The sequence below is a fragment of the Arachis ipaensis genome, chromosome B6 (assembly GCF_059453495.1).
Source record: "Arachis ipaensis isolate K30076 ecotype BB chromosome B6, ASM5945349v1, whole genome shotgun sequence".
Classification (NCBI taxonomy): Eukaryota; Viridiplantae; Streptophyta; class Magnoliopsida; order Fabales; family Fabaceae; genus Arachis; species Arachis ipaensis.
The window spans coordinates 130,125,202-130,197,290 of NC_142441.1; the positions used below are offsets into that span (position 1 = coordinate 130,125,202).

Here is a 72,089-nt window from a genome sequence, read left to right on the forward strand (position 1 = left end):
TTTCAAATCTTTTATATAAGTAAATTACCCATAAAATGATTCCACTGTCTATTGGGATTAGTAATGGGAGTAGTTGCAACGGGTAGGTACTTGATCAAAACAAAGGTGGTCTCGTTCATTGAAATTCTACTTTTTGGTGAATCCTTTGGAAAATAACATAACAATGGCAGAAGAGGTTGTTTTGTTAGACACATGTGCAAGCATATTTGGTATGAGGGTGAGTATTAATACAGCTTTATTCATAAACCACGAGTTTTTTTTTTTTTTTTTGTGTGTATTTTCTTTTTCATAAATCGCCATGGATCACAGCGATTTATAGCTAATATATATTTGCTCAAACGTAATTCAAGAAGGCATATAGTGTTTAAATGTACATTTTTAAACCATTTTTAGTTGTAGCGATTTACATATAATAAATACATGGCCCAAATATAACTAATTATCATTTGTTGCATTTTGATAAATTTAAATATCATTTTATTAAATATATGATTTATCCATTTCTTTTGATAGTAATATTTTTTTTTTAAAATAAAAAAAGTTTGGTAGGAAATAATAAGGTCAAATTAAGCCCATGGATTGTTAAAGGATTTGGATCCTATTGTTTTCAAATAGTAAAAGGCTGCTTTGTGCCGTGTTCTTCTTTTTATTTTAGATTAACCATCAAATGGTATATTATATTTAATCGTTTATTTTGAGGATTTTTATTATATTTAATATTTCATTATTATTGATCAATTTGAATAATTTGATATAACGATAAGGTATCATTCTTTTGATTCTCGTAATCGTTGTACCTTATCAAGTTAAATTGAGTCAAAAGTTATAATGATATATAATAATCAAAAATGCTATTTGTACATCAAAATCAATTATTAAAATCAGCCACTAATATATTTGTGTATAAATATATGTGTGGTTTAATTTATTTTTAACGTGTATTTGTCTTTCAATATATATTTTATATTGGTAGCTGACTTTGGTGATAACTTTGGTAGCTAATTTTGGTGTATACGTAGCATAACTCTATAATAATATAATAGCAGACATGAAGACGTGTTTTATTTGGTCCATGCAATAAGAATGGTAATCTTGCAAATTGGAATAAATGGTTGGTTGAAGGTCATGTAATGAAGACCCTACTTATTATGTAAGCTTATGAAATGTGGTCATGGACATGTATGTAACACATTACACACGTTTGGCGCTTTTGTAACTTCTTGTACATTTCACATCACCATGAACCATTATCCGTGAAAACTGAAAACTATATAAAATATATAAAGGATAAAATGACACACATGCCATTTTAAAAAGCTACATATAATGAGTATAGTTGGGTGAAATAAGTTTGAATATTAGATATTAGTATTAGAAATATTATAAATAGAAGTATTAGAGAGGAAAAAGAGGAGATACTTTAAAATATCTTATAACAATTATCTATCTGAATTACTCATTCTTCTCAACTTTCTTTTTCTTAAGGAACTATATATCTTCTTTTTTACTCCTAATTTTGTTTTACATCCTTACACTACATCAGTTTATAATTTTTTGATAAATTTATATTTTAATACAACAATTGAATTATAATCATCTATCTATCATAAAAATTATTTATTTCAAAATTACTTAAGAAAATTAGATATCAACAAAAATTTATAATCTAACAATTCAAATTCATTTTTTGTTGTTGTTTAAGAAACCAGGTCGAGCCTCCTTTGAAATAGCCATCAGGGGCCCACTCTAGGAAATATTATTGATCAAATATGCGAATTTAGTACAACTAACTATGGTGTTAACAATATTTTTTTTGTTCTAAACTTTCATATTACCATCAATTTTAACATATAAAAGATGGTGAAAGTTGCAGTACTCCTGTGTTTTTTTTTTTAAGTTAGGAGTGAGACTCGAACTCGTAACCTTTAGGTGAGTATAGAAAAATTATGTCATTTGAGTTATAACTCATTGGCACAGTACTCCTGTATAAAATGTGAAGTAAATTACATTTGCATTTTTGCCCTATAATTATCGGTCCATGTGTTATGTTAAATATTATGAAATTGACCTAGGTCAAGTTTTCTTTTCATTTTAATTTCAACCACTTCATGTGGGGAAAAAAAGGATGAAGAAAAGTGCGGATCGGAGGAGGTGGTGTCCATGGCACATTTAATGAAAGGGACTTGGGTTCAAAGAAGATGATTGTGATGGAGCCAACGACCAAGAGCATGGTGTTAGAGAGGATTATGATGGAGCCGGTGGCGATGTCGTCACAATAATTTAGCACCATTTCTATTTTAGATTGAATTTTGATGATTAAGTATAAATATAATTCAAATTCTTTATGTAATATTATCTAACGTTTGTTCAAGTATTTAAATATGTTATGGAATATTTTTTTCTAAGTAATCAAAACAAACTAGAAAAATTAAACATGAAAAGAACTACGCAACACTCGCATAACCTCAGAAATGATCATGAAGTATTTTGTCTATCTCAAAAGCAGTTACGTTAAATTATCATACCTCAAAAATGGTTTCAGTCACGTTCTTACATTTTATGATTACTAAATGGGAAAAAAGGCTAACCTAAAAAAATGTAAACCCATAAAAAATGATGTGTTTTGCCTCATATATATATATATATATATATATATATATATATATATATATATATATATATATATAAGAGTTAGTGACAAAATTAAAGTTTGAAAATCGAACAAATCATCGAATCCATATAATTAGAGGTTTAAAAATTCAAATGAGATTTAACTCGAGTAAAACTAGATATAATAAAATATATAATTATTTTTTTAATTTATTATTTTAAACCAATTAATTACTAAAAAACTTATAATTTGACTAGACCATTATGGACCAATTTTCATAACCATGGGCGAAACAAAAGCAACAGCAGTACACTTTTCACATGAAGAAGAGCTTTGAAGTAAAGAAGGATTGCAGAGTAGTTCGTTGAGGGAGTTAATTAAATTAAAGCCACCGATCGATGCTGATTTTTTGTTGGTGTTTGTAGCTATCGTTTATGGCGGTAATGTTGTTTAATTTATTCAACTTAGCATATATTTGCCTGGATAGTATGGTGGACGCATTGGTAATGTTAGCGAAAGAAAAAAAAATCCAGTAACAATTTATTTTATTTAATATTTATTTATTGTTATAATAATTAATAAATATTAAATAAAATAAATTATGATTAATTTCGGCTTATTATTTTTATTATTAAATATTTTTGTATTATTAATAGATTAGATTATCCACTTTTGTCGTTGATTGCTTATTTAATTTGTGTTGAACTAATATGTGTTTGAAGGACATTAATAAATTTGTTTTATGTTTTTCTATTAATATATAATATATATATTAAAAATTTAAATTATATATTTTTTTTTAAGATACATGCTAGTTAAATTTATTTAGTTTTAGTAACCCTTTTGCTAACTTTAGGAAGCTTGCTTGGTCTAAGCATATATGGTCGGTTAGGCGTAGAAATACTGCTTACAGCGAGGGAGAAATAATTGCATATTTAAAGTATTTAGGTTATTATACTTTATTTATTTATTAGATTGTTGTCTTGTTAATTTTAGATGTATAATTTTGTGATTTTATATATGTAATTTTGAGAATTTAGATGCATATTTTAAGAAGTATACAATATTTATAAGATTAGATGCTTAAGGATTCTGCACCAGAACACTGAAAAAGATAAATAATTTAATGAGAAATTTTGAAAATCAGTAATTTTTTGTATTTTGACTATTATTTAATTAATAAAAATATTAAATTATTTTTAATAAATAAATTTTATTAATTTATATATATAAATTTTAAAAAATATAAATATAAACGATGTTAATTTATATATACAAACTCTAAAAATATATATATAAATTATATATTTTTTATATATAAATTTTTTATAAATATAAATATAAATTATTATTAATTAAATATTAATTTAAAATAATAATATTTACTAGTCATATATATCGTTTACTCTAATTTAATTAATGTTGTGCGAAAACCTTCATTATTGTTAGTTGATTTTTGGGCGAGAATGCATTATTAGTTTATTACTCTAACAGGACAGGAGCTTAGGTTATGCAGAGTAAAGGCGAAATAAGGAAGTGATCACTAGTCGTAAGATACAAACATTTATTATTTAATTTAGGTCGATCTAATAATTAACTTAATAATTTATTTAAATAAATATTAAAAATTTAAATTTGATATTTACAATAATAAATAATTTATTAGTTAATAACAAACTTTTAATATAAATAGAATTTAAAATCATAGTAAATTAATTTTTAATCTATTAGTCTAAAAAATATCATAAAAAAATATAAGCATTTATTTTGCAAAATATTTAATGAAAACAAGAAATTATTAGTGTCTATTAAGATGTATTTCATATATTTTTTTAGATAAGTAATCAAATATTAAAAGTAAAATATTATTTTAGTCTCTAATATTTAGGCTAAATTTTAATTTGATCCATAACGTTTTAAACATTCTATTTTAATCTCTAATAATTTTAAATAAATTCAATATTGTCCTACATTTAAATTTAATATGAATAATTAATGAAGTGAATGATGTGAATGTTAACAACTTTTTTAGTTAAGTTATATCTTTTTATTTTTGCGTATTAGAGAAACATAAGCAAAAACTTTATAACATTTTTTTATTCTCCTTTTCGTATAAAATCTCAAATCCTAACAATCAATCATATTAACGCTCCAAAATCTATGAAAGATCATTTATGTTGGTGATCGTTAGAGGAGTGATTTCACTTACTACTGAAATCGAATGTTATTATTCCTTTAATATGTTAAGTGTTCGTGTCAAATTTAATAGTAGGACAATATTGAACCTATTTGAAATTTTTTAGGGTAAAGTACTAAATTGGTCCTCTACGTTTGGGTCTAATCCTGTTTTGATCCCTAAGGTTTAAAATGTCCTATTTGAATCCAAAAAATTTTCATTTAGTTTCAATGTAGTCCTGCCATAAAGTCAATGTTAAATAATTAACGTCACTATTCCACCAAACCTTAATATCCTTCCCTGAATAAGAGGTACAAACTCAAGAGGCACAGAATCAGCAGTGGATGCATCACCGCGAGCCACTGACCTTGGTTCAAGCACATGGACAACATCATTGAAAACTCGCTTTTTGCAAAAAAAAAAAAAAAAAAATCGCCGATGTCGACGAGGATAAGGCCATTGTCACCTCTATCGCAGGGAACTCCCCTTCACTGATCAAAGAGTTTGGTTATATAAGTTTTCCATATCTGAAAACTGGATTTCATTAATTATTTAACATTGACTTTAGAGTAGGATTACGTTGAAGCTAAATAATTTTTTTTTAGATTTTAAATAGGACACTTTAAACTTTAGAGACCAAAACAGAATTAGACCTAAAAGTAGAGAATCAATTAATACTTTATCTAATTTTTTAAAACTAAAATAGAACATTTAAAATATTAAGAACCAAATTAAGATTTAGTCCAAATATTGAAAACCAAAATAATAATTTATCTAATATTAAAATATCAAAGTTTTCATAATATAATAATTAATTTTTTGTAAATTAAAAAAATCAATTATAAAATTGTTTTTTATTTAGATCTTAATTATAAATGAGAATATAATTTAATTATAGTTTTAATAAAATACAAAGTTATTTTGTATTTCTGTACAAAGAAGTGATCCGTAGTTGAAATATGATATTCTATATTACTAGTACTTGATGATGGTTATCAGTAGCTAAGAGAAAGGGGTTGAATCTTGGCCTTCTTTTCTACTGAGTTTAACTTTCGCTTTTAATCAAGAGAACTTAGGAGATATTTTGTTTTTGTCTCCAGTCGAGTTAGGAGATACTTTTCTTTTTGTCTCCTGAATTGCAGACACAGTAAAAGAGCAGAGAAGAGAGAGTGACACCCAAAAGTATCCTGGTTCAACTACTCAGTGCAATGTAGCCTACATCCAGTCTCCATCACAATTATGATGAAATTTCACTATCTTTTTCACAAGATATATACACCAATCTTTTCCGAGGATCTACCCAATCCTATTTGGGACACATCCAGATTCTAACCCAATTTGAATTTGACTAGACCTCAATCTAGCTTTCAACAGCCAAGTGCTAACCCAACTTGCAAGGAAATCCCCACAGGATCATAAAACAAAACAGAAAGATGTACAAAGAAAAATTGAGACATCTTAAAACTTTTTCTCCAAGTTTAACTCATTGTCTTTTACCTCTTATTAGTTTTTTTCTTACAAACCTCACTATATTTGCCTTTTTCAATAAGAACTCAACAAGGTTAGGATGTTATGAGAACCGAACTCTGTGCTTTAGTTCTTACTCTCTTGCCTTCAACCCTTGACCATTCACCCTTATTATAGAAGAGTGAAGCTTCCAAGGTTGAAGCTAGTTCAAAGTCCATCCTGTTTTCTTCTCCTTCCTCAAAGCTTGCAGTGGCTTCATCAGTGATGAGAGAGAACTCCAAATCTGTTGCATGCAACTTACCTAATCTCTCTTATCTTTTTTCTTCAAAATTTTTCAATCTTGTCCATAGAGCTTTGCTCCAAGTTTTGATTTGGATCGTGGATCTTCTACTATCCATATTTGACTTTAATTTTTTCATAGTTGCTTGATTTGTGCTTGTGACTTACTTTGTGGATTTCTTCTTGGTTCCTTGGTGTAGCACAAATGAGGGAAGATGCTTTTTGATGAGCTCTGACCGAAGTGTGACTAGCTTCTTAGTTGTAGCACTTTCTTCTTGCATGGATTTGGAAACAAACTTTTTGTTCTTCAACACATCATAGCCTCTGCACTTTTCATTTCTTTCTTTCTTTTTCTTTGAATGATGTGATCGAGAGAGAGAGGAGAGAGAAGAAAGATTTTAGCTTTCGGTGGAAGCTAAGTGAGATTAAAGTGAATTGAACTTGGGGTTCAAGTTTCTTAGAGTGTGGGAGTTGGTGACTTGGGTTGAAGTGTAATGGATTCTGAATGTAGTCACCAAGTGGGCTTATGTTGGGCCAATACATTCTTGTTTCATTTTCTTAGTCCATGTGAGCGTGTTTATTTGTTTCATGTGTTCTGTATTAATTATTTTTCTGCACATCAAACTAAACTTATTAAACAAACAATTTGTGAATGCATAATAATGTTTGTTCATCACTTGGATTAGTTTTCCAAACTCAACAATTTCCCCTTTGATAACAAACATTATTAAAAATGAATTGTAGAAGATTAGGAGAAGAAACTTTCTTTTGATGACTGATTCAATGTAAGACTCCCCCTATCCTTTATTCACTGAGCTCCCCCTTAATGTATGCATTTTAACAACCTGGATTGAACAATTTTATCCAAAGAAGTAGTGCCAACTTTCAAGATATTTTCAAATAATTATATCTCTAAAAGACCTGTTAGATTTAAAAATGAGCTCCTTTGATTAATAAATAACAAAATTTTTCAAGAATTGTAGATCCTTAATCAGAGTCGAATTTTAACAATTTAGAGCTCATAAAACCAATCATAATGGGGAACTTGTACAACCCAAGTTCAAACTCAGAGCTAAAACTTAAGAAAAAATTTATCCCTGCAGAGACATACTAAAACAGAACAGAATAGAGCAGAATGTTTCTCAAAAATGAATCAAAACCGAAACAACGCAAAAATAGGGCAAGGTATTCTGTTTCAATTCATTTTCATCCTTTCTTCCCCTTTTGTTATCAAAGAAAACCTATAAGCACAAACAGCAATAAACATAGCCAAAGTAGTAAATCATGCATATCAAATAGAGCAAAACATAGTTAAAGTTATTACAGTAATCCAATTAAAACCGAGTTTAAGTGAAACTAGAAATGTATCAAAATCTGGAAATCAAAGACAGCAAAGTGTAAGTCGTGCAATGGCAGTAGAGAGCAAGACTAGGTATCAGAATCTTCTTCTTCAGTGTCCAAGACATCTTCATCTTTGTTCGACATAACCTGGTTCTCATCAAGTGAATCAAGATGTTTCAAAAGCACCTCGATTCTATCATGAGATTTCATCAAGGTTTTTTCATTTTGTAGTGCAATTTTTCGCTGTTCCTTACTTGATCTGACCATCTGTTTGGTCATAAAGACAAATTCTTGAAGAACGTCTTTAACAATCCCAATGATCAAATATTTATGTGAATAAGAGGTACTAGCAACTGAGGGAAAGGGAAGACTTTCATCCTTACTTTCAGTCATTACCAAAGCCTTGGTACCCTTGGGACCTTTGTCTTTAGCTTGTTTAGTTACACCACCATCTTTGAGAGTAGATACTTTATTTTCAACTGGCTCATTACTCAAATTAATAGAAAAATATTCAAACATATAGGTCAAAAATATTACATAAGGAAGAGAACTCTTTTTTCACTTTTGACACAGTTTCACATATGACGAATTATGAGGTATGCAAATGAAATAGGGATAGAGTTCAGAATGGCATAAAGCACAAGAGTGTCACAAACTGTTACCCTTTGATATGACCTAGTTTGAGGAATAATTATGTGAGTTACAATGCGATGCAACTGAGCCCTAACAGAATCTAGGGCCATGTGAGTAAGGGTTGTTCCTTCCATAGATGAGAAATTTTCGCAGATTCTGGCCAGCGCTTCTTGGTGAGAGATGCCAACATGGTCCTCCCATTTTCCAGACATATAGACACTCACCCCTGTGTCTTGATAGCCAAGGACTTCACCAATGGTGCTCGGATTCAAAACAAACTGAGTATTTTTTACAAAAGAATGAAGTTTCCCTTCATGAAAGAGTATGTTTGCATAAAACCCCCGCACCAAGTTCGGATACATTGGCTTTCTAATTTTGAAAATGTTATCCCATTTCAGATTATAAAAATTGTTTTTAAAATCAATTCCTTTGTCAGCTAATGGATCAAGATCAACAACAAAGGAAGAATAGAGTGTCCAGTTTGAAATAACTTACTTATGGAACTCATAGTCAGTACAACAAGAGAAACGATGAGGATCATAATGGGAATGGGATGATTTACCATACTTAAATTTAAAATCTAGAGAGTCAAGGTGTGGAGGCTCCCTGATATTGTGAAGTATGAGCCTTTGTGAACCTCTAGAGAGACAGTTGGTTGGAACAGAACGTCCAGAGGGATGAGGAGTAGAATGACGAGGAGGTGATGATGGACGGTCTTCTTCTTCATGCATGGGGCATTTTCCCTTCCCACTTTTCCCACGAGAGGATTCGGCTTCCTTGCGTGTAGAGGAAGCTCTAGGATGAATGGTTTTTTTTGCCATGGATTCGGTTGGTTGAGAGAAATAAGATGAAGATGAATAGGAGTGAATATGAATGTGTGTGTGAGATTTGGGTTGTTTGGAGTGAGGAGGATTTCAAGGAAGGATGAATGCACCAGTGCTTCTTCTTATGGCTATTTTCTTTCTCATATTGAAAGAGGGAAGGAAGATTAAAGGGAAGAGGTAGCGTCGAAGAGGGATAGTGGAGGAAAGAGGTTAACTTGAAAGAGAAACCATCATTAATGCTTAATGGAAAACTTCTCTGATGAACGGATTTTTGACAGTTTAGAATTTCACAATAAATCCTCGTTGCAAGTATAGTATCTAAACCAACAAAGAATCATTTCATACAAAAATTTGGTTGTCACAAATAACAAACCCATAAAATTAATAACCGAAGTTTTCAAACTTCGGGTCGTCTCTCAAGGAATTGTAGGGAAGTATGTTACTATTGGTTATGGAAAAGTATCTTTTGGGGTTTTGAATAAGGAACAAGAAAAGTAAATTGCAAGAATTAAACTAATAACTAGAAAATCTCTTGGAAAAGTATGAGAACTAGAAGTCCTATCCTAGCTATCCTTATCAATTGTGATAAGAATTGTCCATTGCTCCCACTTAGTTAACCTCTAACTATGAAGGAAAGTCAAGTGGATGAATCAATTTGATTCCTCAAGTCCTAGTCAACTCCTAAGGAAAGACTAGATTTAGAGGGATCCAAATCAACTAGCAACTTTCAATTATCAATCAACAAAAGAGTTTGATAACTCAAGAGTCTCCAATTACTCAACCAAAGACAAGAATATAAAAATCTAACTTAAAATCCTCCCAAGCATTTTATCAAACACTTGGAAGGCACAACATAAAAGCATAGAAAATCAATAAGAGATAATAAAATCCAAACAACCAATTGCAAGCATCAATAACACAAATTAAAGAAAGCAATCATAAATATAAAATACCTCAAATTGCATTAAATAGAGAAATCAAATCTAACAAGAGAATTCATGAACCAAATAGCAACATAAAGTAATCAACAAAGGAAATAAATAAACTAGAATGCTAGAACAATTAATAGTAGAAGAGAAACTAAATTAAAGTAGAGTAGAAATCTCAAATTGAGAATAGCTAAACCTAAGAATCCTAAAACCTAGAGAGAGAAAAGAGCCTCTCTTTCTAGAAAATACATCTAAAACCTAAAATTATGAGAATGAAAGTTGTATGAATAATGAATGATTCCCCCACTCTGCAGCCTCTAATCTGTATTTTTGGGCTGAAAACTGGGTCCAAAACCAGCCCAAAATCACCCCCAGTGTTTTCTGCAATTTCTGCACGTGGCGCATGTCACGCGTACGCGTCGATGGTCTTCTGCGCAAGGTCACGTGTACGCGTGATGTACACGTGCGCATCGCCTAACTGTATGGCAACTATGGCAAATTGTATATCATTGTGAAGTCCCGGATATTAGCTTTCCAACTCAACTGAAACTACCTCATTTGGACCTCTGTAGCTCAAGTTATGATCGATTTAGTATGAAGAGGTTAGGCTTGATAGCTTAGCAATTCCTTCAATTTCTTGTATTCCTTCCACTTTTACATGCTTCCTTTCCATCCTCTAAGCCATTCCTGCCCTATAAACCCTGAAATCACTTAACACACATATCAAGGCATCAAATGGTAATAAGAGAGGATTAAAGTTAGCAAATTTAGGGCCAAAGAAGCATGTTTTCAATCATAGCACAAAATTAGGAAGGAAAATGTAAAACATGTGAATTCAATGAATAAGTGTGAGAATAGTGGATAAAATCCACTCTATTTAGCACAAGATAAACCATAAAATAGTGGTTTATCAATCTCCCCACACTTAAACATTAGCATGTCCTCATGCTAAACTCAAGAGAACCAAAAGAGTGAAGAGGAATGGTAGAAAGTATGAAATGCAGCCTATCTATATGAATGCAACTAAATGTAAAATACTTCTACCTATTTGGTTAAAAGTAAACAAATTCTCTAAGACAAACATAAATCAGATTCCACTAATTCAAATCACACGATAAGAGACAAGTAAACTTGTAAGAAGATAGCTCATGAAAGTCGGAAACACAGAATCAAGCATTGAACCCTCACTGGAAGTGTATATGCACTCTAATCGCTCAAGTGTCTAGGATCAATCTACTTTACTCTTCTCTAGTCATGCTTTCTAAAACTTTGTTTTTCATCTAACCAATCAACAAATATTCAGTGTACAAATGCAAACATCATGAGGGCTTTTTAAGGTTGTAATGGGGCTAAGGTAAGGGTGAGGATACATGTATGGCCAAGTGAGTTATACTTTGAATCTTTGACTAACCTAAATTCTCACTTAACACACACACATACTCTATATAATTCTAAAATCATGCCTAGCTACCCAAAATCTCACTTTTGCATATTTCACATACTCATGCATCAATTTTTAATTTCACCACATATGCGTTGATCTTTTTATTGGACTTAACATTGGGGTAATTTTGTCCCCTATTCATTTATTTCTTTTCTTTTCTCTCTTTTTTTTTATTTTTTTATTTTTTATCATAAATAAAAACATAATATATCAATGCATATGGTTTTTTTGATTTCACATGAGCAAGCACCCAAATTTACAATAGTTGTCAGTAAAAACACAACACATTCTCATCAACCCAAGTTCCTACAATTCTCCACACTTAGTTGACACACACTATCTTAAGCTAACCAAAGATTCAAATCGGGTAATTAATTATTTTTCTGCTTAAGGCTAGTGATGTGGTAATATAAAAAATAAATGGAGATTAAAAAGGCTCAAAGTGGCAAACAAAGGTAAATGAATTGGTGGGCTATTTGGGATAAGTGAGCTAATAACAAATGATGGCCTCAATCATATGTATGCATGCAAATACACTAAACAATGGACATATAGAATGGAACAAACTATAGATTGCAATCATAGGAAAGAAAACACACAAGAATAAAAATCTTGGTTAAATAATGTAACTATATACTTAAGCTCAAAATCTCACAGGTTGTGTGTTCTTAGCTCAAAAACCATGTTCCAAATTAAAATCTTCAAATAAGTTTAACAAAAAATTTTAATTTAAATTAGTGAAATACTATAAAAAGGATCTTGAAAAAGAATTTATCACTCCAACCAAGTAGTGGTAGAAGAACATGCACAAAATCAAACAAATATGCAATCAAACATGCAAATGCAACAACTAATTTACCAAGAAAAATTAAACATTGGTGTTGAAATAGGAAATAACTAACCCACGGAAGTCGGTATCATTGTTTTCAAAACCGGGGGGTTGAGCTACAAATACTTCTTTATCAATAAACCCATTCAAAAAGGCACATTTGACATCCATTTAAAATATTTTAAAACCTTAATGGGTAGCATAAGCATGTAACAACCGAATTGCTTCCATCCTTGCCACCAGAGCAAATGACTCATCAAAGTCAATGCCCTCTTCTTGATCGTAACCTTAGGCCACTAATCTAGCCTTGTTACGAACCACACTATCATTCTCATCCAATTTATTTCTAAAAATTCACTTGGTACCGGTTACCTTCTTGCCATTTGGATAAGGTACAAGAGTCCAAGCCTCATTCTTCTCAAATTGGCTTAACTCCTCTTTCATAACCTTCACCGAAGAGGGATCTTCAAGTGCTTGTTTCACATTTTGAGGCTCTAATTGGGATAAGAAAAGCAACATTGTTGATTTCGACTTTCTTCTTGCTTGAGGATCTAGTAGTGACTCCATGGGATGGATATCCAATAATGAACTCGTGTGGATAGTTCTTCAAAAACTTCCACTCTCGAGGCCTTTGAGATGAGGTTTTAGCTTGGCTTTGACTTGGTTCTGCATCATCTACCGTTCTGGATTCTCTAGCTTCAACAGGAGACAATACCGAAATGTCTCCTTCATTTTGAGGCGCTGGTTCAGAACTGGCATTTTTCATAGAAGGAGCAGATTGGACAATTTCTTGATTCATTTATGGACTCCCTTCTACTTTATTTCCTGTATCATCATTTATGACAGCAGTTGGTATGAATTCAGTATCGCAAAAAGGTACATGTATGGATTCCTCAGTAGTTCTATATTCTTTGAGGTAAACTCTATAAGCTTTACTAGTGGTTGAGTATCCAACAAATAAACCTTCATAAAATTTTGGATCAAATTTTTCAAGATTGTCTTTATTATTTAACACAGGATATTTGCAACCAAATATATGAAAGTACATGAGGTTTGGAGGGGTTCCTTTCCATAGCTCATAAGGGGTTTTCTTTAACCCTTTTCTAATGATGGTTCTATTTAAGATATAGCAAGCTATGTTTATAGCTTTAGCCCATAAGAATTTTAGAACTTCATTCTCACAAAGCATTGCCCTAGTCATTTTTTGAAGACTTCTATTTCTTCTTTCAATAATCCCATTTTGTTAAGGTGTTCTAGAACATGAAAAATTGTGAGAAATCCCAAAATCATCACAGAAATTTTTAAAATCTTGATTTTCAAATTCCTTTCCATGATCACTTCTTATATGGGCAATTTTCAAATCCTTTTCATTTTGAATCTTTTTACAAAGAGAAGAAAAGGAATAGAACGCATCATTTTTGTGAGTTAAGAATAGAACCCATCCGAATCTTGAGTAGTCATCAACCACTACCAAGTCATAATATTTTCCTCCTAAACTTTGAGTTCTAGTAGGACCAAAAAGATCAATGTGTAACAATTCTAATGGCCTTTTGGTAGAGATTCCATTCTTGGGCTTAAAAAGAATATTTGTTTATTTGCCCAATTGACAAGCATCACAAGTGATGTCCTTGTCAAACTTTATGCTGGGAATGCCTCTAACCAAAGTTTTCTTTATAAGCTTAGAAATTTGGTACATGGTAGCATGTGCTAGCGTGTCCTAATTTCTTATGCCAAAGCCATTTTTCAGATTTCATAGAAGTAAAACATGTCACATTCTGATCTTTTAATTCCTCTAGAGTGAGTCCATACGCATTATTACATCTTTTTGCCTCAAATAATAGTTCACCGGATTTTTCACAAATAACTAATCAATCCAATTTTCTAAATATGACCAAATATCCAAGATCGCATAACTAGTTAATGCTTAGTAAGTTGTGTTTCAATCTGTCAACAAGAAAAACATCATTTTATGAAGGATGAGAAATTTTTACCCAATTTACCTATGGCCACTATCTTTTCTTTACTGTTGTCACCAAAAGTTACAAAGCCTCCATCATACTCGTCTAGCTTGATGAAGAATGTAGACTTTTTGGTCATATGTCTAGAGCATCCGCTGTCCAAGTACCACATGTTGTCCTTTCTTTTGGATGCTAGGCAAACCTACAAAAATTCTCAAGTGACCTTAGGTATCCAAATATTTTTGTATCCTTTAATGTTAAACCATCTCTTTTGGCCAAGATCATTGTAGTTGCCAACTATTTTGTACACTCTATTTCCAATCAGTTTCTCACTAATGAAACATTGAATAGGAAAATGCCCATCCTGATTGCATAACTGACAAAACCTTTTAGGTTGCTATTTTTTCAGATTAGTTGGGTTTTGAAATTTTATATCATCCGAAGTGAAAGCCATATTTGCAAAAAGATATCTTTCAAAAACAGTTTCATATTTTTTATGAAAATCTAAACCAGCCTTTTCATAGAGAGGTTTTTGACTAGCCAAAAGTTTGTTTAGATTTTCAGAACTTTGAGCAAATTTGGCCAGATCTTCTTTTAAGCTTTTGATCTCTTTGTGTAACTGATCATTTTCTTCAAAACAATTAAAGTATGCAATCATAGAATGTTGTTTCTCACAGCCCTTAAGTTCAACTTTAAGTCGCTTGTTTTCTTCAACAAGATCAACAGCGGTTTCGGCTTCCCGTAATTTATCTTTGAGAAAAGCATTTTCTGCCCTTAGGATGTCATTTTGAGATTCAAGTTTATGATTTTCATTTAAGAAGCATCTTAGTTTCTCAGTGAGATGATCGATCATAAGATGAAGGTCTTCAGTAGAAGGTTCAATGAAAATTACCTCATCAGTTTGGTCGGCCATGAGACAGGTTTAAGACTTAATCTCTGATTCGTCATCCTCGTCTGAATCATTCTCCAGATCTTCCCAAGAGGCCATGAGTCCCTTCTTCTTTTCTTTCTTGGTCTTTTCTTCTTTCTTTAGCTTTATACAGTCAAACTTGTAATGGCCAGCTTCTTTACAGTTGTGGTAGATTGTTTTGCTTATGTCCTTCTTTAGTCTTCTTGAACTGCCTCCCCTGCTTCTTTCTTTAAACTTCATCATTTTTCTGAATTTCTTAGCAAAAAGAATAAACTCATCATCAGATAAATTATCACTGGATTCATCATCTTGAGACTCAGTGAATGATTTGAGAGCAATTTCTTTTTTTTGTGTGTGTCATTTTTCAAGTAAGTAGTTTCAAAAACAAGTAATTTTCCTCTCAATTCATCATAAGTCATTTGACTAATACAACTACTCTCAGCTATGACAATAGCTTTTGTTTCTCAATCTTTTGTGAAACTTCTCAGAACTTTCCTTACTAGCACAGGTTCAGGGTGGTCATTCCCATAGCATCTAAGCTGTTGATAATGACGGTGAATCTTTCAAACTTTTCGTCGATAGATTCTCCTTTCTTCATAGAGAACATTTTCGTACTCTTTGCACAGCATGTCTATTTGGGTCTATTTTACTTGAACAGTGCCTTCGTGTGTGACTTGGAGTTTGTCCCAAATTTTCTTTACTATTTTTCATCTAGATACCTTACGGTATTTCTCAAAACTGATAGCACAGTTGAGCACGTTGATAGCTTTAGCATTGAGCTCTATCTTCTTCTTGTCTTTATCATTCCATTTGAGGTCTGTTCATGATGATCTTCCATACGTTGTAATCCACTGATTGAGCAAAGATCTTCATCCTTTCCTTCCAATAGCTGTAGTTTTTTCTATTGAAATATGGAGGTTGATTGTTGGATTGCCCTTCTATTAGAGTGTATGCCACCATGTTGGAACCATTGCTGTTTGTCATCAGGATCTTTCTTCCAAGCTGCAAAGCTTGATCTCTTTGAGACCAAGCTCTGATACCAATTGATAGTTATTAGTGGCTAAGAGAACGGGGTTGAATCTTGGCCTTCTTTTCTGATGAGTTTAACTTTCGCTTTTAATTAAGAGAACTTAGGAGATATTTTGTTTTTGTCTCCAGTCAAGATAGGAGATACTTTTCTTTTTGTCTCCTGAATTGCAAACACAGTAAAAGAGCAGAGAAGAGAGAGTGACACTCAGAAGTATCTTGGTTCAATTACTCAGTGCAATGTAGCCTACATCCAGTCTCCATCACAATTATGATAGAATTTCACTATCTTTTTCACAAGGTACATACACCAATTTTTCTCTAGGATCTACCCAATCTGAATTTGACTAGACCTCAATCTAACTTTCATCAGCCAAGTGCTAACCCAACTTGCAAGGAAATCCCCACAGGATCATAAAATAAAACAGAAAGATGTACAAGGAAAAAATGAGACATCTTAAGACTTTTTCTCCAAGTTTAACTCATTGCCTTTTACCTCTCATTGGATTTTTCTTACAAACCTCACAATGTTTGCCTTTTTCAATGAGACTAAAACAGACAAACTTGAGAGAAAAAAAATACTAAATGAGAACCATGAAGGAGAAGAACTCATCAAGCTTAGGAAGCTATGAGAACCGAACTCTGCGCTTTAGTTCTTACTCTCTTGCCTTCAACCCTTGACCGTTTACCCTTATTATAGAAGAGTGAAGCTTCTAAGGTTGAAGCTAGTTCAAGGTCCATCCTGTTTTCTCCTTCCTCAAAGCTTGCAGTGGCTTCGTCAGTGATAAGAGAGAAGTCCGAATCTGTTGCATGCAATTTACACATTCTCTCTCATCCTTTTTCTTCAAACTTCTTCAATCTTATCCGTAGAGCTTTGCTTTGGCTCCAAGTTTTGATTTGGACCATGGATCTTTTATTATCCAGATTTGACTTTGATTTCTCCATGGTTTCTTGATTTGTGCTTGTGACTTTGTGGATTTCTTCTTGATTCCTTGGTGTAGCACAAATGAGGGAAGATGCTTTTTGATGAGCTCCGACCGAAGTGTGACTAGCTTCTTGGTTGTAGCATTTTCTTCTTACTTGGATTTGAAAATAAACATTTTGTTCTTCAACACACCATAGCCTCTACACTTTTCATTTTCTTCTTTCTTTTTTTTGAATGACGTGACCGTGAGAGAGAGGAGAGAAAAAAAAGATTTTGGCTTTCGGTAGAAGCTAAGTGCAATTAAAATGAATTGAACTTGGAGTTCAAGTTTCTTAGAGTGTGGGAGTTGGTGACTTGGGTTGAAGTGTAATAGATTCTGAATGTGGTCACCAAGTGAACTTATGTTGGGCCAATACATTCTTGTTTCATTTTCTTAGTCCATGTGGACTTGTTTATTTGTTCCATATGTCCTGTATTAATTATTTTTTTGCACATCAAACCAAACTTATTAAACAAACAATTTATAAATGCATAATAATGTTTGTTCATCATTTAGATTAGTTTTTCAAACTCAACACTTGAGAAATAAAATAAAAAATTTAGACAGTCATTATTTTTTATTAATATTTTGGATAAGTATTATATTTTTATAGTAAAAAAATTAAAATTTAGGATTTAGACATTTTCGTATTTTATTAGATGATAAAAATATTTTTAAAATAATAAATTTTATTAATTACCTAACATTATTTACTATGTATTTCAATATTAGTAATATTTTTTATTGTATATTTCATTGAGAATGTGGTTTCTTATTTAAAGTTTTTTTTCATAGAACATCTAGTTAAAGTGAAGTTGTGATTCTAAACTATAACTTGATTGGAGAGTTTTTCGTAAGAAACTCTTCAATAGTTGTGATCCAAGTCGAACTGAAAAAAGGTGCGTGGACATGTACCCGTAAAACACTTTTTTTTGGTGACTGAAATAAATTAAACAAAGAAAAACAAAACAAACAAAACAAGGAACTGCCTAAATAGAGGGACAGTCCCGTTCAAGACTACTCTTAAACTCCTCCCAAGGTGAAAGAAGCTCCACATGCGAAAGTTGTAACTTCATCGCCATCTTTGCCATAGTATCTGCCACCGTGTTTGCATCTCTCATAATCAAATGAAAGTCAACCCGCCAATTCCAATGCATGATATCTCTTATTTTGAGCACCAGTGGATCAATAAACCCAAAACCATCTTGAGTAACACAATTAAATGCTTCCACACAACCCGTCTCACAAATAACATCTCGTTGACCCACATCCCAAGCTAAGAGATATCCTCTCCAAATAGCAAACAATTCTCCTTGAAGAATACTATTACTCTCAATCATTCCCAAACACCCCCTTTGCGAGCTCCCATTACAATCTCTAATAACACAAGCAAAACCAACACTATCACCCGAACCAAAATAACTAGCATCACAATTAATCTTAAAAGTACCAATAGATGGGGGATTCCAAAAACCATTTAGAGTAGAGGGAAGGGACATACATTGTAATTCAAAAATATTCCTAAGCTCCTTTTCTGAAGTTAATGCCAGACAAATCACTTTTTCCGGAGGCCAAGTTTCATGGGGATTAAAGATGTCATTATTCCTTGCTCGCCATATCCACCAAAGTCCCGAAAAGAACTTGAACGGATGCTCTCTGCTATGATACAAGAACCAGTTCTTCAAATCCAAAAGATGACAAGAAATATCCAACCTATGCCAGACAAGCTGAGCTGTTGGACAATCTCGAATACAATGTAAAACCGATTCCTGGCTAGAAAGACATCTTGGACACCTATCCGATGACGACATCCCTCTTCTAAAGCAAAAACTTGCAGTAGGAAGAGCCTCCTTAAGACACAACCAAGCCAAAAACTTATGCTTTTCCGGAACAAGCTGACACCAAAGCCAAAGCCAATTCTCCCGCTCCTCCCAACCAAACAGCTGCTTACACAACCACAAGTAACCATTGCGTGAGTCATAGACTTTGGCAGCAGACCCACTCCAATACCAACCCACTTTCGGGCCTGCTTGTTCATCTGGATTGTAAGAGAGAATATTATCTTTCAAATTTTGAGATAAAGGAGAATAAAGAGTATCCAAATGCCACCTACCAACCGACCAAATATCCTGTATCCGGAGATTCGAATCAGAAATGTGAACATAATCCATCTCATTAGATAACCGTCCTTCTCTCCTCCAGCTAGAAAACCAAAAATTCTGGTTCAAATCTCCAATACACCAAGCAAACCCATCCTTCAACACTTCCCAAGCCTTGCAAAGACACCTCCAAATGGGAGAGTCCTTGTTCTTAGGATAACTAAAACAGTCATATAGAGATGATCGGTATTTGGCATCCAACAATTGGACCCATAGCTTGTTTGGCTGCTGGAAAAAAGTCCAAACTAGCTTTTCAAGAAGAGCAATATTTACACAATAAGGATCTCTAATCCCCAAACCTCCATATTTTTTTGGAGTAACCAGTACCTTCCAACTAACAAGATTCAATCCTCTTCCATCAACTTGTCCTTTCGAAAGAAAATTCCTCATCATAGACTCCAATTTACTAATGATTTCTTTGGGAAAAATAGAGACCTGCATCTGGTACGTGGGAATAGCAGCAGCAACAGAATTAACCAAGCAGAGCCTACCAGCCCGATTGAGTAAACTTCCTTTCCAGCTTGCTAGCCTACTCCGAATCTTATCCAGGACACCATTGAAAGCTGAACGAGTCACCATAGAATGGCTAAGGGTAACTCCAAGATACTTGCCCAAGTCCTGGACAAATCTGATAGAGGATACCCCAGTAAAAACCTCTTTCCTTGTTGCAGAGACATTCTTGGAGTAAAGCGCTTTAGACTTCTCGACATTAATCTTCATCCCAGATGCTTTACAAAAAGTCTCTAAAACCAACATCACATTTTGCACTTGTCTCTTTGTAGCTTTACAGAAAAGAAGCAAGTCATCCGCAAACATTAAGTGGGATATTCTTAGTTCCCCTCTAGAAATAGCAACCGGCTCCCACAAGCCCAAATCAACCTGATGACTAATAAAGCATGCCAATCGCTCCATACACAACACAAAAAGATAGGGTGACATAGGGTCTCCTTGTCTAAGACCTCGGCTAGGAGTAAAGCCATTCAGACGACTCCCATTCCAAAGAATAGATAAGGAAGAAGCAGTGACACAATTCATAATCAAATTAAGTGTAGGAATAGGAAAACCAAAGCTTTTAAGGGTATGAGCTAAAAACCTCCAGTCAACTCTGTCATAAGCTTTTTCCAGATCAATCTTAAAGGCCAGTGTGCCTTTCTTTGATTTAGTCTTCTTCATAAAGTGGAGGACTTCTTGAGCAATAATGATGTTGTCAGGAGTTCCTCGTCCCGGAGTAAATCCTCCTTGAAGCGGGCCAACAATCTCCGCAAGATGAGGACGAAGCCTATTAACAAGGACCTTCGTGATGATCTTGTAAACTACATTGCAGAGACTAATCGGCCTGAAATCTTTCATAGATACTGGTGATTCAACCTTTGGAATGAGAACCAATAAAGTCTCCAACATTCTCGGATCAAGAGGAACACCAGAGAATGCCTGCTTAACCATCTTCCAAACATCAAGACCAATGATCTCCCAATATTCTTTGAAGAAGAAAGTTTGAAACCCATCAGGACCTGGAGCTTTAAAAGAGTTCATGTGAAAAACAGCTGCTTTGACTTCCTCCATAGTAACTGGTGCCGTAAGGTTATTGCAAGCTTCCTCATTCAGAGAAGGAAGAGGCACATCACCAAGGCAACCCAAATCAACATCATCCAAATGACAGAATAAGCTTTTATAGAAAGACTCTGCTTCTTGACTCAGAACCTCTGGATCAGTTTTCCACACTCCATCCTTGAGAAAAAGGCCATGAATCTTGTTATGCTTCCTTCGCGCAAGAGTTTGAATATGAAAGAATCTTGTATTCCTATCCCCGAACCTTACCCACTGCTCTCTGGACTTTTGGAACCATAGGAGCTCTTCTTGCACTAGAGTATTATTATAATCATCAAGCAACTGTTGCTCTTTCTGACACAAATAAATACTATCCACCACTTCCAAACGCTTTTGTAAATAATTAATCTGCTGCTCTAATTCACATTTCTTAACAAAAATGTTACCAAATACCTTCGAGTTAAACTCTAGTGAATTCTTCTGTACTTCCGAAAGCTTACCATGAATTCCTCTATTACCAGACCACCATGACTGGTTCACAATATCCCTATACCCAGGATGAGTAGCCCAAGCAGCAACAAATCAGAAAGGTCGATTCCCTTTAGGCTGAGGACGACCTTTACAACGCACCAGAATAGGGCAATAATCAGACTGAAGCCTATTTAAAACTTCTGCATAAGCCTCTGGAAAGATAGATAACCAACTACTATTTATACAGACTCGATCAAGCTTTTTTTCCACGTCAACATAATTTTTCACCCTCCTGTACCATGAAAACTGCCTCCCAATAGTCTTCAGATCAAACAAACCACTATCCCCTAATGAAGTAGCAAACATGTCGGCTCTTTGATGAGAAAATTGACAGCCCTTAGATTCATGAGAAAATTTGACTTCATTAAAATCACCAAGAACAATCCAAGGTCCTTGAAAAACCATGGATTGTGCAACAAGATAATCCCAAAGGAGAACCCTTTTATTAAATTGAGGACTGCCATAAATACCACTACACCTCCAAATTAAATTATCAAAGTGAACCTCAACACTAACACCCTGATCAAAAGCATCAATGAACTTACAACAAACACCCTTCATAGAGGATAGAAACCAAATACCTCCCTTATACCCCTCTGCTTCTACTATACCAACAGAGTGATACCCCAACCTTTCCCAAAATAATTTTAAATGCTGAAAAGGAGAGTGAGTTTCAACCACAATAAAAAAAATAGGTCTAAATTTTCTAACAAGTTCCTTACAATGCACCCGGGCTAACTTATTAGAAGCACCCCTAATATTCCAAACAATCATATTTAAACTATCCATAAATAATAGGGACAGGATAAATAAGAACATAAACTCTAAACAGAATCACCAACCTCAATAGGTGGTTTGTCCTGCGGTACTGGCACACTCTGATCCTCAATAATTGCCACCTTTGGACCTCCTGACACTGCACCTGCCATGCTTCCATCTACTAAGGTTTCCTCCGTTGTGCCACCATTTTTATCAACTGGCGAGTTCTGCAAGGAGGAAGGCCGAGGACGCTTCCGTAGAGAGATTCCACGACGTGCAGGAGTTCTGCGCGATGGAGATGGCGCAATTTCATGTTTTTCTCGCTTCCCCATCCTAATGCCAATTGATTTGCCTCCATCACCATGCAAATTGGGCCTTGGAACCCTTCTCGAACTAAACTTGTGCTGCTTTCCATCTTGGTCCTTCAAACTTGATGACTGGCCCATTGTGAATTTTTCCTTACGTAGCACTTGTTGCCAGCCCTCTCCATCATCCATGCATGCCTCATTAACATGACCATCAGGCACGTGAGGAGCCAATGATTCCGTAACTACATCCTTCCCTTTAACAACTCCTAATTTCTCACCCAAATTACGAGGATTCTCACCCAAATCACGAGCTTCTGATTCAGCCTCTTGTTGAATCTCATGATTGTTGTGTGGCACTAATGTCGGGGCTTCATTATTTTTTCATCACCGAAGAAATTTTCGTTTCCTTCCAAGGACTCCTTCTCCATGCACAACAATTTATCATGCCCATACCGTGCACAAGTAGTACAAATCAACTGTAAACTCTCATACTCCACTTCATAAGTCACACCCTCCACTATAATATGTTTGATTACAGGCAACTCAAGATTAATTTGAACACAAGCTCGAGCATATTTTCCTCCTTCTGCAAGCTTAGTAGCCAAATCTACTTTCACCGGAATCCCTATTGCAGAAGCAATTCGCAGCATTGCTTGTTCCTGGTAGCACCAAATTGGAAGTCCCGAGACTCGAATCCATACCAGCGTTGATCCAAAGGATTTTTCGCATGGCCTAAAATCCACATCCCATGGCTTTACTGCAACATAGTGACCGTCTATTAACCACGGGCCACCAAGAATGACTTTCTCACGATCCGCAGCAATATCAAATTTAACCAAAAAATATCCAAACCCCACATCCAACAAATCAAACCCTCCTTTGATGCGCCATACTATCCGAAGCTTATGCATGAGAGCCGTGTAGCCATAATGCTTATCCAGCACCTTGATCACGATGGCTTCCTTATAAGGTTCAACTAGACAGCTCTTTGCCTCCTTGGTAAAACTGACATTTGGTGGACGAGAATCACCTTGCTTACCTGTCACCGTCGCGATACCATCCCCAGATAAAGACCCTACTAATGCAAAGGCCTTAGACTTTTCTGTACCAATAACTTTATCTCTAAAAGAGACTTTGGATGGCTTTTCTAACCCCTCTCGAGAAGAACCCTCCTTAACACCGGATACACACCCACCCACGTTCTCCCCCTTATCTCTTCCGATGGCATGGCCATCTTTCTCACCGTGTTTCACCCTCAACCGCTCACCCTCGCTCTCTCCTTCTCTCATTCTCCTTGAGTACGTTTTGGTCCTAAAAATAAAGAGTATATACCCAAACGTTTTGGTCCTAAAAATAATTATTATATTGAAGTTTTTAAATTTTATAAAAATAAGATATATAAATTCTTTCGTCACATTTTTTAGAATTTATTTGTTCAAGTGAAAACAATAAATATGATTACAGTATAGATTTATAGATATTATTTTTGTAAAATTTAAAGAGCTCAACATAATAAAAAAATTTTGGAAACGAAAACATTTGATATAAATTTTTTTAGAGACCTATTTGAATATATACTTGGTATATAATAAAAGACTATAATATGTGCACACTAAAATTAATTATTAAAATTAATCACTAATATAAAATAAATATTAAAATATAAATATATATTAAAAATAAATTAAACTATATATATATTTATACATAAATATATTAATAATTAATTTTAGTGTATGAATAATATTTTTAATATTTCTATTAATATATAGAACTCGTAAAACTTACCGTATGATTCGTATAATTTTCCCTCAATGAAATACAGAAAGTACAGAAAATCCACCATGTATAGATTAGAATCACAGGTCAAAAATGAAGGGAAAAAGAAAATAGATAGAACCATACACAGATAACAAGGGCACGAAGTAATAAATAATCACTAGAAGCCATCCTTTTTGAACTTTTAGACATGTCCCTCTCTGTGTGACGTAGTTCACAATCCAACGCAAGTGGCAAGTGGGGGAACCTCCACGCAATGAAAAATTTGGTGCGATTTTATAGGAAATATACCAATAATGTTTAGTGTTATTGTTGGGTTAACGTTTTATGCATTAACCATTAAGCATGGAATTGAGTTCTGTTTGGACAATTGGCTCCGGACATATGTATAATTTAATATGTTCTTGCATTGTTGATTGTTACTCCTCCTTCAAGTCATTGTATTGAGAAGCGACTATTCCTAAGACAGGTATTTATTCCTTTTGTCTTCAGTCTCAACTCTCAATAGACTGGACTACATTATTAATTAATAATCTCTATTATGTCTTCAAGATATTATATACCCTTTCTTTCTCCCTTTTTGTTTATCTATATACATTATAACTCTGTATTGGAACAAATACCTTTCATCATGATTTCTACAAATATATTAAAGGCCTTTCTCGCTCTCTTTAATTTCTCTCCGGAGCTATCTCTCTCTCGAGCTATTATGATCTTTTCCTTCTGCTGGACCAAATTAATTTTCTTCATCCCTTCTAAGAAAATTAACAGCTGATAATAAAAAGTTCTTAATTTTTTTCATTCAAAAATCCAAAACCTTACTTAATTTAGTTTTTAAAGTTAATTTTAATATGATTTCAGTTGTCACTGGTTACTTTATATATATAAATCCAACTAAGTTAAGTGTATGTTAAAATAAGTCATCAAAATCAATTATCAATATATATATTGAATTACAAAATATACATTAAAAATAAATTAAATTATACATATATTTATACATAAATATATAATAATTTATATTTGTATATATATAATATTTTTTGTATAAATAAGATATAATTAGATGTGGATAAGACTTTTAGGCTGCGTTTGTTTATGAGAATAGGATAGAACAAGACACTGAGAACAGAACAGGACAAGATACTGATGAACAGAGATACAAAATTTTATGTTTTTGTATTCTGTTTGGTGATAAACTATAACAAATTATAAAAATTCAATTTATTCTCATTTTTTTTTCATTTATAAAATTTGAGATGAAAAATATAATAATAAAAAATATAATTATAAAAAATTAACAAAAATAATGAAAGAAAAAATGAAAAATAAGTTGTGTCTCTTGTTAGTATCTTCGTGTCCTTTTCTGTACATTAATTCAGTATTTCTGGACACATTATCTCTGTTTATGTCTCCTCTATCAAACACAATTTTATGTCTTTATATCCCTATCTCTATAAACAAACACAGCTTTAGAGTTTCACATCGTCAAAGAATAAGATCACAATGCCCTTGAATTAAAATATATGGTTAATTAAGTTGAACTTACAAAAATAATTTTTGGCAATATCCTCTTGGTTAATGAGGTTCCACCCATGAGGCCATGAAACTGTTTTCTGTGGTGTTAGGTCTCCTAATCAAGGGATGTCTTTTCATTTTCAGATCTGATTTTAAGGGATCCGTGTTTGCTTAGCCATCGTCTTTGTCACGAGTTATAGACAAAAACATTTAATGTCAACAAGATAAACATTGCTTAACGAGAAAAAAACTAAAAGAGAGAGAGGAGGGGGAGGGGGAAAGAATAGTCTATATCATTGGATGATATTTGAAGAGTTTAGTTAGTTTAGTTAACATGTGCTATAAACATACATTATTAGTTAAAAAATTTAAATATTTTATTTTAATAAATATATAATAATTATATTAAAAATCAAATTTTGCATAATTTTTTTATAATAAATTTTTTAATAAGCTAGTGACTTTAACATGTGCTAAACCCGTAGTTAAAATTTAATTTAACCATAAGTCCATAAGACCATAACTGATATAAGAAACTGGTCAACTTGGAACCAAAGAGATACTGGTTTATTGGTTTGTATAACAAAATTGACTACGATGTCGTTGATTTTTGGTCCAATGTGCGCTAATTTGTTTACGTTACTAACTAGAGTAAAGAGTAAAGACCCATCTTACAATCTATTTAGTTGAGTAATTCGCTCATTTATTTGCTTAAATAAATATCAAAATCTCAAATCTTGCATTGTATGTGTAATAATTCATTAACTATTTGTTTGCTTAAATGATTTTTTTTTAAATAAAATAAATCTAAAGATCAAATTATATTCCTATTTTTATGTATGTACCTTCTAAATAATTATTCAAATATTTCACAAAAATTTAAATCAAATACAAATATAAAAGTCATTTGCCATTTATTTAAAAATATGATTTTTTTTGTTATGTTTTTAAATCATTTAGAATTTATTTATCTTTTACATCTTTTAAAATTATTTTTGCTAGCAGTATAAACTTTCTTATATCATTTTGACACTTTATTATTATTATTATTATTATTATTATTATTATTATTATTATTATTATTATTATTATTATTATTCAACATAAAATAAAGATAGCCTAAAGAATTATGAGTACATATTATCTCTTTTTAAAGAAAAAGCATAAGCTGGAACGGAGGATATTTAACATCTCATACCCAAGTAATTTAGTTACTTGGAGTTGGTCTTGGTTGTTTATTCACTATAAACCATCTTAGAGAAGGTTTTTGTTGAATAGAGTTTTTTCCTTCTTAATTTCTTTTTTTTCTAATAACTAATTATTTTGATCTTCAAGTGATATAAATTTTGATAATATAGCCATCCAAAGATGGTGATGACAAAAATATCCCCAAAAAATGTTTTGTCCGGAAAATAATCACAAGCGGTTAGTTACTTAACTCAACTTATTCAATCAGCTGTTAACTTTTTATGAAATTATTAATTTACCTTATACAATTCACATTTTCTCCATCTTCACTTGGTTAGGATTAAATAAGTAAATCAAAAAATGTTAGCAGTTGACTAAATTAACGATTGACTAACAATTGGTACAGTTTGTCAAATGCACTATATTGGAGAATAATTTTGTCATTTTAAATGCACTATATTTTTTGAGGGCTAAAATCTTTATAAATGGCTATTTTGGTCATTAGCATACATATATATATATTAGTGTCTTATTCATTTTAACCAAACACAAGATATAAAAAATTCTTTTTTTAAATTCAAACTACTATAACCAAAAGCAAAATAAAACTTCTTATGTGTTTTTCTTTATTGTTATTGTGTTTTTTTTAATGTCTCAAAATATTAAGGATACATCTAAGTCGGATTAAACTGGATTTGTTTTAACCCATATCCAATCTTAAATATCCGCTACCAAGTCTATTGGTGAGGATCTAACTCGATCCAAAATATGATAAAATCTCGACATCATCGAATCAAATTAATGTTGAGTTGTGTTGTAATACCTAGAATTAAGAGTTGTTCAATCTATCTAACAAGAAAAAAAAAACTAACGCCGAGTCTATGCCTGTGAAAGTGAAATTAGGGCCGTTAAAATGGGTCAAATCCATCGGGGCAGTTTGTTTATCCATTTAAATGGGTGGGTTTTGCCTGTAAAATTAAGTCCGTTTAAATTTTGGGCTAAACGAGTTGAGCTCGATTAACCTGGAAAAAATGACAGGTTAAATGGGCTAGTCCGAGAGTTAAACGGGTGGCCCGTTTTTTTTTTTTTTTTACATTTTTTCAAAAAAAAAAAAAGCACTTTTAGCCGATATTTCTCCTGAACCGACCTGAAAATTCGACCCATCAACTAAAAAATATTTATTTTTAAATATATTTAACCTAAATGTGATATTTTTTGTCAAAATATTTTTTCAAAAATAAAATAAAAGGATAAACAAATTGGCCCGTTTAATCTATTGGACTGATCATAAATGGTCTGGACTGAAAAATTATGGCTCGCGAATAAAACGGGCTTAAATAATCCAGTTCATTTAACCCACGGGCTTAACAGGTCGGGCTTAAAAATCACTCAGATTATACCCTTTTTTTTTTACAAAAGATTGGACCCATTGATCTCTGCAATAAAGGCTCAATGGTGCCCAAGGATAGATGGCCCAAGGAAAGACAAGCCTCAAACAATGACCCGTTATCAGTTCCAAAAAATATGAAAAGAAATAAGAGGACAAGTGTTGGCTCGGACCAAGAGGGCAAGGCAACTATGCACCAAAATAATCAATTCCTGAGTAAACTGTCATATTTATCCCCGACCAAAAAATAAAAAATGAAAACGGTCATATCTGTGTAAGAAAATTCATCAGACACATATTACCAAAAAAAGAAAAAAAAAATTCATCATACACATCACACACATATTTAGCAAATTCATTCATAAAAAAAGGAAATTAATTTTATGTACTAACAAACAATTGAGTAACTTTTCTTTTTTTAGTATAAAAGTTTAAAACTAACGCCGACAAATTTATCTATAAGTAAAATTAAAGTTGGATGTTCTTGTTATAAAAAAAATTATCTTTCGTGAATATAAAATTAATTTTATTTCTTCATGAATAAATTTATCAATGTTCTAAGTTTTTATGATTAGAATAATAATTTATTCTATTCATTCATACAGTTAAGACGTTGACAATTCTTATATTCAGTAATTTAGCCAAATATATATTAAAAGGTAATTTTATTTTAATAAATTAAATAAATATAATAATTATCGACATAAATAATTTAAAAAATTATTACTGAAATTTATTTTCTTGTTTTATTGCGTTTATTTGTCTTATTTTGTTTGATATTATTAATATTTTTTATTATTTTCAAAAAATATATTTTTATATTTACAAATACATATATCTCGTTTACACTGTAAACGAGATACATACAATTATTTCGTTTACAATATAAATGAGATAAGATAAAAGAACGGATTTCAGTAATAATTCTTTAAATTATTTATTTCGATCATTATTACATTTATTTAATTTATTAAAATAAAAAATTCTAAATCAAAACCATCTAATAATTCTTAATTATTATCTTTATACGAATTATTTTTATGTGATTTGTCACTTTATTTGATACATTGTTTCATTTCATTCATAACCTAAAAAAAATATTTTTTTTCTTAAATACAATAAAAAAGGTCATTATTTCCAAAAAAAAAAAAAAAACACATTATATATGAATATCCAATTTTTGTTTGTTTTAGGTTGTAATTCGTCTATCACATCGGTGATCTAGTCCAATTGCACACAATTCGCCTTTTTGAGCAGTGATTTGGTCATTCGAGTACGTAGATCGTCTGGCCTTTAAGTTCGGCTATATGACCCATTAATATTGCAATTCACCTAGCAACTTGGTGATCTAGCCCTCCATACTGCAATTCGCCTAACAACTTGACGATCTTGCTTTAGTTTATCTCTCTATGTAAACGGTCCCTCCTTCGCTTCATTTGTCATTTACCAAAATTCTTCTATACTCTCTCCTTCAGAAATAGATGTACCTATATTATTATTGTGGAGGCAAGCGCTTTTAGCATATTTTAAATTTTTTTTTAATAGTATATGATAATATTTATTTGTTCTTATTAAAATATTGAATTTGACATCACAATCTTACTTAATTTTTAATAGTTAATTTAAGAATTTTTTATTAGATGTCTATTAGAATTATCAATTTTCAATTTAAATAAAATTCGTGTTTTTTCTTAGAAATCGACTCGAAAGAGTATTATTTATCTTTTTTTTTTATATTAGCTTTAATTTTTCGTAGCAACTGCATTAATTGAAAGAGCTTTCTCAATTATAAATATCAATAAGAGTTGGTTTCTAATTGTATGAGAAGTACATTTCTAAATAATTGTTTCCTTATATATATATATAGAAAGAGAGATATTTCAATTGTATTGTTAAGAAAAGATTACTCATTTTTTTTTAAAATATGAAGCCTAAATAATAAAATTCTAAACTATATGTTATTATTTAAATTACTATTTTAGTGTTTTAATTTGTAAATTAGATATTTTAAAGACTAATTATATTTTACAATAACAAAATATAATTATAATAATAATTATGATATATGTACATAAAAAATAACTACCTATATAAAATATACATTAAAAATAAATTAAATAATACGTGTATTTATACATAAATATATAATAATTAATAAATAATTTGATAACTAATATTATATACACATAATATTTTTATTATAAAAATTATTATTATATTATATATATTTTATCCCAACTCTCAAAATTTTTTAAATTTGTCAGTACTTTCTCTCCCATCAATTCACTTCTCACTTCTTTCTTCAACTTCTTTCTTCAAGTAAGTTTCTTTTCTTTTCATTTTATTTTGTTATTTATATAATATTTAAGTATTATAGAAATAAATATTTAGATAATATTAGATTAGATAATATTATATAAAAAGTATATTTATATTAGAAAATATTATAATTTGTAAGTCAAATATTTCTATACGATGTTTTGAAATTGAAGTGATTTTTAATAGATTCTTGCAGAACTATTATGTCAATAGTCAGATCTGATTTAATTATCATAAAGATTACTTGAGCTATCTCACTTTCAAGTCAAGCTTTCAATAGTCTTATTCCATTGATATTTGTATACAAGAATGAGAATCATTGTATTTTCTCATCTTCCTTTTTTTTATCTTTGGTAATAAAAAATGTTTATGGTTTATTGACAACTCGTTTTAAAGTGAATGTACTATTTAGGTTAACCATCAATCTTCTAATATTTGTTTTAGCAATTGCGCCTCACTTGACTGGATGTCATCACCACCATCATTATTTAAAGAACTTCCCTTACACAGGTCAATCAAAAAAATAAATAATTAACGGATCCCGCTAGGGAAACAATGGACTATTTGTACAATATGTACAATGGGCTATTGAATTACAAAATGAACATCCCTCATACTATCTAGAATAACCATCCGAGTACTAGCGATAATAAACATCTTCTCAAAAGTTCTAATTTTGGGGTTCACCAAGGATCGAACTCTTGACCTTTCGGATCTAGCGTTCTAATACCGTGCATGATACCACTCATCCCAAAAGCTTCAACTGATAGGAAATGGTAACACAAATGATTATATTTCTAATATCCTCTAAACTTCCATTGTACACATTGTATAAATATTCCATTGGCTCCTCATACTTTTCCATAACTATAACATATAGACTGTTAGATAATAATTATGCCAACCACAAATTAGTGCTACGTCCTCGTCAACACATAACTGATACCTATACCGAATAAAAAATGATAACTGTTCATACCCTGGCCCAGCAATAAGGGTCCAGAATCCAAGCAAAGAAACCCAACCCAAAGGGTTGAGTTTCCCCCAGTACCAGCCTTCATCCCCAGAAGTCGGTACTGAACACGACCTGTTCCTGGGAAGTCGGATACGAGGGTCAGCTGGCAGATAACATTCATTTAAATGAGTAACTGCCCCTAGAAACTCTCTAACCACTTCATAGAGCCATATCTTAACTTCCCTAAGATATGGGAACGGTTATCCACCTAAAAAGGTGGCACTACTCCAGCGGTGGTTATTGGTTCACCACTATAAATACCCTGACACCCCTCAGGTATCACCAAGTTCCAATATATGTTCTAACCTGCTCCCGCTCTTGCTAACTTAAGCATCGGAGTGTCTTTGCAGGTACCATCCCCCATTCTTTCTCACGTACAAGTCGGACGGAGGAACACCGAGTTTCAGGTTCACTCGATAGTCACCTCCCTCACACGCTTGGGCCAACCAACGCCATCCGCCCCACTAATCTCCGGTTACCCACCGTAACATTGGCGCCGTTGCCGGGGAACCGAGAGATCAACCAGTGATGGCGGATAGATCCCCTGAAGAGGGTCATGTGGAGACTGATTCTGAACAAGAGAATCTGAACATTGGAAACAATGAGGCAGACCAGACCCTTCACCAGGAAGCCAATGATCAACACAGGGAAGGCACCTCCGGAATCAAAAACCCGAAGGTGAATTCCTCGGAGGGGCGCGAATCAGAAAAAGAAGGACCATCCCACGCAATTGAGCTTATGGGATTAATCCACAGTCGCCTCGAGCAGCTAGAACAGGAACGGGAACGACAAAAGGAAACCGAAAAGAACCTAAAAGAGGAGATGGAGCGACGAAAAGAGTTAAAAAAAAAAACTCTTAAAGTTAGAATCCTCCCTCAAAGGCCAGAACTCCCACGACGGTAGAGAAGATTCTCCCTTAGGGGAGAAAGATCCTTTCAGCGAGGACATAATGAGGGCAAAAGTTCCGAGAAACTTTAGAAGCCCCGATATGGACCTCTACGACGGAACCACCGATCCAAAGCATCATCTGAGCAACTTTAAAAGTCGGATGTATCTGGCTGACGCTTCTGACGCTACGCGATGCAAAGCTTTTCCGACAACCTTGTCGAAAACAGCGATGAAGTGGTTCGACGGCCTCCCTCCGAGGTCAATTACCAGTTTTGAAGACCTCTCCAGAAAGTTCTTGATGAGGTTCTCCATCCAGAAAGACAAAGTAAAACATGAACCAAGTCTCCTGGGAATAAAACAGGAGGTCGGGGAGTCCTTACGGGCCTATATGGAAAGGTTTAACAAAGCATGTTTGGAGATTCAAGACCTGCCCACCGAAGCAGTCATCATGGGGCTAGTCAATGGTCTTAGAGAAGGTCCCTTCTCACAGTCCATATCAAAAAGACACCCCGCCTCTCTAAGTGATGTACAGGAAAGAGCGGAAAAGTACATCAATATGGAAGAGAATGCTAGGCTAAGAGACCCGAGTTTGCGACCCGGTCACCCTCCCTCAACGAAAGAGAGGGAGAGGGAAGCTAAGAAGAAGGAAGAACTCGGCCTCGATAGGCCAAGAAAATACCACTCTTATACTCCACTGAAAATTCCTGTAGTGGATGTATACAGAGAAATTTGCAATACCGAAAGGCTGCCTCCCCCCAGACCCATTAAAAATAAAAAAGGGGGGAGCCGCGGTGATTACTGTGAGTACCATAAGATATATGGGCACTCCACAAACGACTGTTACGACCTTAAAAATGTGATAGAAAAGCTGGCCAGAGAAGGTCGGCTTGACAGATATCTCATAGAAAGGTCGGACGGTCATGGAAAAAGAAAGCGAGAAGATACGGATAGAAGAGACCCACCACCACAAACTCCGGAGAGACATATCCATATGATCTCAGGAGGGTTTGTGGGAGGGGGACTCACAAAATCCTCTCGTAAAAGACATCTCAAGAGAGTTTACCAGGTCGAAGAGGGGTCCTCCGACCTTCCGACCATTTCATTCACAAAGGAAGATGGGCGAGGAGTAATCCCTGGGCACGATGACCCAGTGGTAATTACCATGATCTTGGCAAATGCCCATCTACACAGAACACTAGTAGACCAAGGAAGCTCAGCAGACATCCTCTTTATGCCCGCTTTCGACAAACTAGGTTTAGATGAGAAAGAATTAAGAGCCTACCCCGACACCTTGTACGGATTAGGTGACACGCCAATAAAGCCACTAGGATTTTTGCCCCTCCACACCACCTTTGGAAAGGGGGAAAAATCAAAGACTCTGAGTATAGACTTCATAGTCATCGACGTGGGATCGGCCTATAATGCTTTAATCGGCAGAGCTACCCTTAATCGACTCGGAGCGGTGGTATCGACACCCCACCTCTGCATGAAGTTCCCGACCTCGTCGGGGATAGCAACGGTGAGGGGAGATCAGAAGCTGGCAAGGAAGTGCTACAATGAAAGCCTAAACCTGAGAGGAAAAGGCAAAGAAGTTCACACAATAGAACTCGGGGGAGCAAGGGTTAAAGAAGAGCTGCGACCACAGCCCGGGGGAAAAACTGAGGAGATTCAGGTCGGCGAAGAGGAAGGAAAATACACTCACATAGGAGCCAACCTAGGGGAAACCTTAAGACAAGGGTTGACTAAGCTCCTAAGAGATAACTCAGATCTCTTCGCCTGGAAGGCCTCCGACATGCCTGGGATAGATCCCGAGCTCATGTCTCACAAGCTCTCGGTCTACTTAGGGTCCCGACCTGTGCAACAAAGAAGACGCAAGCTCGGCCCAGAGCGAGCCCTAGTAGTAGAAGAGCAAGTGCAGGCGCTCCTAGAAGCCGGTTTCATCAGAGAAGTCAAATATCCAACATGGCTAGCCAATGTAGTGCTAGTCAAAAAACAAAATGGTAAATGGAGAATGTGCGTCGACTACACCGACTTAAATAAGGCATGTCCCAAGGACCCTTATCCACTACCAAGTATTGACGCCCTAGTGGACTCTAGCTCGGGGTATCAATACCTGTCATTCATGGACGCCTACTCAGGATATAACCAAATCCCGATGTATGAACCAGACCAGGAAAAAACATCATTCATCACGCCCAGAGCCAACTATTGCTACGTGGTCATGCCATTTGGATTGAAAAATGCAGGGGCCACATATCAGAGGCTGATGAATAAGGTGTTTGCCCCCCACTTAGGGAGCTTAATGGAAGCATATGTCGACGATATGTTGGTAAAAACCAAGGAGGAAGTCGACCTCCTATCCGACCTCTCACAAGTCTTTGACACCATAAGGTTGCACGGGATGAGACTAAATCCTGCAAAGTGCGCCTTTGCAGTGGAGGCAGAAAAATTTCTAGGATTCATGCTAACACAAAGAGGGATCGAAGCCAATCCCGACAAGTGTAGAGCTATCCTAGAGATGAAAAGCCCGACTTGTTTGAGAAAGGTCCAACAGCTGAATGGCCGACTAGCAGCTCTCTCCAGATTTTTGGCAGGATCAGCATTAAGATCCCTTCCACTGTTCTCCCTACTGAAAAAGGGGCATCAGTTTGAGTGGACTCCCGAATGCGAGGAGGCGTTCCAGGAGTTCAAAAAGTTTTTGAGCCAACCTCCTATCTTGACCCGACCTATAGCCGGAAAAGACCTCGTCCTATACCTATCCGTGGCAGACAAGGCTGTCTCAGCAGCCTTGATAAGAGAAGACGAGGTCAGTCAACACCCAATCTATTTCATCAGTAAAGTTCTACAGGGCCCTGAGCTAAGGTATCACAAATTAGAAAAGTTTGCCTACTCCTTAGTAATAGCCTCTCGAAGGCTACGACCTTACTTTCAGGCTCACACAATAAGAGTCCGCACGAACCAACCCATGAAGCAAATCCTCCAAAAGACGGATATTGCAGGAAGAATGGTCCAATGGGCAATAGAACTCTCCGAGTTCGACTTGAAGTACGAAACTCGGACGGCGATTAAAGCCCAGTGCCTCGCCGACTTCATTGCAGAATATGCAGGGGATCAAGAGGACAAACCAACTACCTGGGAACTCTACGTAGATGGATCCTCCAATAAAACAGGAAGCGGCGCAGGCATAATATTGGTAGATGAAAGGGGAACCCAGATAGAGGTTTCCCTCAAGTTTGAATTCCCAGCTTCAAATAATCAGGCAGAATACGAAGCCTTGATCGCAGGATTGAAGCTGGCAGAAGAAGTAGGTACTATGAAGGTGATGGTATACAGCGACTCCCAAGTGGTGACCTCCCAAATAAGTGGGGAATATCAGGCAAAGGACCCAAATATGAAAAGGTACTTGGAAAAAGCTTCGGAGCTCCTGGGGCGCTTTGCAGAAACCGAGGTGAAACACATAACTTGGGATCTAAACAGCAGAGCAGACGCCCTATCCAAGCTAGCAAGTACCAAGCCAGGAGGAAATAACAGAAGCCTGATTCAAGAGACTCTCCAGGAACCTTCAGTGGTAAAAATGGAAGACACACTAGAAGTCTTTGAAGTGGTCGGATTGAACCTCGGATGGATGAACCCCTTAGTCGAATACCTAAAATTCGACATCCTCCCTAAGGAGGAAAAAGAAGCCCAGAAAATCCGAAGGGAAGCACAACACTATACCTTGGTGAAAAATGTTCTCTATAGAAGGGGGATATCAACACCATTGTTAAAGTGTGTACCGACCTCAAGAGCCACCGAGGTGTTGGAGGAGGTACATAGTGGAATCTGCGGGAATCATCTCGGAGCCAGGTCATTGGCCAGGAAAGTGATTCGAGCCGGATTCTACTGGCCAACCTTACAGAAAGATGCCACAGAATTTGTGAAAAAGTGCCAGCCATGTCAGATGCATGCAAATTTCCACGTGGCTCCCCCAGAAGAGCTCATTAGTATCACTTCTCCATGGCCCTTTGCAAAATGGGGAATGGATTTGTTAGGTCCTTTTCCCCAGGCGTCAGGACAAGTTAAATACCTAATAGTGGGAATAGATTATTTCACAAAGTGGATAGAAGCAGAACCACTGGCCACCATCACTGCACAAAGAAGTCGGAGGTTCCTCTACAAAAATATAATCATAAGGTATGGGATACCTTATTCCATTACCACCGATAACAGAACCCAGTTCACCGACTCCACCTTTAGAAGCCTAGTAGCCAGTATGAACATCAAACACCAGTTCACCTCAGTGGAACACCCACAAGCCAATGGGCAAGCCGAAGCAGCCAACAAAGTCATACTGGTAGGGCTGAAGAAAAGGTTACAAGATGCGAAAGGAGCTTGGGCTGAAGAGCTCCAACAAGTACTATGGGCTTACAGAACAACCCCCCAATCCGCCACTGGAGAAACACCCTTCCGACTAGTCTATGGCGTAGAAGCCATGATCCCAATAGAGGTCAATGAGCAAAGCCCAAGAGTGATTTTCCACGACGAGATCAGGAATATACAGGGGCACAAAGAAGAGCTCGACTTGCTCCCTGAAGTCCGAGAAGAAGCTCAGATAAGAGAAGCAGCGTTGAAACAAAGGATGACTACAAGGTACAACAAAAAAGTCATTCGAAGGAGTTTCACCCCTGACAACTTAGTCTTAATCAGAAACGACATTGGAGTCAACAAATCGGGGGAGGGAAAGCTCGCTGCTAATTGGAAAGGACCATACAAGGTCAAGGAGGTCTTAGGAAAGGGCTATTATAAGGTGACCGACTTAGGCGGCACCGAGTTACCAAGGTCATGGCATGCTTGTAATATGAAAAGGTACTACAGTTAAAAGCGAACTCTACTCCCTGATGTACTCTTTTCCCAGCTTCATGATTTTTTCCCAGAATCAAAGGGTTTTTTCTGGAGAAGGGTTTTTAACGAGGCATCATAGTGGGGACTAAGGGAAATAAATTATCAAAAGCCCTTAGTAGCAATAAGGTACCTCCTCAATTAATAAAGATCTCTTTCATCTTAAATATCTCTTTTAAATTCCCTTTTTATTCTCTTTCTACGAAACGCGCCGATTTAAGCTCGACAAAACGTGAAAATCCCATGAACCGACCAAGATGGTCGTCAGGATAAAACGACGAGGTACAAGTCGGCGTAAAGAGGCTATAGAAGTCGATCATGATAAACTCGGAAGCAATCTAACTCATAAGTCGGAAAACGAAGCCGAGTAAAGTTAAAATGAATCGCAAAAGTAGCCTAAGTCACGAAAAACTCAATAAAACAAAATTGAGTACTAAGAATAACAAAAAGAGATAAGGAAAAACTAAGAAAAAATAGTAAGGCTGCCTTGAGAATCAAGGAAATTCAGAAAAGTAGGCAAGCCCCAAAGAAAAGGTTTTTTCTAGAAAAGATCAAAGAGTCAAAAGAACCACGAACAGAAAAAGCATGCGCGCATAAGGTAACTCAAAACCCTTATCCAAAAAGGGCATTTATTTAACGCTAAATTAAACCCTTATTAAGAAAGGGCATCATAAATTGTTTTGTTTACGGCCTTAAAAGGCCAAAAATTGTTCAAACACCAACAAATAAATATAAAGAGTTTAAAAAGAGGGGCCCACAGGCCGGGCCCCAATAGCCAAAATCACTTTTTAAGAGGATCACCACCAGCAGAGTCAGGGGGAACGCCAGGAGCAGGAGTCGAAGAGGAAGTCGGAAGAATGGTAGAGGAACTCGGAGCGTCCTTAGAGCGAGGAGGGGACTCTATGATCCTCTGCCCCCGAGTCTTTAAATCAGACTCAGACTCCACCACGGGGACAGGAGTATCCACGATGGCACCATCAATAACAATCTTATCAGGGTCCAAAGGAGAAAGGTCCAAGTCAGGAGCAATAACTCCGACCTGTTCCTTGAAAATCCTCCAAGCCTCATCAGCACCATCCGCAATAGAGTCCTCCAACTCGGTATAGGCCTTCCGAGCATTCAGCAAGTCATTCTTTACAGACACAAGATCAGCAAATAAACTGTTGTAGCTGGCTTGCGCTGCTTTCCTCAAATCCATCTCCATGTTACATTGGGCTTGCAACTTCTTCCCCTTCTCCCGGAGGCTGTCTCTCTCCTCCTTCAGCTTGGTAACTTCCCCCTCCAACTCCCTCTCATGATCCTGATATATGCGGAGCCTACCTTCCAGCTCCTCGACCCTCGAGGTCGTCCCTAAAGAGCTGATAGGAGTCTTCTCAAATATATCTAAGAGTTTGCCACAAACCCCCGCCGTCTTGAGACTCTCCTCAACCACAGTGGTGAGGTAGTGCCGAACAGAAACATCATCCATACTCATACGAGCATGAGGATAAATGTTCTTTCGGACGAACGCAAGAGCGTCTGCCTCACCAGAAACGCCAGACTCTAAGGTCTTGCGCTTCTTTGGCTCTGGTTCGGGAGTAGGTCGGACGGGAGGGGGTGGCAGAGAGGGAACAGAGGAAGAAATTACAATAGGTTGAGAGGGAGTCCCAACGTTCCGAGGAGGAGGAGGAGAGACAACCGTCCTAACACCACCAGATCTGGCTCGAGACTTTGCCTTGGCTTCCTGAACCCTCTGGTAAGACTCTTGGGCGTTTTTCTTTACCATCTCTGCAAAAACAAATTGGTAGCTAAAAGTCAGACAAGTCGGTAAAAGAAATTGCAAGTCGGAAATAAGTGAGAAACGCAAAAAGCTACCTAGTTGTGACTGGACAAAGGCTGGCGACCCCTGGAGAAATTTTTTAGTATCCAAGTATGGGGCCCTCCCCCACACTTCTCGGAGGAACCTCACAATGGCTGCTTCCACCTCATTTAGGTCATCCAGACCATATTTCTCGCAGGGGGAGGCCTCCAGCCAATATAAAGGAAATCGGGGAGAAGAATGATCATCCAGGAAAAAGGGGTGGTGACCCTCTACAGCTTGCACTTTGAAAAAGTAGTTCTTGAAGTCGTGAAAGGACTCGTCAAAAAGAGTAAAAAGCCTCCGACCTTGTATGGCTCGGAAGGACACCCACTGTTGCTTATTATTTAGCCCACTGAAGGGCTTGGTCATATGGAAGAGGTAAAAGAAAATCCTCAGAGAAGTCGGAAACTCTAGGGCCTGGCTGATAAATTGATAAATTTTCAAAAAATCCCAAGAGTTGGGATGAAGCTGGGTGGGAGCAACCCGGCAGTGACGCAACACAGACACTTCAAACTCTGAAAAAGGGAGAAAAACGCCCAAACGAGTGACCATACTCTCATACATAAAAAAGAAATGAGGGGCCGTCTCGTCGGCCCTCCCGAAGCAAACCCGGTCTTCTGGACCCGGGACTACCAACTCGTACTTCGGCTCATCTTCTTCAGAAGCACAAATTCTATAGTGAGTACGAAGGTGGGTAATAAATTCAGTATCAACTGAGGGCTCCTCCCCTAAGACCGTAACATCAACCCACTGGGAGAGAGCATCTATGGAAGCCATTTTCTTTTTCTTAAAAAGGGTGACAAGAAACCTACAAAAGAAAAGGAAAATCAACACACGGTCTCTAAGGGAAGGGGTGCGGAACTAAAGCCTACAAACCAATCTACCTACAAGACAAAGGCACGCAAATAGAAAGCATGTTACAGAAGGGGAAAAAAGCTAACCTTTAAGTCTGAAATCAAGACTGGAGGAAGTAAAAGCCTTCGAAACGCAAGAATACAGCACGAACGAATGCAAGGGAAATTTGAAAGATCGCAGAAACGAAACAACGAAAGAGAGGGAAAGTATTTATAAGAACGTTAGGGGCATAATGGTAAAATGGGGGCAGTCATTAATGAAGATGCACCGTTACCAAGGCCATTAAATCCCTACACACACCCCTAACGGACACGACGCTTGATTAGACATAACTGTCAGAACCGAAAGGTCAAGAAAAAATCACGTCGGTTCTTAAACCATCACGTCGGTCCTCTCGCAAATCGGCTACGACCCCGAGTTGAATACTCGAACCCAAATCCTAAAAAGAAATTGGGCTCGAGTAGGGGCACTGTTCATACCCTGGCCCAGCAATAAGGGTCCAGAATCCAAGCAAAGAAACCCAACCCAAAGGGTTGAGTTTCCCCCAGTACCAGCCTTCATCCCCAGAAGTCGGTACTGAACACGACCTGTTCCTGGGAAGTCGGATACGAGGGTCAGCTGGCAGATAACATTCATTTAAATGAGTAACTGCCCTTAGAAACTCTCTAACCACTTCATAGAGCCATATCTTAACTTCCCTAAGATATGGGAACGGTTATCCACCTAAAAAGGTGGCACTACTCCAGCGGTGGTTATTGGTTCACCACTATAAATACCCTGACACCCCTCAGGTATCACAAAGTTCCAATATATGTTCTAACCTGCTCCCGCTCTTGCTAACTTAAGCATCGGAGTGTCTTTGCAGGTACCATCCCCCATTCTTTCTCACGTACAAGTCGGACGGAGGAACACCGAGTTTCAGGTTCACTCGATAGTCACCTCCCTCACACGCTTGGGCCAACCAACGCCATCCGGCCCACTAATCTCCGGTTACCCACCGTAACAATAACAAATGATACCATTTTAATTTTAATAAAATAATAACATAATATAATAATAAAAAGTGTCCTTTATAAAAAAGAAAATACAAAAATAATAAAATACATACTATATATGAATATTAAAATAATACCTTTTGTAATAAAAAATATCATTTACATCAGATATCTTAATAAATATTTTTCATTCTCTGAGTTGTTAACCAATAATGTGCGTTGCAAAAACTTTTAATGTCATTATATATCTCACCTCAGTTGAGATGTACACAAAGATTCGTTGAACAAAATTAAATACAAAAAATTTATTTTGATCAAATACTATATTTTTATCATAATGAATTAATAATAATAGTATTTAAGACATTTTAGAGATAAATAAGTAAGAAATAGAAAAATGAATAGAGTTAAACAAAAAAGAATTTTGGTGTAGACTCACTTAAATTTATAGGCTACATTTTTACCGTTAGCTTGGAGGTAGATCATTGCTGGAATGGACGAACTGAGGAGCAACAACGCAGATCGTCTTTCACTTGGATGAACTGCAGGAAGAAAAACCCCATTCAGCTTCGTCTTAGGCAAATTGAGGCAAATCGCCCCTTTCTGACATGAATTGCTTTTTAACACCAAAAAAATATCTTGTTAAATAATTTTATTTTTCGTAAATAAATTTTTTTATTTTATTTCAAAAAAATCCTCCAGAAAAAGCATCTCAAATTAGGAGTTTTGAACAATATGAGAAATTCTACGTGACACATATTTTTGGCTAATTATTGGCTACGCATTTGATCAACTATGTTATTGCCTAATTATTAATTAAAATAAAATTAATTCCCTAACAAAACAAGAAAATGTTACATACTTAAAAATGGAGTAAGAATAATAAAGACGTCTCATAGCTCACAAATTCAACCCAACAAAATACATAAATTCAATTACAATTTTAGTCTTTATTATCTTATCTTTATCTTATCTTTAGTTATTCTTATCTTATCTTTATCTGCTTTTATTTTTCATAGGACGATACTCTATATATATTTAGTTTTATCCTCGTAGTTTACACTACACTTCAATACAGTTCAATCAATCAACAATCAATAAAAGTTCTTTTTTTTTTTTTGCTTTTCCTATTCTTTCACAATTTTATCATGGTATCAGAGCTCTTCTTGAGCTCTGCTGACATCTATGGATAAATTAACCAATTTAGATCTTAAAATCCCTTCAACCTCTCCTCCCACTATGAATAATCAACCTCCTTACTCTGTCCTAGATCAAGAAAAAAGGGCACACCAGCAACTTCATTCGGAGCTTCTTTTGGACCTTTCATCAACCCAACACTTTTTTTTCATGACACTTCCTTTCAATGAAGAAGCTCGTCCTTCAAACCAACTTGCGCTTTTGTCAGGTTCAACTACTCATTATCTTTGTTCTTTCAATACTTTTTCTACTATTAACAATTCTTCAAATCGATATTCATTTTTGAATACTTGGATCATTGATTCTGGTGCCACAGATCATATTGCATCAAATTTGTCTTGGTTTATTTCTTACACACAAATTTCTCCTATTATTTTTTATTTACCAAATAGTTTTCGAACTACTGTTTCTTATAAAGGCATCGTTCAATTTTCACCATCCTTGATCCTTCATGATATTCTTTATTTACCTCATTTCAACTTTAATATTATCTCTGTTTCAAAAATTACTTCAGCACTCATATGTGAACTCACTTTTTCATCTTCTTATTGCACTCTACAGAGCAACAATTTGGGAATGATTGATTTGGTCAGAATGAGAGAGGGATTATATGTCCTTGAACCCAATTTCGGTAAAAATTCATCCACTACACACTCCATAAATTCAATCCAATCTCCACCAATTACACCTTCCAATATATGACATTTTCATTTAGGACACCTTTCTGGACAAAGACTTAATCATTTACATAAATAATTTCCTTTTATCTCTATGCATCATGACGAGGTTTGTGACATTTGTCATCTTTCTAAGCAAAAGAGACTTTCATTTTCTCAAAGTTTTAACAAAACCAATGCAAGTTTTGATTTATTACACTTTGATATTTGGAGTCCATTTCGACAAAATTCTATTCATAATCATAAATATTTTTTTACTATTGTTGATGATTTTAGCCGCTTTACATGGGTTACTTTATTAAAATCAAAAGGAGAAGTGCAAAATCAAATAAAAAATTTTATTACTTTAATTGAAACACAATTCAATTCCAAAGTCAAAACTATTCGTTCCAATAATGGACCAGAATTTATTTTACCTGATTTTTATGCTTCAAAGGGCATTATTCATGAACGTAGTTGTGTTGAAACTCCTCAACAAAATGGAAGGGTAGAACGCAAGCATCAACATATTTTGAATATAGCTCGTGTTCTTATGTTTCAATCTAATTTACCATCATCTTTTTGGTCTTATGCTGTTAGACATGCTGTTTATTTACTTAATAGAGTTCCATCATTCGTAATTAATTTTAAAACACCATTTGAGATTTTATTCAATCATCCACCAAATTATCATGACCTTAAAGTTTTTTGATGCTTATGTTTTATTTCTACCCCAATGGTAAACAGATCAAAATTTGATCCAAGAGCCAAAAAGACTGTATTTATTGGCTTTCAAAATGGTTTTAAAGGATATATTGTTTATGTTTTAGAAGATAAAAGAATTGAGATTTCTAGAAACGTGATTTTTTATGAAATGATCTTGCCCTTAGTCACAAAAAATGTCCAATTCCATACACTCAGCCCAACATTGCCAAACACACCTCAAAAACAAGATTCAGTTAGTCTTCCAGTTGAACCCTCACCTATACCCATTGACCCAACTCCACCTAGTTCTTTATTTTCTCCAACAACCTCTCCTTCTTCCTCACTATCGTTTCCTAACCAAGTTGAACCCATGACCACCGAATCACTTTCAACACTAGATACCAACCCACCATCACCTTCTCATCCCCCGTCACCTTCTTTACCACCTGAGCAACCCCATCCTCGTCATTCCGACCGGCCTCACCGACCTCTAGCATATCTATCTAATTACTTGTGTAATTTATCTCTCATCTCTACAAATCAATCTCCCTCAAAGTGCAAGTATCCTTTATCTTCAATCATATCTTTTTCTTCTCTTTCATCTTCACATAAAAAGTTTCTTTTATCTCTACATTCTGACGTTGAGTCAAAAGTCTTTTAAGGACGCCAATCAACACTCTAATTGGTGTAGTGTTATGAAAGATGAGTTGGATGCTCTTGAGATGAACAAAACTTGGCGTCTTGTTGATTGCCCTGCAGGGGTTAAGCCGATTGGCTGTAAATGGGTCTATCGCATCAAACGCAAGCCTGATGGTTCAGTTGATCGATATAAAGCACGCCTTGTGGCTAAATGATTCACTCAAACTGAAGATGTTGATTTCTTGGAAACTTTTTCCCCTGTTGTCAAGCCTGCCACCATCAGATTAGTTTTGGCATTGGCCTCTATGAAGCATTCCCCCATACATCAGTTGGATGTCAATAATGCTTTCTTATATGGAGATCTTTCTGAGGATGTTTATATGACTCTGCCACCCGGATTTACATCTCCTGAACCGAATCAATGCTGTAAGCTACTCAAGTCACTGTATGATTTACGATAATCTAGTCGTATGTGGTATGACAAACTTTTTCATCTTTTGCTATCTCATGGATACCAGCAGACCTTATCTAATTATAGTCTATTGTCAAATTCATTGGTGATCAAATTTCTATCCTTTTAGTCTATGTTGACGATATTGTTCTCACTGGTAATTCCATTTCTAAACTTACTGTCATTAAGTTTATTTTGCACCAACACTTCCGAATTAAAGACTTGGGCTCATTAAAATATTTTTTGGGTATTGAAGTTGCTCAATCAGAGAAGGGAATTTGCTTATCTCAGAGAAAATATTGTCTTGATCTTTTGGAGGATTCTAGTTTATTAGGTGCTAAACCTGCCTCTGTTCCAATGGATAGTACCACAAGACTATATTAAGACAAAACTCCCCTGCTATCCGACCTTTTGTATATCGTCGTTTGGTTGGCCGTCTTATCTATCTCACCACTACTCGACCGGACATCATGTATGCCACTCAACAATTAAGTCAATTCATGGCATCTCCTACTGAATCTCATTTTCAACCGGCCAAGCATGTGTTACGATATCTGAAAACTAGTCCCGGCAAAGGACTTTTCTTTCCAAGGGAATCAGAAATTCAGCTTCTCGGCTTCAGTGACTCTGATTGGACCGGATGTCCTGACACTCGGCGATCTTTAACAGGTTATTGTTTCTTCTTAGGCAGTTCTTTAGTCTCTTGGAAGACCAAGAAACAAACTACCGTTGCCCGCTCATCTACGGAAGCAGAATATCGTGCACTTGCCAACACAACTTGTGAAATTCAATGGATACTAAATGTGTTACAATTTTTATGCATCTCTCCTATCCGTCCACCAATTTTATATTATGATAATCAGAGTGCTCTTCATATTGCTGCTAACCCGGTTTTTCATGAACGGACCAAATATTTAGATGTTGATTGTCACTTGGTTCGACAAAAAGCTTAAGTTGGAGTGATGAAACTTCTCCCAATTCCCTATTCTGGGCAACTAGCTGACATCTTCACCAAACCTTTGTCTCCTCAACCCTTCCATCTTAATCTAAATAAGCTTAGTGTTCTTGACATCTTTCATCCTCCAGCTTGCGGGGGCGTATTAAACCACTCTTCCATCTTAGCCCATGACAACAATAAAGACGTCTCACGGCCCACAAATTCAACCCAACAGAATACATAAATTCAATTACAATTTTAGTCTTTATTATCTTATCTTGTCTTATCTTTATCTTATCTTTAGTTGTTCTTATCTTATCTTTATTTGCTTTTATCTTTCATAGGACAATACTCTATATATATATATTTAGTTTTACCCTCATAGTTTACACTACACTTCAATACAGTTCAATCAATCAACAATCAATAAAAGTTCTTTTCTTTGCTTTTCCTATTCTTTCACAATTTTATCACATTTATTAATAATAACTAATCAAATATAAGAATAAAACATATTTAATTATTTAATTGTTCTGCGTAGTTTTATTAAATTTATAATTAAATTTTTATATTTTTTTAATTAGACTTTTATATTATTTTTAATTTTATAATTAAGCTATTTTCATATAAAAAATATTAAAATTAACAAAATATTTTTTTAAAAAAATATTTGGTCAAAGATCTAGTTAAATTTTTAATTATAAATATTTTAATTTGTGAAAAAATATTCAGTTAATTCTAAAATTTTTTATATTAAAAAAATCTAATTATAAAATAAAAAATAATATAAAAATTTAATTAAAAATATAAAAATTTAATTAAAAATTTAATAAAATTAAATACGCTAACAGAATAATTACACCGATAAAAAACAAGATAAATATAGGTAAGAGTGGAGGTCACCTAAAAGTCAAAACTCAAAAGATAAGTGAAGTGAAATGTGTCTCATAACGGTCCAAGAGAATATTTTGTATGTGTTCAAAGAAACATTTCTTATATAATAACTTGCTCTATGTATATAGTTGCCACACAATTCAACGACACGGATGAAAAACACAAGAAAATGTCTTTCTCCGAGAACAACAACAAACCAATATAGTACTCTCTCTCTTTCACACACAAACATCACAATAATTAACGGCATAAATTAAAAAACTAGCATCTACATAATGCACTAACACATACAGGACCCTTGACTTAATAATGTAACAACAATAATAATATTATTTAACTTATCAAGATGATCAGAAGAAATAAGAGGAGCCCCCCAATTCAAAACCCTCAGCTCCAGCCACATTCTCCGAAACCGTTGGCATTGCATTGAACATTGGACTTTGAACATAATCCCCAGAAGTCATATTGTGATAATAATCAAAACCATGATCATGATTATCCATATTATTATAACCAATGGAGCTTGTGATATCAGGTGGCAATGGAGGTAGCTCAACTGTGGAAGCACTACTATTGCTATTGCTATTGCTAGTTCCACCCTCTTCAACAAAAACGTGCCCCAAATTCGGACAACCTTGGTCGGGATAGCTAGTACTGTTGTAGTAACCATCGTTGCTACTGTTTTGGTGATCGCCGCCGCTATAGCCGTAGGTATTATCATAGCTCCAGTTGTTGTTGGCGCCAACCAACAACGTAACTGGGTCTAGAGTTGGATTTGAGTCGAGCTGCTGACTAGTTGAGATCGAGTTAGAGGTGAAGATTGAGGACAAGTCATGGACATGGTTGTGGTGGTTATAAGTTTGGGGTTGGAGTTGGTCGGGTGACAAGATTGGGGTGACCGATAGGCCTGGAGGAGTGTCCGGGTAGACGAAGTTGGTTCGGGCACGTGAGCCACGCATGGAGCGAGCTGCCCTGTCATATGCCAGGGCAGCTTCTTCTGCAGTGTCAAACGTGCCTAACCAATGCCTTTCCTTAGTAGAAGGGTCGCGAATCTCAGCCGCATACCTCCCCCATGGTCTCCTCCTCACCCCGAGGTACCTTCCTCCCCATGCTGTCTCGTGTTGCTGCTGCTCTTGCGGCTGCGCCGCCGGCTTAGTTTGCTTCTTTTTTGACCTTGGCGACTGCGACGATGACGACGTAAAAGTATTCATCGGATATAGTTAGTGTATGAAAAGGATTATATTATCTCAACACCGAAAATTCTAGTTCGGTTTTCGGCATGCAGAAAAGAAAGAAGAGAAAAAAAAGGAATGTGTTGTAAGTTGTAACTCGAGGTTGATGAGGGAGATGGTTCCTTACACTTTCGTTTTTGGTTTTGTGTTTGTTTTGTTGTGAGGAGTCAGCATGTGAGTTCATGGGTTTAAATAAGGGATGAAAAGGTTGAACAAATCATCGTTTCCACCCTTAAGCTTTGTCGTTTATTTATTTAAATTAATTATTTCCATATATAACCCTTTTCTCTGCCTTTAACTAATGAGTGTAAACACGTGCCTCTCTTTTTTCTCGAAGCTTTTATCCACACTCTAATGAGAGATTATCATAACACTTCAATTTGAGTCCCATATTAGCTTCTTCTTCAATGATCATAATTATTGAGTAATCTAATATGTATCATAGGAAAAAGGGGATAACAGAATCCCTCACTCACTCTTCTAAAGGGTTCAATTCAGAAAGTGCATTTTTTCTTAATATTTTGTCCACTTATTATTTTCAATACTATCTTACTAGCTAATTGTGTTAATTAAGAGTTCTAGTTTCCCGTTTTATTAATTAATTTCCGTTTCCCCACACATACATATCATTAAAAAGACAATGAGTTCCAAATGATGGGAGGAAAAAAAAATAAGAATGAAGTAATGATTAGTATATATGATTGTTATTATTTAATTTTACGGGAATTGAAAAGAGAAATTAATTATATAATTAGTGGGTGGCATAATTAGAAATCTAAATGAACCATGATAAGCATGTTCTGCTAGATACCCCATTTCATGATTATTCCCCAATCAAATAATTTGAGTAGTATTGTTAGCGTTAAAATAATTATGGGAAATAAGACCCATATAGTCCAAAGTTGTTGCATGTGATCTTTCTATCAAATCATGGGATTATACATGAACAAGGAACTAATCACACAATTAGACTTTTCCCACACACAATCTAAGCTAATAAAGATATATATGATCCACATTTATTTTTATCTCATTAATTTGAAGTTTTGAACATATATATTTTTAAAGTTTAGGAATATATTTAGAAGTTGCACATTCTAATAATGATAATTACAGGTGGTAGGAAGCTCCATGCCTTTTTTGATGATTAGCCTAAGAAGCTAAGATCTTTTAGAATAAACTACTTAGATTTATGATTAGTAATTATGTGGGTGCTATGGCCATTCTATTCGATCTTCATTTGACTGCATGCTTAAGAAGCATGCTCATCAACTCCTCCTGCCTGTTATTATTAAAAATACTTTTATCATGTAATAGTTTAATTTGGAAACAATTATTTTTCTTTTTTTTTTTGTTTTGGTTTTGATATAACGTTTCAAAAATTAGTAAATTTCAAAAAAAAAAAAAATAGTGTATTCAATGCATTAAAAATCTAGGAATTACTACTTGATTTGTGTTTATATTTTATGTTTTTAAAATGTTACATTATCTGTTAGTCGCTATAATTTTATTAAATTTGTAATTGAATTTTCACACTTTAAAAGTTTTTAATTGGTTCTTACACCAATTTTAAATTTATAATCATATTTTTATTATCGATCCCAAAACTTTAACTAATGGAATATGCTCAGACATATTCATTAATAATGTGAGATAGATAAAAATATTCTTGTAATATTTACTGCTAATAAAAAGGATTTAACTAAAAACTAGTATTGGAACTCAATGAAAAATTTTTAAAATATAGGGACCTACTAACTAAAAATTTAAGAAAACTATAAAAACTAATAAAATAATTTTATTTTTTTAAAATTATAATTCGTAAAGAATGAAAACATTGAGAATATGATGATAATGTTCTTTCTTTTTTTTTTAACAAATTTTAGAAAAAGAAAATGAAAATGCAGAAAACCAACTAAGCACTTACCAACTCTAGCTAATCTTAAATAGTTTCAGTTTTTTTTTTTTTAAATATTTTGTTTTACATAAGTACTAGTGTTCATAAAAAATACTCTTAATAGAATTATACCAAAAAAAAAAAAAAATCTATTAGTTGCCTTATCAGATGAAAGAGGGAAAGTAAATGAGGACAAAGAGAGTCAGGGCTCCTTTGGTAAAGGGTTTTTTTTTTTGTTTTTTTTTTAACTAGTTTAAGAAAGTTGGTTTTTAAAAATGATAACACTTATATTTAATAAATTAAATTAAAAATAATTTTATTATGTTTTGATAAAAATAACTTTTAAAATTTAAATAGATCATATTAATAATAAAAATAAATATATAACGATAAATTTGAATATTTATTGATATATGAGATTATATTAGATTTTGTAATTTTAATAAATACGAATAATTAACTTTAGAAAACATATTCTTAAATACTTTTGAAAGTATTCATGACTTTTAAAATTTACAAATATAGTAAAATATTTTTTGTTTATTTAATATAAAATGAAGTCTTGTACTTTCGAAAAATATAAATATTTTTTCAAAAAACTTTTAATAAGTATAAGAAAAAAGAGAAGTTAATAGAGGTAATTTTATACGATCAACTTTAAGTACCTAAAATCAAAATTTATAATCATTTTCTTAGTTATAATGGGATAGTTATTTGAAATCGGAAGTATTATTATTTTCAAAGTGTAGATGATACAAGAAAGAAAGAGCCATCTAATGTATGACAAACTAATTTATATTTCACTTTATTAGAAGATAAGATAGGAAAAAATTATTGTTACGTACGTCAATACCATTATTTTACCATTTAAAATCTAATTTTTACTTTACGTTCTCATATATAACTAATATGACAAAATTCAAGACATTTTAATTAATGGTGCTTTATTTAAAACCACATTCAGTGTCCACAAGAATCAAATCAGATTAATACTAGTTAAAATAATCCTCATCGTGTGAAACAAGTTCTAATTCTTAAAAGAATTTAATTTTAATATACTAATATTATAAAATATTTATATAATCATTCAACCACATATATTTTTGGATAATTATTTAAATTATTAATATAAAAGGTAATTAAGATAAAGACATAAAAATTAATATTTTTATATTTTATTTGATAATCAATTAAATATAAGATAAAACAAAAAATAAAAAATTAATTTATCTTATTTTTTACACAAAATTTACAATAAAAAATAAAATGATAAAGAAAAGTTGATAATGATAACAAAAAGAATAAAAAAATAAATTATATTTTCATTTAATATTTTTATCCATATTTTATTTATTAAATTTAATTTTATATATTTGTGTCTCTAGATTTTACTGTTCTATTCTTATACACAACTGCAACTTTATTGTATATCAAAATTAAATTCTTCTTAGAAATAAAGATTTTATTTGGGCCAGTTATATGGTACAGATTAATGGTTACAGATTGAAGAAGTTATTGACAAGTGACAAGAACCTTGGTTGCAGGGAACATGCTTGGCAGAGCTCTGCAAGCTTGTCTCCCTTATTTGTGAAATTGTTAGCCGGCTAATGAAAACAGGAAAGAAGTAGCCAAGTTTACAGAGCCACAATTGGTTTTACCTTACATGGGCTGGGCCGTTGTTGTTTGGTGTTTGATGTGGTGAGCCGTGTACGGTATGTGTGGACTGTGAGGTGGGGATTTGTGTTGGGTCGGATGGGGTTTTGGGTCGGGTAATTTTTTGGCTGAGCCCAAGATCGTGAAAATGTGAAAGGTGTAAAAGGAATGTAGCAGGGCGGCGTTGTTATAATAATGAATACTCTAAAGGCAGTTCATCAGGCGTAGAAGCAGAAACGTCAACCCCGTTCTCTCGTATGAAACGGTCCGGACTTTATGGTAAGTCCTCCCTCTATCTTTTGGGTTTCAGAAGCGTCAATTTGTGCGTTATTTATATTGTAACGCAGTTTGTATCCCCCTCACCTAGCACCGGGTCTGCGCCAAAGCCGTTCCCGTGCAAGTATTCAGTCGTGTCGCCTGCCTCAGAGTCATTCTCAAACGAGGGGTCCTCGTCCTCTCCCCACTCAAGCTAGCCACACCAGAAAACTCTTCTTCACTTAGCCGATCTGTGTCATCCTCACCACAACTAAACTGAAAGCTGGAATCCATCTTCAAACTCACAGGACTTCAATCACCTGGAAAATATTCCTTCGTAACATGATACAACCACAACTGATGTAAGTGAAGAAATTTATTCAATCGATTAAAAAGTTATCACAACCTAAGCATATGTAAATAGTTAAATCAGCCTAAAAAACCAGATGGTGATCATCCATCCTATTACAAATCAAACGTGAATCGGTGACTAGTCCCGGACGGGGAAGATCCTGTAATACTCTGAAATCAAATATAGAGATATGACCAGCATATTTTTACATAAATTAAACACACATGAAATCATTCTTTAGCTACTACACCATAGGTAACGCACATTGAATTTTCGGTGCACTAAACAAGAAACTCACAACAACAACGAACTTACATATCATCATACCCAATCTTCGAACAGGGTGTTCCAACCATGAATAAGTATCCATGACTGAGCGTTCCCCAAACGCTTCCTCTCTTTCAACCTTATCTACCTGAATGAATGGTTCAGGTGAGGAATTCATCAAAAATCCATAAGGTGAAATGGAAAGGAACAATAACAATAACTGTCTTAGGTGACATTATAATAACAACCAATATAGAACAGAATGTCAGCCATACTCTATCGAATGATTGGCATAGGAAACCATTTTCTCCTGAAAAACAGATAATAGGCGTGTTCAGTCAATAGTTGTTTATGTTTAGGAGCCTACATATTTGTGTTAGATCAACCATTTTCTCTTACTACATCTATTTTGTGCATTTTCGCCTATGAAAAAAAATTTACCCCAACGGCTTTCACAATACCTTTAGGGTTTGTTGACATCTTTCACAATTTTCTCGCTACATGATTGGTTAAATCAAAATTTGGTTAGTTATATAGTATTCATTTAATTAAATGATGCATCTCATGCCTAAAAGAGCTTATTTCTTTCTTCATCATAAACAATGACTAAATTCTCTTCCCAGGTTCATTGGTTATCCGTACGAGAAATGACTCACGTGAAACCAAGTCTCATAACGCATCCTCCAACGGCAAAAAACATTGCACCCCTTTTTCCAACTTTACTATCCTATAAGAAGCAACATTTGAGCAAAAAAAAAAAATTCCCACTATTGCTGAAAGAACTAACGCATTCCTAACATTTTCATCACCAAACAGCACCTTTGAGTTGAGAGAAATGGTTGCAACGGGCAATGTCTAATGGCAATGATTAGTTCTAACCAAAAAAACACCCTTCTCCACACGAGTACCATAACTTTTTTTTTGCACCACATTCATAAACCCATCGCCTCCTAGATTTCTCTTAGAACAGTTTTTTCAGAATAACCAAAAAATAAAATAAGACTACAGAATTGAAATAACAGTCGAATCTACATCATTCATTTTCTCCCCCAATCACATAACAATTTCAAACTTCCGAATGAAAAAAATGAAGGGAACATTGTGAAAGAACACTACTCACTGGAGAACATGGATAAGCCAGATGATGCTGCAGGGTTGAGCCAGTAGACATAGACCCTGTGGTTGAGTGACACAGCCCAGAAAGACAAGTGATAGAAAGTGTAATGCGTGAGAAACTGTGTTTGCGTGTCCCTAATTAGAGTGGTTATGCTGAATACAGTATAATCCAAAACACCTGAAACAATCTACTTCATACCTCCGCGGATGACAAAACACCAACACCACCAACTTCCTCCGACCACGCCTACAGCAGAAGTGTCGACGGCCAGGCGCACTCAGCAACCAACAAGCCACGAACCCACAACGTCGACTGTTGCCTGTTTCCCGGCTGGAAGCTCTACGACGCCAACACCTTTACCGGCCTTATTCCTGTACCTTGACCCTAGGGGTTCCTATTTGGGAAAAACGTCTTAGTCAATGGTACGCCCTCCATGGATGCAACAGAGCATTCGTGTCTTTTTTGTTTTATCCCACTCCCAAAGGAAACAAAAAAGAAACACCCATTATCTTTGAATACCCACTTTTTTTTGTCCGCAAAGCCCAACTCAAAAAGTCCATCAACAGATACTCCAACAAAAAATCATTGGCTAACGGCTCAGCCATAGCCACAGCTACCATAGACCTTGGAGACAAGCCCTACAACAACACATCAACGTGTCAATCGCATATTCATTCAGATATAAAATCTGTAAATCTGTATGGATTTAGATCTGTACTATAGAATGACCCTTTCATTTGATTCACTTTTGTTGTTTATATCACTTAGCTTGTTGGTTGATTATTATAGTTATCATATTGTAACGGTCAATTTAACCCAAATTATAATAACACAAGCAAACGTATACTAAATCAAGGGTGTGTTTGACAAATTTGTCTAAAGAGAAAAAGCACGTTTAAGCTCGTTAAAAGTTTCAATTTTTTGTTTGGCTAATTTTAGTTTGGCAAACGTAGAAGTGATTTTGTAGTCAAAATTACGTTTATCAGAAGTAACCATTTCTAGCTTCTGCATTTTACTAACGGGCTTTTAGCCATTTACACTAAATATTTATTTATTTTTACCAATTTTATCCTTTAGACATGTTATTGTATTATTTATGAAATTCTTATTATTTCTCTTTATATGAGCTCTCTTTTTCTATTATTTATTATTTTATTTTTTTGTTAAATTTTTATTTGACATTATACACTCTTATAATTGTGATTTTTGTATATTATATTTATTATTATCTTTTTATAATATAATTTATTGATCCCATTAGGTAAAATAAATTAAAAAAAAATTAACCATAAATAATAATAATAGTAAAAAACTATAGGTATTAAAAAAGAGTATTAAAAGAACTAAAAATATACTATATAAAATACATCATCAAGAACTTTTAGATTTGTTTCATCACTATCAAGATAAATATTTAATTTTATTATTTTTAGTATTTTTTTTATAATTATAATTCTAGCATATACAATTTTTTATTGTAATTTCTTTATAATATAGATTATTATTCTATTAAAAAAAGATAAATTAACAAAAAAATTAATTATAGGTATTAATAAAATCATAAACGTTGGATTTCAAAATAATATTAAGAATAAGATTACTGAGAGTATTAAAACAAAAATACGATAAATAATACTAAATTAACATTTTTACGTTAATATTTAAAATTTAAAAAAATGTAACATATTTGATTAATTAAATACTCTTATATATATAATTTATATTTTTTATTTTTAATATAAAATATATTTTGCTAATTTTTATATGTTATTTTTATTTTGATAAATAAATATTAATTTTATTATAAAATTAATTAATAAGATTATTCAAATATCTAAATTAAAATGATAGGATAATATAAAAAAAGTATTTAATAAGCTGATGCTTATTTTAATAATTTTTTATCTAAAAGTGATTTTAAGTAGTGTAATCCAAATAATATTTATTTTATTATAGTCCATTTTGATATAAAGATAGCCAAATATAAATCACTTCAATATAAACTTACTTTTTATCAAATCAAGTTTGCAAAATTAATTTTATACAAACTCTCGTTTGCAAACTATAATCCAAACACACATTAATGGTTGTAAGTTAGAAAAATATGACAATTTAGTGGAGCTAATTGATTTCTTATCAAACTAATTTAATAAATATTTATTATAAAACTACTTAATTATATTATTATAATTAGAAAACCAAATATATTAAACGTTTTAAATTAACTAAATTAGACGACTTGTCAGACAAAAGTTTAAATAAAAAAAAAAGAAAAAAAGAATTTACATTATTATTGAACGGAGAAGGTACTGATACTAATTGAGTTACTAATAAAAAATTTACCGCATTAATCTGGTTCCACTATCTGAAAGCCCTTTTGTCCCTTGGATATTATAGGAGCAGGTAAAGGATGTATCACGGTATATGATGACCTATAGCTAGAATATTTATGGAGGTAATAAATCTCTGATCTCAAGGAAATTATACTCATCACGCAATTTATATATAATAGATTTTTGTCCAAATCTAAGTTATATATACAATTAATAACCTTTTAATTATAATAATAAGATTGTTTAAGGAATATCATTAGTCAGCCATGTGCAACCAATTTGAGCAATAAAGTCAATGATAAGCTCCACAGTAATCTTCCCTTCTTTTTATCAACAAAAGTTCACTTTTTCGTATTCGTATTTTCATAAAGTCAATAATAAGGTTTGGAGCTAGCACGTACCATGCATATACCAATTTATTAAATTTTAATTCGATTACGTTAACGAATAGAAAGAAAAATCAAATAATGAGGCAAATTAAAATCAAACCATGATGGGCAGCATGTGAGAAAGATAGACACATAGGTATACCTTTCTTGAGGAAAACAATGGCTATATATAATTATTCTTAATTTGCGACAAGTAATTGCAACACTTGCTAGTGGAACTTTGAGTCTTTGACCAAATGTTTCATACCTAACAATGCTGCTTATATGATGCATTCATAAAAAAAAAAATTATGGAAAATAAAGAAAAAAAAAGTTACAAATAGTTTTTTTCGGATGATATCTAATTTTATTTAAGTACATTATGATGTCTTAAAAGAACCAATGAATCATATATACAGTAAATGTATTTTAAAAATAATTTGTTAATTGCCTCCTTGATCATGTTATATTTTGTTAAGTTTGACCCCACTTTAAAAATAATTTTAGAAAAGTATTAGTCCATGGATATGTATGTAAGTAACTTTTAAAATAAATCTCTAAAGAAAAAAAGATAGAGATATTATTTTTTTTTCTCTTTCTTTTCTTTTTCCGGCTTCTCTTTATTTTTCTCATTCTTGATATTCTTTTCTTTTTTTTTTCCTTCTACGCATTTTTTCTTTTCTAAATCATTTTTAATCTCTATTATTATCATGTTAAAACCATTCTTTTCTTCTTTTTTTTTTTTGAATTCTATTACACATGTAACAAAATTTATATATAACTAAATCACATTTTTATTGAAAAGATAGTTATAAATATGAGTTTTATTGAAAAAAGGTTTATAAAAATGTGATAAAATAAGAATAAATTACTATTTTCATTCACGAAAGTTTTAGATACTAATTTAATAAATCTACTCATGAAACAATAAAATTAAAGTTGTATCTATGAAAGCTCGTACAACAAAACTATCCAAATTCTAAAAAACTATCCAAAAATTTTAAATTATCCTCTCTCTCTCTCTCTCTCTCTCTCTCTCTCTCTCTCTCTCTCTCTCTCTCTCTCTCTCTCTCTCTCTCTCTCTCTCTCTCTCTCTCTCTCTCTCTCTCTCTCTCTCTCTCTCTCTCTCTCTCTCTCTCTCTCAAGATGCTCAAATAAAAATAGCAAACCAAATTAGAAACAGAAACTAACCAACATCTACCACAAATTTGCAACAAACATGCATTGCTACTACGTTAGATTCACGAGTATTTATTCATAGTAAACTAACAAAAATGTCATAGATTAAGAGGAGAAGATGAACCTGAATTAAGAACCCAGTTGGGAGGATCGTACTTGGAGAAAGAGACGAAGCCGTCATGGTTCTTGTCATGGATGTGCATCTCCCTCTGGATCCCTCTGGGAGCGGTAGAGAACCTCTCTGTTAGACTAGAGAACATTCCACTGAGTCAACTCTTGCTTACTAACAAATCCATCGGTGGGTCCATATCGATCTTGGGGAAGAGAAGGAGGAGCATGTTAGTGACATTGAACTTGTCCTCGTTGTTGAGGTAGTCCTCGGTGTTCATAAAATCCTCCCACTCCGGCTGGGACTTGTGGTCAGGGGCAGAGGAGTTGTTGTCTTCGTGAACAAGTTCCACTATAAGAAAAATGTTGAGTACCGTCGAATTTACCGTTGAAAAAACAAATAAAATCCGATGGTAAGTTAATTACCAACGGATTTACCGTCGGAAGAAATCCAACAGTATAAACCTCACCGGTAACGAGTTACCGTCAGATTTTTTCGTCTGACGATAATCACCGTCGGATTCTGCGACGAATTACTTGCCAGAAAAATTATTTAGTTATCGGCAGATTTTTTCGATGGTAATGTTGGCACTTCAATATCTTGTTTTTCGCACTATTACCGTCAGATTATGCCCTTGGTAAATCTGACGGTAATGTCAATTTTTTAAAGAAATATTGTGACGTATTTTTCTTAAATTTTTCCCTTTTTAATTTTAATTTCTTATTTAAATTTATTTTCACAGAATTAGTGGTCAAATTATAAATAATAGAAACTAATTATGTAATATTAAATATAAAATATTTAAATAAATTAAAAGTCAAATAAATACATGAAATAGTAAAATGATGCGAGAGCATCTTGTACCCTTTTTCTTATCATTTTTCAGTTATTTTTAGTTAGATTTTATTTAGTTTTATTTGATTTTCGTGCAAAAACCCTCTTTGGATGATACTTTGAGTTGTTTTGGTGTTTTATATGATTTCAGGCAAAATTCGGAACAATTGGCAGAGTTTGGAGCTAAAACAGAGAAGTTGGCTTACCCCCTTGGGGTGCTAAACACCAGCCTGTCGTTTAGCGCCAGCAGCGTGCACGAAGTTACTCCCTCTAGCGCCAGTAGCGTGCACGAAGTTACTCCCTCTGGGACGCTAAATGCCCAATATGGCATTTAGCGCCAGCAAGCTTGGTTCGAATGTGAAGGGCCCACTCTTGGAGCATCTCTAGTGGATTTAGCATTTAGTATTAGTTATATTTTATTTTTCTTTTGTAATTTTTATTTACAAATAATATCTTTTAGTTTTAGAATTTATTATTTTATTTTATTTCAGTTCAAATTAGGTTAATATAAAAGGAAAAAGATCCAACCTTTTTGGGGGATCAAACTTCTGCACTTTTCAGAACCCTAGTTTTCTCTGTAAGACATGAGCAACTAAACCTCCTTGGTTAAGGTTAGGAGCTTTGTTTATTTCTATGGATTAAGACTATTTCTTTTCTATTTTAATTAATGTATTGATTTAGTTTCAAGGATTGTTTTCGTTCTTAATCTTATGAATCTGGGTGGAACGAGAGTATGACCCTTATTCTACATGAGTTCTTATGATTCTCGAGAGAGTTATCTCCCTTGAACACCAGCTTGAAAACAAATTCTTCCTAAATTGCTAATTATATGAACTAATTGGGATATGTGACATATAATCCTGTTAGCTTTGGGTAATTAGGGTTTGAACTTAACCCTCTAATCGGATTTGAGTGACTACGAGAGTGGCAGTCAACGAAGGTTAGAAGAGACTGAATTACTAAGAGATTAGGGTTTAGTCATTTACAGTTTGCCATGTAATGAATCATACATTATTAAAATAGTTTGTAAGAACTTTTAATCTGGAAAAGTAAACATCTCTGAAGCCTTAACTGTTTTCTCCTACTGTTTTCACACCAAACCTATTATTTGCTTTCTTTACTCTCTTGATTATTGTTTTATGCGCTTTCAACCATCAACAACCTTTTTCTGTCTGCCTAACTATGCCAATTGGATAACCATTGTTGCTTAGTCTGACAATCCTCGTGGGATTGATTCTCACTCACCTGAGGTATTACTTGGATGACCCGGTGCATTTGCTGGTTAAGCTGTGGGAATTTTAAATTCCGCACCAAATTTTTGGCGCCATTGCAAGGGATTGTTTGTGATTGACAACTACTAGTTGTCTAGTTGCTTAGATTAGATATTTTCCTTAGTTTTGTTTATTTTATTTTTTCTTTAATTTTCGATTTTCATTTTATTTATTTTTCCTTAATTTCTGATTTTAAGTTTGGTGTCCCTTTAATATTTTTCCCTTTTATTTTTGAAATTCTTAGTATTTCTCTTTTTAGTTTTAAAAAATTTTAGGTTACTTTCTCATTCTTATTTTCGAAATTTTCTTTTAGTTTAATTGCTTGTTTTGTTTTCCCTTATTTCTTTTTACATAGGATATCTCACTGGAAGCTCTCTATACTCTGACATAGAGACTCTTACTTTTTTTTGTCTCTTGTTTGTTTATAAGCAGGAATAGGGATAAAGAACCCCTTCTTGAGTTTTATTCTGAACCTGAGAGGACCTTGAGGCGGCGTTTGCAATAAGCTAGAGCTTATAAAGCCAGAGAGAATCTCAAGAAATATTTTGAGAAGGAAGTTGAAGATCCCACCATGGACGCTAATGGTGGAAAGCTGAACGCTAATAAGCATGCAAGGAGGACGCTTGGCTCATACACTGCACCTACTACTGACTTCTCTGGGCGCAGTATAGCTGTACCTGCCATTGGTGCCAATAACTTTGAGCTTAAACCTCAACTGGTCACTCTGGTGCAGCAGAATTGTCAGTTTTATGGACTCCACTACAAGAAAATGGAATATTTGTAACAAAAAATTTGTATCAAATTTAAAATTGTTACAAAAAAAATAGTATTTTGTAATAATAATTAGTGATTGTTACAAAAGGATAATGTTTTGTAACAACATTACAAGTTGTTACAAAACATGATAATATTTTGTAACAACCTGTTTTATTTTGTTACAAATTATGTTAGTTTTTGTAACGAGATGGTGTTTTGTTACAAAATATTGTAATATTTTGTAACAAAAAAAAAATAAGTTGCAAAAATTCAAAATATTTTGTAACAAAATATTTTTTTGTTTCAAAAACTCCAATTGTTTTGTAACAAAATAATTTTCTGTTTCAAAAACTCCAGTTATTTTGTAACAAAAAAATAATTTGTCACAAAATTCAATATTGTTTGTAACAAGTTAATTATTTGTCCTAAAATATAAGTATATTTTATAACAATTTTTTTTTCAAAGTGTTAAACACTTTAAGAGTAAAAAAATTGTGTATATATTTTTTTTAAAATAATTTTATTTTATTTCAAAAATTAAAATTTTTTATATAGTGTGTAAGACGTAAAAAATTTAGAAGATCTTATTAAGAGCTAATTTAGATTTATTTATCATTAAGTATTTTAATCTCTGAAATTATTCTATTAAAGATAATTAAACAAATTCTGATTAATTGAGTTTAAAATAATTTAAGATTTTATCTGATTTTATAATTATTAAATTATTTTTTATATTTAAATTATAAAATTTAGCAAATGTAAAATAATAATAACTTTATATGATTTGGTTTAAATATTTTAGATTTTAAAATTTAATACTTTAATTTTTATAAACAAAGAAAATTAATTATATTATCTCTAATACTTTAATTAGAATATTTTATTAAAATTAATTTGTAAATTTATGATTAAATAATATTTTTTTTAAGATAAAGAAAGTTAATTGTATTACCATGTATTTTCAATTAGAGTAATTTATTAAGAATCAATAAGTATTTTTATATCACAAATAATATTTTAAAGTTTAGAGATTAAGTTAGTTTTTCAAATATTAATACTTTATACTCTAATTTTATTAAAAATATTTTACTCAAATTAAATCCAAATTTCTAATTCTATATACAAACTCTAACCCCTTTATCCCACCGTCTTATTGCCATTCACCACCGTCATCCCTTCCCAAAAACCCAATACTCAGCTGCTTTTGAAAACAAACATAAAGAAAGAAAGAAAGAAAGAAAGAAAGAAAGAAAGAAAGAAAGAAAGAAAGAAAGAAACAGAGGGAGCGAAGAGGAGAAAGGGGGAAAAGAAAGGGAGACGTCGTCACTGCTGCCACCGTCGAGGGAGAGAGAGCACGTCGCGAGCCAGAGACGCCGCCAGGGAGAAGAGGAGCCGTTGTGCTCTGCCGATGACCAGCCGCCGTCGAACTTTGAAGAGAGAAAGACAGTGCGCGAAGATGAGAGAGAGGGGAAGCCGATCCTGTCACCGCCGCCGCACCCAGTCGCCGTCAACGTTACGAGAGCTCGTCGCCGTCACTGGCGAGAGTCGTCGCCGTCACTGGCGAGAGTCGTCGCCGCTGCTGTTGCTGAAGCCGCTGCTGTTGCTGAAGCCACTGTCTTCGTTAGTTACTCAGTCTTGTCTCTGTTTTTGGTCCTCCTTGTGTGCCGAAGTCGCTGCTGCCGTGATGGGTGGTCGTGGGGTTACTTGTGCTTAAACAAAGCTATTACTGCTGCTGCTCCCTGTCGTTTGTTCCTTTCAAGTTTTAGTAAGTTGTCCTTGTTCCAAAACCCTTATTGTTACCGTTCTGTTTTCATGGTTGAGAATGCTGAGATGTTAATATGTTAGGGTTAGGTCAATACCACTGCAAATTGTTCACTGGCATTGCCGTTGCTGATCCGATTTAAGGCTATTGCTGCTGCTGCGGGTTAAAACGAAGTTGAAGTCATGCTTAATTTTGTGGTTTTCGACTAACTGAGGTAGGGGATTTGTTTTAAAAATAAATGTTTTAAGTTATGAATGCCAATAAAATTAAATAAGTAACTGTAAATGGTTTATGATTGCTTTGTGTGAATAATTGTTAGTATCGAGTTGAATCATAGCTGTAATTGGTGATTGGTTTAATGATTTAATGTAATGATTATTGATGATGTTGTGTATTTTGAAGTTATACTTGCTGCTAGTACTTGTTGATGTTAATTTTGTGTATGGAATGTTGCTATGGCTGCTGAAAATTGATTTTATGAATCAGAACTTGAGATATGTTGTTATAGATGAGATGCTGAAGAATGGATACCGTGATAATATGGTTACGTTGCACCTATGATATGAAATTGTGATATATTGAATTAAGAGTTCTTGGGCAACTTTGGTTAGTCAAAAGAAAGTTAGAAATATGGTTTTACATGAATCCTAGGCTTGAATATAGGAATTGGTATGTGAGGTTGTTGGAAATACTTTGTGTAGAATTTCTGCAGAAAACTGCATAATTGGTAGCAGAACGAATGACTTTTTGGGAGTAGTCCAGACCTAATTTTTAGATGAAACTATTTTTCTGTAAAACTTCAGTGTGTCTTTAATATTCCATAAAAATTTCAGGGAATTTGGCCAAGTGGTTTGGAAGATATGATTTTTGAAAGTTTGGTGGTTGCTGCAGATTTTTCTAGTTTTCTGGTTTTGCAGCACCAACTTCCAAACGCTATAACTTTTAATTTAAACAGAATTTTGAGTTGATTTTAAAAGGATTTTAAAGATCTATCAGTATATTTTAAGTGAGTGTAAGTTTCATGTTCATATCTATTTTGTAGACTTAGATAAGTCACTTGGAAGGTCGGTTGTTTGCTGAAAACTCTGAACTGGTTTATGAAAACAGGGCTCCACTTCCAATTGATAATTAATTAATCAAATGAAGTGATATGAACCTGAATCCTGATAATGTAAACTTCATTTTTAATTGATCCAATATTGAGTACTGTTGTTGTGTGCTTGTTAATACCACCAATACTTACTGATTTTAATTGTTCATTGCTTAGTCATGGTGATTCTTTTAATTATTGAATGCCAATTATATTTTTTCTTATAAATGATAATGAGTAATGGTTTGGGGTTTGGCTTGAAGCCTGAAACTTAATTGAACTAATTGTATTTGCCCACCTATCTGCAGTGGCTGAAGATGATGCTTTCTTGGTCAAGCAAATTGGCCAGAGTTTCCGGTATTCTAAAATAGAGGTATATTCCTCTTCTTATATTCATGAATAGTCAGTTTTGTTCCTTGTTAACATACATGCATCATCTATGTATGGAAGACTAAACATAGATCAAATCTATTTTCTTATCAAGGCAAGAAGGGAGGAACAAATCCAAGCTGCTCATGTCGAAGCCATGTTTGGTGCTTCAGCACTTCCACCTCCTACCAGTACTGACAGTGAGCCTGAAAGGGAGAATGAGAAAGAAGTTGATAAAAAAGCTGTTGTTACAAACCTCTTAAGTGAAACGGTAAGTGGTTTCACTGCAGACTTATGTGGATAAGCATGATGAGTCATTTAAGTAATCCTTGTATTTGTGTGTGCATTTGTTGTTGAATAATTTCTCACATTAAGTTATTATTGCTGCTCTATACTTGCTATTGGTTACTGCTGATTTTTCCCCCTTATTGCTTGCTTGTTGAATGATTGTTAAATTCAATGAGAAAGGAAATGCTACTGAGTTATTGTTGTTTGTGTTGGAGTAGATGATGGTTGCTGAACTGAGATTAGTTTTATTGATAAATCTGTTGCTGAAATCGTTTAGTTTGGCTTGACTGATTTTCTATTGAATTAATGGATAAACTACTGTGCCCCTGCTGCTTGCAAGTGTAATGGTTATTGACTTAAATGAATAGAATGCTGCCTGAATCCATTACCTTTGTTCATTTTACTGTTTTGGGTGCTGTATGATGGGTCATTGATTGCTGTTCTGCTGAGTGCTGCTCTACTTCTTGGTGGTTGGATTAGTTTTAATTATTTCCTCATATTTTCTTGCTGGAATTGGCTTATTTACTTCCTTCCTATGAATTCATTATGATTTTTTGTGTTTTTAACTCTCAAAGAATTCATATGGAATTTGAATTGATTGATTGAAATTGTGAAATAGGCAAATTTACTGCTGAAATGCTACCGAAATTTATCTTAAGCTGTTTTCAATATTCATCTTTGATTCTATTAATTGATTGAGTTGGTATTTAATTACTTTTGGTTTTCAACTGTTGCTAAGCTCAATTGATTGATTATCCGGTTAAGTACTTCACTGTTTTGGTTGTTGGAAGCTAGAACCTTGGGTTTTGTTATTCACTATTTGGTTGTTGTCCTATTTGGTTGCTCAATTAAACTGCATTGTATTGTTTGAGCAAACAAATTCTATTTGACGAATTTCTGTGTCAAAATAGACCCTTGTTTGCTACATGATTTCTGATTGCCTCAAGATATTTCTTTTGACTATGCACCTAACTTTTTGTTTCGGATTTTCTTATTTATAGGAGTGCTGAAATGGTGACCACATGCTACTTTGAGGGCTCAAGAATACTTTGATTCATAGAGACACTAATCTATGTTAGAACTTTTAACTTTTGGTTGAACTTGTGCAAGACATATAACTTGTAGAACTAATCAATGTACTCACTAATGTTATTTTGTTTTAAAACAATTTTAGCTAAATGAGGCATGTTTGAATTATGTATGTTTTTACATATTATATAAATGTAGATTTGCTTAATAAAATAGTTAATATATTAGTTAATTAAAAAAAAAGTTACAAAATCAAGTTATATTTTGTAACAAAATTTTTTGATAGGAAAAAATAGATTGTCACGAAAAATACCTTGAAGATCAAAATTTGTTACCACTTTTGTAACGGCTTCTGGTTTTTTGTATCAGAAAAAATTGTTACAAAACATCATATTGAATTGTAACAGTTTCATTTTTCGTTACAAAAACTTTTTGTAACGGGACTTACTGCAACGGCCCCTTTTTTTGTTACAAAAAACTTTTGTTTCAAAATTTCGATGTTTTGTAACAATTTTTTTTGTTACAAATACGCCTTTTTCTTGTAGTGCTCCCGCAGGAAGATCCAAACCTATCCATCTCTAACTTTCTGTAGATCTGTGACACTGTAAAGACAAATGGAGTGAATCCCGAGGTCTACAAGCTTATGCTCTTCCCATTTGCTGTAAGGGACAGAGCGAAACAGTGACTTGATTCTCAGTCCAAGGAAAGCCTGGACATGTGGAACAAGGTGGTCATTGGATTTCAGACCAAATTTTTTTACCTCAGATGCTGACTAAGCTTAGGGTGGATGTCCAGACCTTCAGAAAGAAAGATGGAGAGTTCCTCTATGAGGTCTGGGAGAGATACAAGCTGATGATCAGGAGGTGCCCTCCTGACATATTTTTAAAATGGACCAAGCTGTAGATCTTTTATGATGGCCTCTTTGAGATGGCCAAGATGTCACTGGACAACTCTTCAGATGGTTCCTTGCACACGAAGAAGACGCCTGAAGAGGTGAATGAGCTTATTGAGATGGTTGCCAATAACCAGTATCTATACACTTCTGAGAGGAACCTTGTGAACACTGGGACTACTCAGAAGAAAGGAGTCATGGAGGTGGACACACTGGATGCCATTTTAGATCAAAACAAGATCATATCCTAGCAGATTAGTATGATTTCTCAGCACTTGAGTGGGATGCAAGTCTCACCTGTCAATACTCAAGATGCATCCTATGACATGACTGGAAGCTACAACCAAGGGGATGCTTATGGCTATGCTCAATCGACCACTGAGTAAGTAAATTACATGGGCAACTCCTCCAAAAATCCCAATAATGATCCATATTAATTCTTTCAATCAGGGATGGAGGAATCACCCTAACTTTGGGTAGAGGGAGCAGCCATAGAAGCCCCAACAAAATTTTAATAACAACCAAGGTGGCTCCAATCAGAATAAGTTTAACAACCGGCAATTCCAGCCTTCTCAGTAGCAACAAGGACCCTCTCAGAGCCAAAACACTCCTGACTTGGCCACACTAGTTGTTGAGCTTTCCAAGACCACTCACAGCCTTATGCAAGATAAAAGAGCTTCAATTCGGAACTTGAAAGTATAAGTGGGTCAGTTAAGTAAGAGGATATCTGAGAGACCTCCCAACACTCCTTTCGGAGACACAGAGGTAAATTCAAGAGAAGAGTGCAAGGTCCTCATCATGGCCAAAGAGGCCGAGCCTAAGGAGGTGCATGATGCTGAGGAATTGAAGGAAGAAAAGGCTCAAGAAGAGGCTGGAATACATTGTTACACGCCCCATTGGTGGCACAGGAGCCTGAAGTACAATACCCTCAGAAGCTTCAAGAGGAGACCAAGGATGAGTAGTTCACTCAATTCTTAGAAATCTTTAAAAAGTTACACATCAATATTCTTTTTGTTGAGGTATTGGAGAAGATGCCTCCATATATGGCCTTCATGAAAAGCCCACTCTCTAAGAAGAAGGCTTTGAAGGGAGATGAAACTGTAGTCTTGAACAAGGAGTGCAATACACTAATTCAGAGGAATCTACCCAAGAAGATGCCAAACCCTGGAAGCTTCCTGATTCTCTGTACCATTGGGAATATGACTTTTGAGAAAGCACTATGTGATATTGGTTCAAGCATAAATATGATGCTTCTGTCTGTCCGTAATAAAGAAGCTGGGAATCCAAGAAGCACATGCAACAAGAATAACCCTACAAATGGCTGACAAGTCTCTGAGGCAAGCATATGGGTTAGTAGAGAACGAATGGTCAAGGTTGGAGAGCTATTCCTCCCGGTAGATTTTATGATACTTGACATGGGAGAGGATACAAATGACTCCATCATCCTAGGAAGGCCATCCCTAGCCACTAGAAAAGCCCTAATTGATGTAGAGAGAGGTGAATTGGTGTTGAGGTTACATGAGGATTAGATGGTTTTCAAAGTTTTCAAACCTCCACCACTCTTTGACAAAAGAGGTACCTGCATTCAGAGTGCAGTGCTGAAGCCTCCTCCCTTGGTTGGAACCAGTACTATTCTCCCTGACATCAAACCTAAGTTTGGTGTTGGGTGTGCTTTGTCCACCAAGGAAGGAGACACCAAGAAGAAGGTACCAAAAGGCTGGAGGAACAAGAAGGTTTCGACTGAGGACTTCTCACCTGGGATGAGAGTAGTATTCTCTAGAAGTCCAGTCATACCATACACTGTGAATAGGATCCTGTCTCTGGAAGCTTATTCATGAGAGCACAGGAAAGAAGTTCACAATGAGTGGTAAATATTTGAGCCCCTATGACCCTCCTCCTTAGAGGAGCTGACCATCAAGCTAGTAACGGTAAAGAAGCGCTTGTTGGGAGGCAACCCAACAATAAGTATCCTTTAGTATTTCTGTTTTATTTCCATTTTGATTTCTGTTTTAATTTCGTCTGGTTTTCAATTTTTGTTTTCATAGTTCTCCTAAGTTTTCTAATGTTTGAGATTATGCGCAATACTTAGAATAGGGACATGAAGACACAGACAGAAGAATAAAATGTCCTGGAACGAAACAAGCTGGGGTGCTAAACGCCAAGGAGGGTGTTTAGCGCCAGATGAGGAGCAGAGAAGGGCGCTAAACGCCAGGGAAGGTTTTTAGCACCGTAAGGGGGGAAATGGATTGGGTGTTTAACGCTCACTTTGGGCGTTTATTTCATATTTTGGCACACCCTTGGGGCGCTAAACTCCAGCCCTGGCGTTTAGCGCTAAGGGTGGTTGTCTTTGCACATAAAAAAAAAGTAGCTTGATCCCTTGCTGGCGCTAAACGCCAGAATCGGCGTTTAGAACCCAGAGAGTAGGTTTCAAGAATGAATGAGGTGCTTTTGCCATTGGTTAAACCCCAACTCCCACCTACTTCACCATTCAATCCTATCCATTCTCTCTTCCCCCTACCCACTTTTCCATCCACATTCATCCATCCTATCATCTATCACTTCCCTTGATTCTCTCAACTCACCTCCCACTCCACCCAATCCCCTCTCATCTATCCTATCCATCTCTCTTCCCAATAACCCGGAAAGGAGTGGCTCCCGGAAAGGAGGGGTGATGTGAGAATTATTGCCGGTTTAGAATTAATCAAAATAAGAATCACTTCGTTAATAGCATAGTCCAAATCAACAATGAACTCTCATAATCAAAGTTTAAATATAAAAGAGATGTCACAATCAACATGAAATAATCTGGAGTTTTAAATCCCGGGTCGTTCTTGATGCTCGGTTTCTTGTACGGTTTAGAATTTCACAAATGAAATCTCGTTGCAAGTATAGTTCTAAACCAACAAAGAATCCTCACATGCAAAAATATTGGTTGTCACAAGTACAAACCCCAATAAGAATTAACCGAAGTATTTAAACCTCGGGTCGTCTCACAAGGAATTGCAATAAAGTGCTCAATTATTGACTATGAAGAACAATGGGTTTGATTTGTAGTTAACAAGAAAAGTAAATAACAAGAAAGTAAATGATAAGAACCAATAAAGAAAGGCAAACAACTCTTGGCTAAGCATAGGAATTGAGATCATCATCCTTGTCAACAAACCAAATATTGACAATTATGAGGAACCAAGCTCATCAAGGCTACTTCTATGCTTGAAGTATATCAAATGGCTTGATCAACATCAATCCATAGGTTCTAACCTAGCTACTAATTGACTTAGTAATAGGCTAGTATCAATGGTTATCAAATTGACCACCAAGGGTTCTCAAATCACCAATTCAATGAGACCCAATGATTCAAGGTCACTCAATCCCCTTAGCCTAGGCCAAGAGTAAAGAAAACTACCCAAAAACTAGTGAAAGCATTTTAACAAACACCTAGAGTGCAATAAAAGTAAACATCACAACATGCAAGAATTAACAAAACTCATAACTATCATAAGCAAGAGATCAACAATAGCAATGAAGATAAACATAGAAGAGCATGGAAACATAAAATTTCATTAAAGAAAATTAAAATCCAACAATGGTTCATCAACATAAAAGAGGGCAAAATAAGAAATCACAAGTAAAACTATAAGAGTAAAGATGTAGCAAGAAGAAATTGAAAGGAAAAACTAAATTAAAATAAGAATTGAAAGTTAGATCTAAGAGAATTAAACCTAAACTACCATAAATTCTAGAGAGAAGGGATAGCTTCTCTCTCTAGAATTCTAACCTAAACCATGATGCAAAAACTAAACTATGACTACTTGCCCCTTCCCCCTTTCAATCCTTGGGTTCAATAGCATCAGAAATGAGTTGGATTGGGCCCAAAATGAGCTAGAAATCGCTGGCCACGAGTTGCTAAAATGGACCCACGCTGATCTTGCGATGCGTGCGTGTGATGCACGCATACGCATCCCCAAACGCTAGGCAACTATGAAAAATTTTATATCATTTTGAAGCCTCGGATGTTATCTTTCCAACGCAACTGGAACTGCCTCATTTGGATCTCTGTAGCTCAAGTTATGATCGATTGAGTGCAAAGAGGTCAGGATTGACAACTTTGCGATTCCTTCATTTCTTTATGAGTTCTCCATTTTTACATGCTTTTTTCTTCATTCCTTCAATCCAATCTTTGCCTTCTAAACCTGAAATCACTTAACAAACATATCAAGGCATCGAATGGAATTAAAGTGAATTAAATTTAGCTATTTTAAGGAATAAAAAGCATGTTTTCACACTTAAGCACAAATTTAGGGAGAATTACAAAACCATGCTATTTTATTGAATAAATGTGAGAAAAGTTGATAAAATCCCCTAAATTAAGCACAAGATAAACCACAAAATTAGAGTTTATCAAACCTCCTCACACTTAAACCAAGCATGTCCTCATTCTAAGAATAAAGAAGGATAAGAAAAAGGGTATGAACTTTTATTCAATGCAAAGAAACTATATAAACCTATCTACATGCATGCAACTAAATGCAAAATGCTTCTACCTACTTGGTTAAAAGTAAATCAATCTCCAAGAACATATATAAGCAAGTAGGGCTAAGATCATATGACGATTCATGAATCCTACCAATTCAAATATCAAAATGAAGTTCAAATAGACTTGCAAGAAGAAAGCTCATGAAAGCCGGGAACAAGGAATTAAACATCGAACCCTCACCGGACGTGTATCCGCTCTAGTCGCTCTAGTGTATAGGGTCGATCACTCAATTTTCTTCTAATCATGCTTTCCATGATTTGTTTTTCTTCTAACAATAAAAAATTATTCAATGCATGCATACATTTATCATGAGGTCTTATTCATAGGTTGTAATGGAGCTAGGGTCAAGGTAGGGATGCATATGGTTAAGTGAGCTTGAAATTTGAATCTTTGATTAACCTAAGCTCTCACCAAACACATATAACAACCTATACAATTCTAATACAATACCTAGCTACCCATGATTTCCACTTTTCACATACTCATGCATTCTTTTTAATTCACATTCCATATGCATTGTTATTATTACTTTACTTTGGGGCATTTTGTCCCTTTTTTATTGCCTCTTTTTTTTTTATATATATTTTTCTTTCTTTTATTTTTCTATTTCTTTTTCTACATTTTTCTTTTCATTGTTTTTTCACAAAAGTATATACAAACGTATCAATGCATATGGTTTTTACATATTTAATGCATAAGCATGTACCCAATCCCATGATTTTCAATAAAAATATAAATTACACTTTTATCTCAATCAATGTCCCAAGTTTTCCATACCCAAATGATACACAACCTCACTAGCCTAAGCTAATTAAAGATCCAAATTAAGGGACATTTGTTATTTTTCACTTAGAGGTAGTGATGTGCTAATATTAAGAACAAAAGGGATTAAATAGGCTCAAAATTGACTAACAATGGTTGATGAAAGGTAGGCTATTTGGGTAAGTGAGCTAAATGAAATGATGGCCTCAATCATATAAATGCATGTATACATGAAATAATGGACATAAAGAATCAAACAAATCAAAGATTACAATCATAGAAAGAGAATGATGCACACAAGAATGAAAATAAGTGGTTATAAGATGTAACCACACCATAAGGCTCAAAACTCACATGCTTGTGTTCTTAGCTCAAAAACCATGTTCCAAAATAAATTCTTCAAGCAAGTTCAACAGAAATTTTTTTTTTCAAATTGGTAGGATGCCCTAAAACAATTTTTCTTGGAAGAGAAATCATCACCCTAACCAAGTAGTCCTAACATAAAAATAAGTGGTAAAATATGTACAAATTCTAACTAACATGCAATCTATCACGTAATGCTAACAAAGGAAATCAAGAATGGGTGTTGAAAAAGGAAATTGTTACCCATGGAGATCGGTCAGACGACCTCCCCACACTTGAAGATTGCACTGTCCTCGGTGCATACAAAGAAGAGCAAGGTGGACGGGTTGCTACAACTGATGAGCTTCCTCAAAAGATTGTGCGGGGAGACTTATTTGTTGCCCCATTTAGAAGCCTTTCCAATCCTTTCCTTCTTGGTGGCCAACCTAAAAGAAAAGAAAAAGAAAGAAAATTAAGCCCATAACAAAGATATCAAACCAAATAGAACATAGGCGGGGGCTAATGCCAAATAAGAGTAAGGTTATCACTACATGTTA

The 72,089-nt window shown here is 34.3% G+C and overlaps 1 protein-coding gene across 1 annotated transcript; it reads right to left on the reverse strand.

Annotated features, from left to right (window-relative positions):
• Positions 1–47,090: 47,090 nt before the first annotated feature.
• Positions 47,091–48,211, reverse strand: LEP (Integrase-type DNA-binding superfamily protein). The gene has a single exon (XM_016352263.3). It carries the CDS (start codon positions 48,047–48,049, stop codon positions 47,189–47,191), a length of 861 nt encoding a protein of 286 aa, XP_016207749.1. The 5' UTR covers positions 48,050–48,211; the 3' UTR covers positions 47,091–47,188.
• Between the last annotated feature and the right edge of the window lie 23,878 nt (positions 48,212–72,089).

Coding starts and splice junctions, on each gene's coding strand:
- LEP (XM_016352263.3), bottom strand. CDS start 48,049: ATGAATACTTTTACGTCGTCATCGTCGCAGTCGCCAAGGTCAAAAAAG.